The 72,089-nt window shown below is 39.0% G+C and overlaps 2 protein-coding genes and 1 long non-coding RNA gene across 4 annotated transcripts; 1 reads left to right on the top strand and 2 right to left on the bottom strand.

Annotated features, from left to right (window-relative positions):
• The first annotated feature begins 220 nt into the window (after positions 1 to 220).
• Positions 221 to 37,235, top strand: LOC120536663. Its single transcript, XR_005635162.1, has 3 exons — positions 221 to 260; positions 6,252 to 6,377; positions 37,142 to 37,235. It is a non-coding gene; the product is annotated as an uncharacterized LOC120536663 (long non-coding RNA).
• Positions 2,454 to 44,839, bottom strand: LOC120536662. 2 transcript variants are annotated; one of them, XM_039765096.1, is made up of 10 exons: positions 44,708 to 44,838; positions 34,913 to 35,245; positions 33,577 to 33,879; positions 31,978 to 32,247; positions 29,648 to 29,737; positions 24,825 to 25,244; positions 21,770 to 22,066; positions 16,755 to 17,114; positions 9,038 to 9,358; positions 2,454 to 3,248 (listed from the first exon to the last, which is right to left on the bottom strand). In XM_039765096.1, the coding sequence occupies exons 1-10, from the start codon at positions 44,808 to 44,810 to the stop codon at positions 3,241 to 3,243; spliced, it is 2,505 nt and encodes an 834-aa protein (XP_039621030.1). In that variant the 5' UTR covers positions 44,811 to 44,838; the 3' UTR covers positions 2,454 to 3,240. The 2 variants fall into 2 exon arrangements, with proteins under 2 accessions (XP_039621030.1, XP_039621031.1); XM_039765097.1 differs by lacking the exon at positions 16,755 to 17,114 and having other exon boundaries at positions 44,708 to 44,839.
• An 11,632-nt stretch (positions 44,840 to 56,471) lies between these two features.
• LOC120536363 (C-type lectin domain family 2 member B-like) lies at positions 56,472 to 69,764 on the bottom strand. The gene is made up of 5 exons (XM_039764688.1): positions 69,695 to 69,764; positions 63,722 to 63,817; positions 61,293 to 61,438; positions 58,412 to 58,524; positions 56,472 to 56,698 (listed from the first exon to the last, which is right to left on the bottom strand). The coding sequence occupies exons 1-5, from the start codon at positions 69,762 to 69,764 to the stop codon at positions 56,581 to 56,583; spliced, it is 543 nt and encodes a 180-aa protein (XP_039620622.1). The 3' UTR covers positions 56,472 to 56,580.
• Between the last annotated feature and the right edge of the window lie 2,325 nt (positions 69,765 to 72,089).

The following is a 72,089-nucleotide window of genomic DNA, read 5'->3' on the forward strand; positions in this document are numbered from 1 at the left end:
TCCGTGTCTACAATAGAGCCTGCCTTCCTCACCAGTTTGTCCAGGCGTGAGGCGTCCCTCTTCTTTATGCTGCCTCCCCAGCACACCACCACGTAGAAGATGGCGCTCGTCACAACCGTCTGATAGAACATCTGCAGCATCTTATTGCAGATGTTGAAGGACGCCAGCCTTCTAAGGAAGTATAGTCGGCTCTGTCCTCTCTTGCACAGAGCATCAGTATTGGCATTCCAGTCCAGTTTATCATCCTGCTGCACTCCCAGGTATTTATAGGTCTGCACTCTCTGCACAGTCACCTCTGATGATCACGGGGTCCATGAGAGGCCTGGTCCTCCTAAAATCCACCACCAGCTCCTTGGTTTTGCTGGTGTTCAGTTGGAGGTGGTTTGAGTGGCACCATTTAACAAAGGAGATACTTACTGCACATAGACATTGTGTACGCAATACAAATACTTTATTAAAACTTTAATAAACACATTATTACCAAGGGGGTGGTATGGTGGCGCACTGGTAGTGCTGCTGCCTGGCAGTTAGGAGACCCAGGTTTGCTTCCCGGGTCCTCACTGTATGGAGTTTGCATGTTCTCTCCCCGTGTCTGCGTGGGTTTCCTCCCACAGTCCAAAGACATGCAGGTTAGGTGCATTGGTGATCCTAAAATGTCCCCTAGTGTGTGCTTGGTGTGTGTGTGTGGATTTGTTCCTGCCTTGCGTCCTGTGCTGGCTGGGATTGGCTCCAACAGAACCCCATGACCCTGTGTTAGGATACAGCAGGTTGGGTAATAAATAACTGACTAATTACCAAGGAGTTTTAGCAAAGTTATTGTTCAAAAAAAAGTTTTATTGAAAACATACAAAACAACATTAACATACAGATAATGTGAAATGTTTTTCATTATAAAAATACTAAAATAAATGTAAAAAGAATCTTTATTAGTGCTATATATACATTTCATTTTAAAGTGTTTTTTATTTGTATTTATGGTCCAGTATCCACTCACTCCATCTTTCCTGTCCCACCATTAGGAAGGCTCTTACAAGGACCCATAGGTTCATGCTAGTGTTCCGAGTCCAATGAGAGCTGCCATTAGAGCCTTCCATCCCATAGCAGTGCAAAACATGTGAGACTTTTTTCCAAAGAACACTCTTAAAAATGAAGATGCCAGAGTGGTTCTTCTTAGCAATGCCATGGGGGAGTCGTTTTTGGTTCCCTTATAACCCATCCACACAAAGATTTCAGAAAGAACTGTTTATTTATTTTCCATATACGAGGTGTGGCAGAAAAGTAATGAGACTGGCAACACTGCGAGCGATCTGGCAACGCTGCGCTGTTGTCCTTGATAGAGCACGTGTATCAGTATCCTCCCATAGCTCAGTGCGAGTTTCAACTCCTTCCGTTAACTACGTGATTTTTGTGACTGCTATTAGCGAAGTTGTGTTTTTGGTTGTGTGTCACGCAAAATGGAACAGCGGAATTTGGAGAAACGTTGCGCCATTAAATTTTGTGTTAAGCTTGGAGAATCGGCAAGTGTGACGTTTGAAAAGTTAAAACAGGCCCATGGGGAACATTCTTTATCCCGAGCTCAAGTTTTTCAGGGAGGCCTTCAACTTCGAATACCAATGAAAACATCGAAAGTGTGAACACTCTTGTGAGATCAGACCGTCGTTTAACATTAAGAATGTTGAGTGAACAATTAAATTTGAACAGATTTACCGTTCATCAAATTTTGACTGAACATTTGCACATGCGATAGGTCTGTGCCAAAATGGTGCCGAAAAACCTGACAATTGAGCAGAAGGACAATCAAAAAAACGCATTCCTGTGGTTCCCCAGCCCCTTATTCACATGACCTCAGTCCGTGTGACTTTTTCCTTTTCCTAAACTGAAAAATGTCCTCATCATTCAGGACTTTAGAAAACATCCAAAAGAGTGTAACGGACATGCTGAAGACCATACCGGTTGAAGACTTCCAGCGCTGCTACCAACAGTGGGAACAACGTCTCCATCGGTGTGTAGCTGCCCAATGGAACTACTTTGAAGGGGATAACATTGATGTTTGAAAAAAATAAAAACTTTGGTAAATAAAAAATCAGTCTCATTACTTTTCTGCCACACCTCGTATACTCGTGTATAAGTTAGGGTCTTGAAACCTGAAAAATCGATCATAAAATCAGACCCCGACTTACAGGCCCGCTCAAAAATATGACACTTAATTATTAGTTTTTTTTTTTTACATCTTCTTGTCTCCTCCAATCTCACATCAGTTTCTCAGACCCATCGAATTTTGTTGCAGCAGCACCGTTACCAATTTCTTTCGCCACTTCAACGACCTTTAATTTAAAACCAGCTTCATATTTTCTTCTGTTTGAATGCTCCATCATAGATAAGGGATGCTCTTACGATAAAGGTGTATGAGGGTGTGAGATACAAAAAACACAAAACAGTGCAAACGTCACTTCAGAATAATTTGGGTATTACCGTGTGGTCACGTAGACACAATAGAGAGAAACAAAAGGCTGTGTGCTCCGTGGTTACCCTCTCAGTCGGTGTTAGAAGATCATAATCTCTTGGACCAACAGTGTTAGTTTTCCGTGTTCGACTTATATGACTAGCATTATAAAATATCCGAAATTATACGGTTAACTCAATCCCCAATTTATCTGGAGGGAGAACTTAAACGCGAGTATATACGGTAGATCTGTAACAGGCTCCATACAGTGAACAACTATGAATTGATGGTAACAGATTTGTGAAATAACAACGGCTCAGAATTTAAAACGGACTCAGTGCGTACAAGAACACAGGCTAAGTCGAGGTTTCCTTAATCTGTTGGTGGCTTGCAGCCCACCATACATTAAAGATTTCATTTTTTTTTCCTACATATTGAGAATTATTTCAAAGTACGAAGAAGAAACTTCATATGCAAAGAATCCTTCCCAGAGTTAAATGCTTCTTTGTCAAGCAATGGCTCTAAGAGGAACCACACTGTCTAGTAAAGAACCATGAAGTCCCATTAAAGAACCAGCATTTTGAAGAGTGTAGGAAAGATGGAATTACTCTTTGGTCCCTCCAGAATTAGTGTATGTGAAGAATAACTCTGGTGGTCATTCAATGATGACAGTCATGAGCTTGGCTGGTTCTGCTCCTTCAGTCCTGCATGCTGCTGAACAAATCCATTAAAAAGAAGAGAGACTGAGGGGTCTTTTTAGGTGACACCAAAGACCTCGCTGATTTCTCTCTCGTTGTCTAGGAATCTGGAAGAGAAGTTAAGATGCAAGCATTAACGACTGTTACACCTTAAATGTTCAAGGCAGCTGCCATATGCATACGTTTCCCAAAATAAGTCAATCCTCACAAATTTGGAAGATGTAGTCTGATTTAGTTATGAAGTTTTGACTAACCCACAGACCCTGGCTAGGCATGAGTTGATACACTTGAACCTCTTCACTACATATTACGGAACAAGCTTCATATTACAGTAGTCCGGTGACACAGAACATCCAACATCCCCCAACACTAAAATATAAAATACATTTATAAAAGTGTAATTCAAAAAAGGTGAAAAACAAACTGAAAAGGATGAGTTTAAAAATCAATACAACACACAAATAGGTATTAAAAGCACTAAAATATTTATATTCTTCACTATTTCTGTTTGACCAAAATGTATACTTTTATTAAGTTTTGTGATTGCGAAATTAAATGGGTAACGAAACTCGGCTGTTTCCCTTTTTTCAAATTTCCCTGCAAGCTTAAAAACGCCTGCCATTTTTAACTAAACACACACAGAACCGACCATAGAAACATTTAACAGACATTAATATGATGGAAATTAACAAAATATAATGAGATGAACATCACTATATACAACATACGATATGAAGAAATCTGGAAAATGAGTGGCAATATAGTTACTTACAGGTAAACACACGTGCACCATTTTTGATGCTTGGACCCTCACAGTACTGCAAGGCAGAGTGAATTGCATTTCTGAGATATTTGAAACTTTTAAAATAAAAATACTTCTAACAGTTTTGAAAGGAAGCATATAAATGAGTCATTTGATATGCATGTAACTTTTAATGGTTCATACTTAATTCTCTTTTTTGCATTATTTTGTATAAAAATGCAGTCCTGACCAAAATGTCACATCTTCGCCTTCACCTACGTCCTGCCCTGGCATGTAAACCAATGGACCAATCACAGAAGTAGGCTGAAATCAAAACAAAAGGAAATGGGCACAAAAGTCCAATAATTCTGGATTATGGCATTGGGTCTTTATTTGCATTGCAGTAAGCAGAATCTTAACTAGAAAAAGAAAATCAGAGCACAGCACACCAGTCTTAGCGTCGTTACGTTGGTTACCCGTGTTATTTAGAGGAAGAGGAGGATGAGAATGTTGGGAGTATGAGCTGATTGCTGCACCCACGACCTGACAAACCACCCAGATTGGGGTCCAAGTGCTATTTAGAATTATCTTTAAAATACTACTAATGGTTTACAAAGCCTTAAATAATGTCGCCCCGTCCTATATTTTCGAATTTTTGTCCGCTATACTGAAAGTCGTAACCTCCGATCTTCAAATGAATATCTGCTTATAATTCCAAGAGACAACCTGAAAAGAAGTGGTGAGTTGCCCTTTTGATGTTATGCACCTAAAATATGGAATATTTTACCAATAGAAATTTGCCAGGCTAATATTATGGAACATTTTAAAAGACTGCTAAAAACTCATCATTGTAATTTGGCTTTTTCGTAGCTACATTTTAGTTGTATTCATGTTAGTCTATATGGGCTGAATGATCATTTTCCTCTGGGTTCTGAAATTCTCTATTAATCCCCACTTTTTCTATGCTGTCTTTTCTGGTTCTTCTGTTGTCCTGATCAAGGTACCGTGCTGCCCCCTGTGTTTATGGATTGAATGGTGGGTGTCCCAGATGTCCACATGAACATAATCGTCTTCAGTTTCTTTCATGTGAAGCCTGAAGACCATAAGGACTGATTTAGAACATCTCTGTTAGGTAGAATGTCCAGTGAGGTCTGGGTGGCCTTTTGCCCATGGAACCCCTGCAGATTTTGCTTGTTACTTTTTTTTTCTCCAGCCTAACTGGAGCTGGCCTTCCTGGCCTTTCGACCTTTCCTTTTTTTTTTGTCACATACCGTATAACATTATTGCCTAATCTTGTTTTTCATGTTTTATATTCATTTCCTATTATTTAATTTTATAAAGAACTTTGAGCTACATTTTTGTATGAAAAAGTGTATGAATGTTGTTGATGTTGTTGGATTGTTTCAGCGTTATTGGGTAATTCCTTTGCTTCCTCTTATTGAAGGGCATTTTATGAGAATAAACTTTTTATTAAGATTCGGCACTTGCTATTATTGCTAGTCGGGGTTTAATGGTGATATCCACCTCTAGTGAGTATATTTTGGAAGGGCTTATTGGAACTCTTTAGTGCTTGGAACTCCATACACGACAATTATTTTTCATGTTTTGTTTTTTTTTTTAATCTTTTTTGCTAATATTTTATAATTTACTTAAATATTATCCAGCAGACCCCCGTGATCCTGTGTTAGGATATAGCGGGTTGGGTAATGACTGACTGACTTAAATACCGTATTTACGCATGTACCACGCACAGATTTTTTCCCGATGAAAATTAGCATTAGAAAATCAGGTGCACATCATACACGAGGATGTGTGAAAAGCTAAGATTCGGGTAGTGAATCAGTTTGGCATCGTCATTCAGCATGGATAGTAGCAAGTGTTTGCGCTCCTTCACGGCGGGAGAGAAACTAAAAGTGATTTTGGAAGCAGAGAAGATAGGAAATCGGGCAGCAGGTCGCAAGTACGGTGTTCCAGAGTCAGCGAAGACGACGCCTTATGGGAAAGGGACAACGCCGACGTCAGTAGCGGTGGCGAATCCAAATCCAGCAGCGAATCAGAAGATGATGATTAAACTGGAATAGTCTGGTGAGCACAATAATTTTCCACCTGCCGTGGAAAGAATTAAACGAGACATAATTATTCTCCATTACAGTTATTCATGTCAGTGTCTTACTCCAACCTCACCCGCTTCTTATACAATCACAACGTGCGTCGTACACGGGGCAAAACAGGTTTTTGCGATTTTCTATATAAAAATTAGGGTGTGCGTCTTACACGAGGGTGTGTGGTACACGAGTATAAATGGTATTATTTAGTAATTATGTCTTGTATATATTGGTTTCCTGGCTGTGTTCCTTGCATTCTGTAGGTGGAACCCCTAGGGGCGTGGCCACCCTGACATCTCTTCTGAGGGCCCACCCTCTGCCAGTTTTGTTCAAGTGGAGAATACGGATCCCTCAGAGCATCACTGGAGTTTGTGGAGTAAAGGTGTGTTGTGAGTATTATTGGATTTTCTGTGTTTTTTCTTTGATGAACTTTTGCTTCTAATTATATTTTCTACCAATCTGGTCTTAATTATCTTGTGGTCCTTTATTGGGGATTCACTTTTTAAGATTATTTTACACTTTTTCCTGTTTTTGTCATTTTTGGGGACAGTTTGTTTATAAAAAAAATATCATTTATAAAGATTCTTTGCTGGCCTTGTTATTAAAGCCAGAGGTTTCAGCTTATTCTCTTCTACGAAGGACATTTCTGAGTATTTTAAACTTTTTGAAGCCAATGTCTTATATTAGGCTTGTGCAGGCCTGAAAGAGTCGGGCTGCCTGTGGTCCTGCTCTGGCCTGTGTGTTTTTGTAGCCTTAACACCCCTTTCACTATTTTGTGTCACCCATCTTTTAACTGGGCCAGAAACAGTAAAGAAAAATTGTACTTAAATTTTCAAAGTGCTAAAGTTTTTATGATGTTACACATGTTTTATGTATTTTATTGTAGTTTTTGAATAATCATTTTTTTTACATACTTTCTGTTATGTTTATAGTCATGTTCTGACTCTCTAAATGTTCTGCCGTTCCATCTTCTTTATGGGTGGAGCCTTAAGAGGCGGGGCCACCCTGATGTCACCATTCCTGGGCCCTCCTTCAGATTATTTAAACTGATTAGAAAGATCAGGAGTGGGAATCATTTGTGTTTGGTGGCATTATTGTAAGTGTTGCTTTTGCTGTCTGGATTTACAGGTTTTTAAAATTCTTTTTCTGCTCTATTATATGATTTTTTTTTTCACTTTCATATTGGGACTTGTCTGCTTATGGTTGCAGTTTGCATTTGCTCTTTCATTTTTTTTTTTTTTTTTTTGTATTTTAAATCTTTTTGTAATAAATTTTTGATTTATAAAGTTTCTTTCCAGCTCTTTCTGTGGTCACAAGCTTGAGACAAATGGTGACCCTCCTCCTTGTGGAGGCTTTCAGTTTATTTTTGAGATATTTTTAGCTATTTTGCCAGCTTCCTTTTTTTGGACTTGCTTTGGCTGAAGTCAGCAGGTAGTATTTGGGGTCTTAAATAGTTTAAGATGAAGCTCTTCTAGGCAGAGTTGTGAGGATGCTGGCCTTCTTGAGTGGTGGTTAAGGCTTTGGACTTTAAACCCTGAGATTGTGTGTTCAAATCCCACTGTGTGACTGTCACCAATTCTCTTCACCTGCCAGTGCACCAATTAGTTGGTGAACAAAACATCGGAAATGTAACTGATTGTATCTCAGATATTGTAAGTCAACCTGGATAAAGGCGTCAGCCAAATAAGTAAAAGGAACTTTTGGAGGTCACAAATCATTTTGCCTTTGTGGAAGACTATGGATTGTAAACAAAAAAAAATCAAGAAATTGTAATTGTAGCCACAGGAGTGTTAAGGCGAGATCAAGCACGGGAAATATACGCGCCGAAAGAAATCTCTCTGTCCAGAAGTTTATTTTAAAATATTTAGTGAAAATTCAAAGGAAGCAATTCACACAAGAATAAAGAAAAAAAGTTGTTACACACATAGAATAAAATGCAAAAAAAAAGAAAAAATTTATCTTCTCTAAACTTAGCTTTTCTTGTAAAACTTTAGTTGTTTCTATACTTGAAGGTTCTTAACCTCTTCTTCTGTACAGTTTTCACATACGGCATGGCACTTTCAATTAAGTGCTTTGTCTTACATGTTACTTGACACACAAAACACGCTGGCTCGAAAGGCACGGTTTAAAACCAAGTGCCCTCTACACCTTACACATGGCAAGGCTGGTCACTAACTGAGAATAAGGTTTAGTCAGAGAAGCTAAAAATAGTTAGAATATACCAATTCAATTCAACTGATGGGGGTTATAGGAACCTCCCATAGATTATGCACTATCATTTAGTGAAACCTTCATGTAACTAGGAAATAGATTTTACAATAATAAAGAAAAAACACACCCCAAAGTTTGTAGTTTCTGTCTGCAATCTTGGACAACCAGAAAATGCTGACCTTTATACAGTCATATCAATAATATCTCTCACTGCACACTCCTGGTCATCCCTGGAAAACAACTCTATAGCATCCTTACACAAAGTCCTCTTAATGGCAGCACCCATAAGAAACAATAATGGTGTAGCAGTAAGACATGAAATATGTTTAACCTTAAGAAAAGCAGTGTGCAGTGAGATTAAACTTTAGATGTGGGTTCTTCAATTTGAAAAAAAAAACCAAGTAGAATCCACGTTCAACACAAAGGATGTGGACGAATGTCAGGAAATACATTTAAAACAAACCCAGATTGTAACACAGGAGGGACATATCACAGTATAGAGAAAATGGTGACACACGTCCAATACTGATTTTGATTTGGCTGATGCATGAGAAGCAGTGCTGAGGTTTGTTTACTATCCATTACAGCCATGTTGGGTTGTGTGGCCTACTCCTCCTCCCCAGAAGGCAAAGCACACAGCATATTTCATCGACTCGCAGAGATCCTAGGCTGTGACTCCTTAGACACCAGCACAGGTGTTTCACTACAAATACACACATTGCTGCCCTAAGCAAACCCCAACTCTTTACATAATGAATCCCATATCAGTGCTAATAGTCACCCTTCAACACCTTGCCTAGTTTAAAGAAAGAAAAAAAAAGATACATTCTTAACTTACCACTCAGACCCTTGAAGTGCCTCTCAATATCGTTCTTTAAAGTAGTGTGTCCCACTCTGAGGATGATCTTTGTATTCGTGAGATTTTCTTTCATTGTATTTAGTTCTGCCACCAGAGTGTACAACTGATTCTCACACAGGTAGGGGGTCATAGTGTCCTGATGCATGACGGTGGGCTCTTCGTCCTGCTTCTGACTCAGCCAGGTTACTGTAATATCCCTTGGACAAAAGTCAGAAATGGTGCAGGTCAGGGTGCAGGGATGGCCATTCGTTATCGATGGAATGCAAGTCAGCTGGGACACTTTTGGACGGTTGTGGATGCCTGTGTACATAAAATAAACGAGAGAGTGTTTTTGTAAGATAATGCAAGACGGCGAGCAGAGTGCAGTTTGTTCTGCAAGGTGAGCCAGACTCAGTCTTTGTGCATTCCCTGTGCAGAGAGAGAGAGACAGAGAGAGAGAGACACACACACACACACACACACGAGACACACACAGACAGACACACACACACACACAGGCGCGCGAGAGAGAGACACACACAAACACAGGCGCCCGCGTGCATTGTTGCAATGTTACTTTTCTTGGTGGTTTATTAAATTGCAGATTTTTCAAATGTTAATTTTTTTCCCTGTGCTTAAAACTCAATAAAAAAAAGTGTTTTTTTAGCGAGCGGTTTGTAGCGTTGTAGCATGAACTCTTGCAGTGTTAGTTTTCTCTGTTGTTTAGGTTTTCTCAGTGTCATTCAATGTTTTAACATTTAGTTTACTATTACGCTGTGCATTCTATGGTGTGATTAACTATATTTGTGCTTAAAAACTTAAAAAAATATATATTTACATACAGTTCATGAGGTCTGGAATGGATTAATTGTATTTACATACAATCCTATGGGGGAAATTCACGACCAACTCGGTTTATGACCAGAGTTTTGGAATGACTTATGGTTGTGAACCAAGGTTCCACTGTATTACTGTCAGAGAAAATTACAGGCATTTTACGGAAATACAAACCAGTATTACTGTGAGATAAAATTAAAGGCACACAATACAGTGACGCATATTACAGCCACATACAAGGTCCCTTGCCATTTAATATAGACTGGTCATACAAATGTTTATGTACTACTGTTCTACCGCCCATTATTGTAACGGGCTTAATGTCTAGTATATATATATATATATATATATATATATATATATATATATATATATATCCATCCATCCATTATCCAACCCGCTATATCCTAACTACAGGGTCATGGGGGTCTGCTGGAGCCAGTCCCAGCCAACAGGGCGCAAGGCAGGAAACAAACCCCAGGCAGGGTGCCAGCCCACCGCAGGGCACGCACACACACACCAAGCACACACTAGGGACAATTTAGGATCGCCAATGCACCTAACTTGCACGTCTTTGGACTGTGGGAGGAAACCCACGCAGACACGGTGAGAACATGCAAACTCCACGCAGGGAGGACCCAGGAAGCGAACCCGGGTCTCCTAACTGCAAGGCAGCAGCACTACCCACCGTGCCATCGTGCTGCCCTATATATATATATATATATATATATATATATATATATACACTAGCAAAATACCTGCGCTTCGCAGCGGCGAAGTACTGCCTTAAAATTTTTATCAAGAGAAAAAGTAAGCATTTTTAAACTGAGGGAAAATATGCAAATAAATATTTGTTAAGGATCTCTTTGTATAAAGTTCAGAAGAAAAGGATAGTATTATCATGATGTTTTCTGATCATAAATCGGTATGAATAGAAGTTTGCTGCAGAGACGGTTTTCTTCATAGGTAACTTACTGGCAGCATGAAGTTGAGGTATAGACACAGAATAGCCGTCTTCACCATAGCAGAACATGAGAGAATATTGAAGTGCATCATAGGATCTGTGGGTTTCCTTAATGCGTTGCAGTTTATTGTCTCTGCTTTTCAAAACAATATCCCTATTCTTGAATGTTTGCCCAACGATGACACCACCAACTTGACGTACTGTAGGTTTATTAAACCAGCCTTTGTGTGCATGTAATGGTTTTTTGTCGGCGTAAATGACAACTTTGAAGTCTTTGTCTTCATCTGAAATACTGTCGATTGCGGAGTGAAAGTCCTTGATGTTAGTGTTACAATCATGCAGCATTTTTTGTAATTGCTGCACCAGGGGTGTGTTAACTCCAGAAACATTAGCGCATTGCATTTGTGCTTCCTTTTCATCGTCCCCGACTAAATAAATTTGCAAAAATTTGTGTTCCTCAGTCAACATAGGTAAAACACTGCCAATCAAGTGATAGACTTGTCCCTGAACTTTAAATGAAGGCATAAAATTTCCCTCAACGATTTGGTTAGCACCAAATGACGTAATTTGAAAGGTGCTGTTGTACTTTTGAATGTTGTTCAAGAAATGCTCACTTTGAGGATGTTCGCCATTTAACAGGCCCTCAAGAAGGTCAGGAAGCTTACGTAAAGGAGTGAGAGAGACTTTACCACCGTTACAGCACAAACCAGGAGACTCGCATTTCCACCTATGAGATTGTCAATAGTCACAGTGAACATCCATGGATCTAATGTGTACTGTTTTGCCAGATTCATAATGTATGTTTGGGTCATACGCAAATCCACAATCGGCTTTTTTCAGCCAAACCTGTTGTTTTTGTATGAGCCGCTTTTCATTATTGGGATCGTATCTAGAAACAGAAGCTCTATTAACTTGTGGATTTCTCTGCGAGTATTTAGCAGCAGCGTCTCTATGAACTTGTAGATTTGCCTGCGAGTATTTAGCGACAGCGTCTCTATGAAGTTTTGGATTTTTCTGCGAGTATTTGGCGGCAGGGTCACAAAGTTTTTTCCGTCTAGCTGCATCAGAAAATGTACCACGACGTCTGACACGCCTCCTTTTTACTGTTTTCTCACAGCTTGGATTGCTGCTGTCATAATCGGTTTGAGTTTCATGGTTTGTTTCAATTACGTCAGTATTTGCAGGACTTGTGTTGAAGTGACATTCGGCATCTGTCAAGTGTTGTAAGTATACAACCGGTTTCATCAATAACTTCGCATCCTGCTTTTGAGAGTTTAAACATTCATAAACATCAAAGTGTCCACTACTGAAATTGTCACCTGTGAATCTAAGATGTTTAAGAGGCATTGGTGGTTGTCAAAAGGTGTAAAATATTTGGCCATTTCGGTACACTTGAAAGCGGCAACCGAACAATTCAGCGGCAGCCATCAACTCACATGCAGATCCATAGGTGAAGGGCTTAAGCATTTCACTCTTCTAGTGCTCCTGTGTAGTCTAATTATCTCCTGTACTGTCATCAGTCCACACCTTCCAGTCATTCAATATATAAGACACAATGTTCCTCCGGATATCAAGAGTGAGCCTGATATGGCCGTGCAATATGTAACAAAGAGAATGGAAAAGGTAGGTGCCATCTCCAGGCATGGAAACCACTCGGTAAGTGACAGTTGTTTGATCGATGGTGATCACCTCGATAGACATGTTAATGGGGGTACGATTGGAACGATAAAGGAAATGGGTACCTGAATAGTAAACTAAGTCTAAAATACCTACACAATAACTATAATCATAATAAATGAACAATAAAACAGAGGAGAAGCCATGGATTAAATAAAAAGGCTGCAGTTATCAGCAGGGAGACGTGAATACCATGGCGAATCAAGGAAGAGAATGAAGAGACCGAAGCGACGGATGGCCTTATATGGGCAGGCAGCCAACTACATGGGAGGCGTGGTGATGGGGGACGTAACGCCGCCTCACACGGCGACTGAGCTGCAGGCTATGGACGTATATACAGTATGTACGTAAGTAGGATTCAGTTATGACCGTTACACGTAGAATTTTGAAATGAAACCTGCTTAACTTTTGTAAGTAAGCTGTTAGGAATGAGCCTGCCAAATTTCAGCCTTCTACCTACACGGGAAGTTGGAGAATTAGTGATGAGTGAGTCAGTCAGTCAGTGAGGACTTTATATATATATATATATATATATATATATATATATATATGTTGTCACACACATTCGTTCAGGAGGAAGTCAATAAGCTCAAAGGTGAGTGGAATATCGCAAGACGAAGGGTTGATATACAGTAACGGTGCCTCTCTCTCTCTCTGTCAGACAAAAGGAAGAAAAATAAATATGCACTGACGGAATCCAAAGATGGCCGTCGAAAACATCACGTCTGTCAAACCCAGACAACGTTTCTTTTCCGGCCTCTTCACATGACATCTTTACCAGTTCCACATCACTTCTGGTGCACCTTTGATGACATTGCATCCGTCCCACAGCTTCAACGTCATCTCCTGCCAACTCACTTCCCGTCTCCATTTTTGTTTTTTCCATATATAAACACCACGTTTGCATGTAACGTTCGTCAAAAACACGATTTATGTTTTTGATCACCAACAAAGTGTACGTCTGTTTCTTTGTCCTACGGACATTATACAGGAACGGGCCCCAAACCTTTGTATTTATGGAAGCCTGTTATTTGGAAAGAAGACTTATCACAATATATATATATATATATATATATATATATATATATATATATATATATATATATATATATATATATATAAATGTAAAAATTAAACCCATCCATCCGTCTATCTGAAAGCGCAGGAATGTTAAATGTCACTGGTGTCCAACCAAAACAAAAAAAAGATAACTACACCAAGTCAGATTAGCTGACATAAGACCTGCCATTGACTCAGCTGTTACAGAAATATCATAGGAATGTGACTATGGAGCCATCATAAACAGGAAAAGGTAGAAAATGAAATGAAGCAGAAAGTGTATCTCCCATAATACTCCTTCCATGCATATAAATTACAGCAGGTAGGCAGGTATAAACATAATGTGTTGATGTGTAGGTAACCACCTAATAATCAGATTGCGATTCAGAACTGAGAATCTATACTAATAAAAGGCAAAGCCCTCACTGACACACTCACTCACTGACTCACTCATCACTAATTCTCCAACTTCCCGTGCAGGTACAAAGCTGAAATTTGGCAGGCTCATTCCTTACAGTTTACTTACAAAAGTTAGGCAGGTTTCATTTCGAAATTCTATGTGTAACAGTCATAACTGGAACCTTCTTTTGTACATATATACGGCCATAGCCTACAGCTCGGTCGCCGTGTGAGGCGGAGTTACGTCCTGCATCATCACGCCTCCCACGTAATTGAGTGCCTGCCCATATAAGACCGTCCGTCGGCAGCAATCCAATAGACACACTGCCACTAAATATTCACGGGTGAAGGACTGTGCTTATGCAAATGAAGATGAGATAGTCATGGATGGACTAGTGTTTGGCACAAACTCAGCGAGAGTGTGAGAGAAACTTTTCAGTGCCGGGTCTTAGCTAACATTAAATAAAGCCGTGGTCATCGCAAGATTGCATGAGATACCACAAGCACAGCTGAGAACCTTCGATGCATGTACTCCGAGCGGCTCACGTGAACTGACTGTGAACGCAGTACACAGAGAACAAGGAAGAGCTCCAAAGAGCACTGAACAAAAAACGCATTACACAATTGAGTAGACAGCATAAGAATATGAAGCAAGTGACGCATACAAGCATATTCATAAGTGCAGCTACTGCGGAAACAAAGCACGATGTAAATCATAAGTTTAAATTAAGTTTATAGACACGCTGCCGCTGGCGTTTGTCATGCCTACGACTAATACGATATTTGCGAGATACAAGTTTAATGAGAAGACGCGGGGTATAAACGAGACTTTGGATCACTTTGTAACAGAGTTAAAATTGCTGTAACGGAGTTAAACTTGCTGGTTAAGGACTGTGCTTATGCAAACAAACTCAGCAAAAGTGCGAGACAAACTTTTAAGTGCCGGGTCTTAGTTAACATTAAATAAAGCCATGGACATCGTAAGATCACACAAGAGAGCGGCTCACGTGAACTGACTGTGAACACAGTACGTAGAGAACAAGGAAGAGCTCCAAAGAGCGCTGAACAAAAAACGCATTACACAATTGAGAAGGCAGCAAAAGAATATGAAGCGAGTGACGCATACAAACATATTCATAAGTGCAGCTACTGCGGAAACAAAGCACAATGTAAACCTTAAGTTTAAATTAAGTTTATAAACACGGTGCCGCTGGCGTTTGTCATGCCTACGATGAATATGATATTCGTGAGATACAAGTTTAATGAGAAGACACGAGGTATAAACGAGACTTTTGATCACTTTGTAACAGAGTTAAAATTGCTGTAACGGAGTTAAACTTGCGGGTGAGGGACTGTGCTTATGCAAACGAATAGGAAAGCAAGGTGTAAAGCTTAACTTTAAATTAAGTTCATAGACACGCTACCACTTGCGTTTGTCATGCCTAAGATGAATACAATATTTGCGAGATACAAGTTTACTGAGAGGACCCAGGGTATAAACGAGACTTTTGATCACTTTGTAACTAAGATAAAATTGCTGGTGAAGGACTGTGCTTATGCAAATGAAGATTAGATGGTCAGGGATAGAATAGTGTTTAGCACAAACTCAGCAAAAGTGTGAGAGAAACCTTTAACTGCCGGGTCTGAGCTAACATTAAATAATTGCTGGTGAAGGACTGTGCTTATGCAAACGAATAGAAAGCAAATGTTACGTTATTTTTAAAATGTTTCCTTTTCTTTTTCATAACTTCTTTAACATACTTCTTCTCTGATGCGAAGCGCGGGTATTTTGCTAGTGTAATATATAATATGTAATTTACAATGATATAAATTAATAATAATTTTTTTTCATTATTATTCCTAATTTTCATTTGGCTTGCATTTTTATACTTTTTGAGTGGCACTATCATATTATTTCATTCAAATATTTAGTTGTTGCATTTTATTGAAGTGAATTACATAACGATATTCGGTAAAAAAAAATTTTAAAACATGTTATTTAATCGAAATACTTACATTTTTTCATCCTCAGCACTAACTAATGATAATAGATTATTATTATTAACACATTTAATTGCAGTTGTGATCATTGAATTTTTGAGCAGTAGCATTATTTTTCTTCTTCTTTAATAACTATTAACACATTTTACTTTATGATGAGATGCTCAACTATAGTATATTAAAATTAATTTTAAAGTAGATTTGAGAATGTGACGTTAATTAAAAACTATTTAATTGTGAATACAATACCAATGTGTAAGTCTTCTCTTTGCACTGTCCAGCACTGTGTGATGGCCACTTACGTTAGGACACCAGAACTGTGACTGCGTCTCTTATAAACAAACCATTTATGTCTTTCTGCTTTTATTTAGGAATACGCAGCTTGTAAGAAAGTAGTCAGGGCTGGGAATTGGTGGCTGATGGATGATTTTTTTTTGGATTTGATATATTTTATTAATTGTCTTTAGTTTCCCTGCTTACCCGGATTCTTCTTACAAAGTCTATTTTTGGAAGCTCTAAAATGTAGGACGAGTGGCTCCTCCGGTATTTTAGACATGTTCACTCGTAGCTTTTTACGTTAAAAAAAGACAGAAAAGAACAGATTACTCAAAGCAGCTGATTGCTTAAAGGATAAGACAGAGCAGGACAGGAAAGGACTTCTCTGCACACCTGAGCTTCCTGAGCTGCAGAAATTGTGCAGGTGAAAAGCGCAGAACACATAAAATGAAGTGAGAGGGTAAAGAGAAGAATTAAAGACTTTGAGGCTGCTGCTCTCCTTACCAGCGACGTTCAGCTGGCCTGTGTGCCGTTCCACTGCCTCATCCAGTAACTTGTGCTCCACTCTGCAAATGAAGTCCACGTCCTTGATGTTATTGCAACTGGCAGTGAATTCAGCCTGAGCCACCAAGTAGGAGCGACTTTCATTTTTTTTAAAAGGTCCACAGAGTGTAAATGTTGGTTCCCATTGCTCCTCCACACTTGTCACTTTCTCTCCACATGTCTTCCTTCTTTGAATCCATGTTACAGTGGGGATATCATTCAGATAGAAGTCCGAAATAAGACAATGCAACGTACAGGGTCTACCGATCTCAACATGAGATAAGACTTGGATGTCAGAAACCACAGGGATTCCTCCTATCCCTAAGGAAAAGAGCAGAGAAAAAGCCGTCAAGTTACCAAAAGGTCTACTGCCACTTTGTTTCAGCACTCGGCTTGGTCTGATTTGGATTCTTCTGCTAAGTTTTGTAGCACCGACAGTGTGTTTGCCTAAAATCACTTTCTGCACTCTAAGACAGGGAGGTTCTTAAAGTGTTTTCATCTGAGGGTCTTTTGTCAAAGTCATAGATATGGCAAACCACCTTACAGCCAAGGGTCACTTATTAGTGTAGCATATTTTATTACTTGTGGTGAAGCAAAAATGACTAATTTTCAAACCCAACAGTTGTTACTCTGCATTTCAAAGTTCCAAATGGTGGCCACTGATCCATAAACACCCCTTTACCATAAATGTGGTGTAACAGTAGTCAGCCTGGCTTGATTTTTGGCTCATATTTTGAATTTCTTTTGATTGGTTTTCCCAAGCCATTTTATGTATTTCATCCCACATGTCCACTGACTACTCTTTAGCCTTGTCCGTAATGAACACCCCTATTCTCCTGGGGCCTCATGTATAAACGGTGCGTACGCACAGAAATGTTGCATAAGAACTTTTCCACGTTCAAATCGCGATGTATAAAACCTACACTTGGCGTAAAGCCACGCACTTTTCCACGGTACCTCATGCCTTGTCGTGCAAGTTCTCCGCCGGTTTTGCAAACTGGGCACCCAGCGCCAAAGCAATGGTACTGTTCTTGTGTGATTACTCATTATTTTCATGACGCGGCTTTATAAATGCACAGAAACTAACCGCATATTGTTTATTAGTGTAATGCATCTGATTGTAATTAACTCATAACAATATAATGGTCCAGGGAACAGCCATAGTATTCCAAATACCATAACTGCTTTAGCGTTGTTACTCTCACTTCTCCTTCTTCTTCTTCTTCTTTCAGCTCCTCCCGTTAGGAGTTGCCACAGCAGATCATCTTTTTCCATATTACTCTCACTGCACGACTCGGAGTATTTATATCACTGTATCTGAGTGTGAATCACAGCAGCAGCTGATCGGAAAGAGAATTATCGGTATACAGCTTTAAGGACACGCTGTCTCAGCCACTGCAAAACGTTTTAAAGCCTTTCCTGTATGGACCTCGCGGTTCAGAAACAGTTTAATCCCAAGAACTTTAAATGCACTCAATCAATTGCTCCTTGTAGAACGGTTTGTACTTATAAGTACAATCACCCCACTGTAAACTTGCACTACAGTTATAATATCTCACAACCTGGGCCACTTTATAAAGCGCGTATTTACATATGATGACGATATCATTTTTAAGGTGAAATGCAGCAAAATATGTTTGTTAAATTATACACATAAAACTTTAACTTCATTTAAATAATCTATATTCTTCACTGGGAGTGTCGTGAAGGATAGAATAATTAAACATGTACTACGAAGATATTTCAATGTTCTTTAAACGTTTTGAAGAATCGGCGCTAAGCTTACAGATGGCTTAACGTCTATTACAGAGCTGATTGTATGGCGATCGGTTACTTGGGGAAAGAAAAGCAAGGACTCTTGGGCGCTACCAATATATATTGAATATAAAACAGAAAGAGAAAATAACAACACAGCTAAAAACGCAGCGACAAATTTCGACAAAAGATAATGCTTGTCATGAGCACGAGGCTCATGAAACACATGTTTAATAATGTGCTTTAGCTCCTATCATCATGAAAATGACATCACGTATACATCTCAGTATTTTAGTTATTCAGAGAGCTGTAATATCACAAATGTAATGGACTCTGTGTCCAGTTGGAGGAAGAGAGCCAGTTTAAGAAGCAAGTAGTGATTCACACACATAGATCACATACGAGTAGAAGATCAAATACAAAACAAAGCATTTAACGTGCTACTTTAATTACGATGTAATTTTGAGAAACTGGTTAATTAAACGATTTTAAGATGAAGTTTATAATGTTCTACTAAATGACAAAATAAACTACATGATTAAAGTGGAAAATTCGAGATTAAAGTTGACATTTCGTGCTTTTTCCCCACCGTGTGCCTTTTTTCTCTGTACCCTAATAAGCTTTCATATGACACTCAGACAGTGGGCTTACAACTCTTCTTTTCACGGCAACTTTGATATGTGACTTCTTTTTATTTCCGCACTGTGCGATTTTGTGAATGTGAGCTTTCAAGTTTCTCCAACACGCTATGTCACTCGATCAACTTCATTTTGTTGATTATACCACGGCTTATTTGAACAAATAGTATGTTTTTCCTTTGCCTCCACTTGGTATTCGCTGAAATTCTTATATTTTCCCGTGCTTTTCCCATTGTCTTTTCACAGAAGGCTGCGCTTAAGGGCGATTTATATTGATTTGCATATTCAAATAGGCGTAATTCTGGGAGGATTTGGGGCATTACATAATGCGCGTGCACGAGCGTTAGTTTTCACGCTGATCGGGATTTATGTAACGGAAGAACGTGGAAGTTGGAGTACGCACAGATTCCTGCATCTGGATTTTTCTGTGCGTAAGCACATTTCGGCTTTTGTGCTTACGCTATGTTATAGTGCGAGTTCTACGCACGCCGTTATACATGAGGCCCCTGGTGTTTCCATAAAGAAGTACTTGTGGCTGTTAGGAACAATGATAAACTCAAGTACTAATATATTAAATATATTAAATACTAGCCATGTGCGCCCAACTACGTTGCGCATGTTAAAGTTGTCTGTGAAGGGCTCCCTGTTTAAACGCGGCTGCCAGTCATGAACTGGGCCCTTCATTGCACAGCATTATGATTTTTTATAAGGTAAACAAAATTACAAAAGAAAACCCTTGGACATTGATTCGATAGGAACGGCCTACTCAGAATCACTGTCCGAATTGTAATTATGTGGTGGTGTAGGAGCATTTCTGCTTCTGTCTGTTCACAGTCCGTCTTGTTTTCACAACGCTGTCGTTTCCTCTCACGATGTTTTCTTAACCCTTCTCCAATCTCGCAGGTTGTTTTGTGGCAATCCAAAGAGTAAGGCAATATACACGGAGCAATGGTTATAAAAGGGGGACACATAGGTATCCAGGCTCTTTAAAGCATAAATAGGGATCACTTCACTGACATGTGAGCAAGCCACGGTACAACTGTGAGACGTGCAGCACTCGCCGGCTACAACGTAATAATAATAATTTCCGGAACGTGCTGTTACGTTGTCATTCATTTTACCCACTGTCTTTCTTTCATTCATATGTTACGTAGGCATGTATCTTTTATCTTCGGCAATCTCATTCTCTAACCAGGCCTCAGGTGCTAACCAGCGTAACACTGTCCACCACCCCTTTCATTATTCCGGCACATTGTTGACATCCGTGAGTAACAACAACATACTAAACTGGAAGGTGGTCTACGCATGGGTGGAATTCGCGGACAAACAAAGATCAAGATCTAAATGAAGATCTCTTTAGATAATTTAAAGCACAACAATTTGTTTAGTTTGAATGTCTGTGTTTTGAGGTGTGACTGGCGTACTACAGTCTTCAGTAGTATAAGCCTGGAGGAGATTCTTAATGCAATGCCTATGTTTTAGCTGTCTCTCTACTGCCATCTTGTGCTTCTTCTTCTAATTCATTCGCGGATAAACAAAGATCAAGATCCAAATAAAGATTATATATAGAGATTCACAAAGAAACTAGCCAATGTTTTAGCAATAACGCATGTTGCTAACTGCTAAACTGAGGGTCTGCATTGCCTCACCACTTTAAGAGAGAGTGGCACACATACCTGAGCTTCTGAGTTTTAATTTGTGAAGAGAAAGAACTACAATGAACACTGTTTTCTTCATCTTTCTAGTTTTTACTTTGTCTTTGGTATATAAAAGATTGTAATTCTTTGTACTGACTATTGGTTCATTGGCACTTAATTCTTTAACTAGTTTGCATTTCTGACAGTGTCATTGGTGTCAGCACTGGAGCTCAAGCACCCCAAATGATTCTGCCATAAATATATAAAAATACCAAATAGCCCACAGTTTGTCCAGCCTATATATATATATAACCTAACTTTTAGAAATGTTTCGTGGTTTTCCAGTTTATCTCATGGGGAAGAACATCTGTCACGTGCTGTTAAGCTGTCTCTTTTGGTCTTCTGTACTACTTGTAATGGTGGCTGGGAAGACAGACAACTTAAATGCCAAGGAAAGCCTTGGGTGCCACCCTGGTAAAAGGAGCCATAACAACTCACTTATAGATCTGGTGCTTCTTTGTACTTATTATTTACAAATCTAAACGACTGAGAAAGAATTAACAAGACTGGAGAAGAACTGGACAGGAATGAAATGTGCTGTTAATGGTAAGTGGGAGGTTAACACTAAACAGGAACAGGAGGGGATCCACACCAGCTTGTGTTTATCTCATTAAACTCTTTATAAACCTGGAGGGAGTGAGTGTGGGTCTGTCTAGGAGTGTCCCCCATGACTGAATGGAGTTCCATCCAGGACTTTCTAATCCATTAAATCAAATGCTATCAGAGTCAGCCATGAAAGGTAATATGCAGGTTCAGAAACTTGTTGTTGATAGATGTAAGACTTCCTTTTTTAAAGAGTTTTCAGTATAAAACCATAAATGTGCACACCAACACACCCACTGAGCAGCACTTCAACACCTACAATCCACATACTCAACCATCTTACCTGGTTTGCCCCCCTCAAACTTCTTTTTAGTTGGGTTCTCCAGAGATGGGTGAAAAATTACTACTTCCTTGATGAACTGTGGGTCTCTTAAATCCTCCCAGGATACACTGCATGTGTCACTGCGGCTGTAAAGGCCTTGCTCATTCGGAGTTGTTGTGCCCTTATTTGTGTCACTGTCTGAGGTCTTCAGCCAGTAAAATTCAATAGGGCGTGGGTAGAAGTTCATTGCTTCAATGGATAACTTGCCTTTAGACTCATTCATCACTGAAACATCTCTAAACACCAATACAGGATATGCTGTGCCAAAAAAAGACATAAGGAATAATAACAAAGGTAAGGACCAACAGGAAGGTGCAACATGAGACCACATCAATGGTACAGAAGTATCTGATTGGTTAATGTGTTCATTGGGGAGGAGTCATGCAGTATAGAGTCCATAATATGAATCCTAATTCTCCTTTAAGGCTCAGATTGCTAAAGAAAGGCTTAGACCAAAAACCCCTTAGGCCAGTGTTTTTCAACCTTTTCACTGGAGTGGAACCCTGCGCGAATAGTTACCTTGCTCACGGAACCCTGTGCAATTATCCACCAGTATGTCCTATATCATGGGACTTTTTCGACGGAACACTTGGCTAGCACTCGTGGAACCCCGGTTGAAAAACACTGCCTTAGGCCATCAAAAACTTTGACCCAGAAGCAGCACAAAAGAGGACTTTAGATAAAGCAGCCAGAAAAGCTACACTCCCAAAATGAACCCATACTTAAAAATGAGTTTATCCAAGAAAGAAATCTGTCTTAAAAATAAAGACGCAATAACATAATGATAAAGCAGCTGGGAAGCACAGCGGTTAGCATTGTTCCTTCATGAATATGACATCCTCCTGAAAAACAGCAATGGTGTTTAGAGGCTGAACATTCACGCAGCTCATGCAATGAATGGAATGTTTTTAATTTTGAGGTTATTTTCTTTTTAGAAGTCTCTTAAACAGTCATTGAGGTGGCGGATTAAAGTGGGCAGACATGATTGTAAATGTTAACCATTTCAGTGTGCGGGACAACCGGTGACAAAGATGACTGACGTCACTTCCAGGTTAGCGTCCCCTGAGCCCGCTTCTTAACTGGCTCCACCGACATCTTGCATCAGTCTAATATTGTAGACTCACATCTAGAAAGACTATATACAAATATGACTTCTCACTGTCAATGACACTTGAAATCCATGTTTATTATTGTGTTTTCAAAACGTATGTTAAAATAAGTTCCATTGGGGGTACTTTGTGAGAAGTGCTGGTACTCTTAACAGCCAAAACGGGTAAAATGTCAGTACTATGTTGGGTTTTCTCACTGTAAATACACTGAGACAGAAGAGAAGACACACCATTCTCAAATGTAGACACCTAAGGGAAGAACTTTGTTATGAAGGATTGAGGTTCAAAACAGGTGTGAATACTGTACTGAAGAGAACAAATGAAAAGAAATATTGTACATGATACAGTGTGTATACATGTCCATCCCATCTCTCATACGGTCATGTCAGACATATTACCTGAGCTGTGGGAGCATTTCAATTGACACTGGCGCTCCTAGCTTGTCAAAGACATGAAGAAACTACTTTCTCCTGTACAGTATTTCTCTTTCTCCCTCCCTTGCCATCCAACTTGAGTCATAAAGCACCCTTGCTAACCACATTTTATTTTAGTTTAGCCAATTCTTCCTTTGGCCTTTTCTTAGCCACATATCAGCCTGTCTCTTTTTTCTGTCCAGGTCATCTCCCCTTCTTCACTCATCCACCCACCCCACTGGTCTTCATTGTTATTTTGCTGGCAGTGTTGATTTGCATAAAACTGGCAAAACTCATCTATCTGCAGGATCCCTTTTCTGTACTGAGCTGAAAACGGACAGCAGTTACTCTAGGAGAGCTGGATAGGGCCCCTCGTAGAAGGTCCTTAACCCATCAGCAGGACTGACTGGTATCTGCTTCTGTGGGCAAGGAGAAATAGGATGAGCACTGCCAGAGCCTTGAAAATGACCTCCAGCAGGCAGGCCACTGGTCTGAATGTCTCTGACCAAACAATCAGAAACAGACTTCATGAGGGTGGCCTGTGGGCCCAACGTCCTCTAGTGGGTACTGTGGAGCCCAATTGGCAGTTGCCATAGAATACCAGAATTGGCAGGTCTACCACTGGCAGCCTGTGCTTTTCATAGATGAGAGCAGGTTCATCCTGAACACATGTGACAGACGTGAAAGGGTCTGGTAACATCGTTCAGCATGACAGGTTTAGTGGTGGGTCAGTAATGGTCTGGGGAGGCATATCCATGGAGGGACGCACAGCCCTCTACAGGCTAGACAATGGTACCTTGACTGCCATTAGGTATCGGGATGAAATCCTTGGACCCACTGTCAGACCCTATGCTGGTGCAGTGGGACCTGGGTTCATGCCCAGCCTCATGTGGCGAGAGGATGAAGGAATGTATACCATTGACTGGCTCCCACGTTCATTCGCCTGACCTCAATCCAATAGAACATCTCTGGCTGGGACATTATGTTTCGGTCCATCCGATGCCGCCAGTTTGCACCTCAGACTGTCCAGGATCTGGGTGATGCCCTGGTCCAGATCTGGGAGGAGATCCCCCAGGGCACTTTCCATTGTGTCATTAGGAGCATGCACCCCCCCCACCTCCCAACGTTGTTAGGCATGCATGCAAGCACATGGCGGCCATGCAAACTACTCAGTACGACTTGGAGTTGCTGCAATGAAATTTCGGCAAAATGGACTCGCCTGCCTGCCGCTGTATCATTTTATTACTTCAATTTTTGGGGTGTCTTTGAATTCAGCCCTCTGTAGGTTGATCGTTTTCATTTCTATCAAATGATGTGGCATCCTTTCGTTCCTAACACATCACCATATCAGTTCATATCAGTAGAGATAGCCAGAAGGATTTTTTTCCCATTGAGATCTATTGTGTTTTCAAGTGTTCCTTTAAGAGGTAAGCTCTTACTGCTAACATTTATACATAGACCATTTATGGAACAATTGGAAGTTCTATTACCTACCAAACAAGTGGATCGTGGTAACCTTTTCCATAGAAGAGGGCTTCTGAAATTGGCGTCCATTACAAGTAACCTTGCATTTTATTTTTACACTTGCATGATCCTCCACATTTGTCACAAATTTCAAAGTAGTGATTCCTTGTTTTGGATTCTCTCTTCTACATTCTTGTACAATGTCACCGGATATGAGGGAAGTGTGCTCATTGATGACTTGTACATTTACTTCTCCTGGCCAAAAGGTCTTCACCAAATAGGAATCATTGTTATCAATTTTCTCCCAAGAATCATCTGGCTTCATTAGAGACCACACTACCTCAGTAAAACCATAACCATCTTCAAAGCTGCATTCCAGGACCGCTTCTTCACCCACATATACTTTTGAGGGGACAGTAATCTCTGACATGGAGAAGCTTGCCTTCCAAACTGGACAAATAAAAAAAAAAGAAAAAGTAAAGAAAAATTAATAGAATATCAACTCTGCTAAATCAAACCAAATGTCTTCATTATTGTGTGACCATCTAACCCCTCATCTGCCACCACACCTCTTTCCTTCCATCCACTTCAGTTTTAAAATCTGATGTAAATACTTCTGCTCACTTACGTACTACGCTTTAAATTCACTAAATTCACTGCATCGACAATTAAAATGCACAAGTACCTCCAATTACTGTGACCTCAGTCTTATCATAACGTAAGAAATCTTATACAACTGAGACAATTTAGTCCATTGGCTCTGTTTGGTTTGCTAAATACTCAACTGGCTTGCAGCACCTTTTTAAAAGCCAGGAGTCTCCACTTTATGTAGATGACTCAATGGATTATCCTCACATCCCAAAGAAACACATGTTTGCACCAAGTGGAGGGCCCCAGCTCACAGAAAAAAGAGGGATGAAGAGAGGTGATTACACTAAAATACAGTATATGGCTCAAAAAAAAAACCAAAGGGAACACTTAATCGTTACCGCATAACACCAAGTCAGTGAAGCTTCAGGGATATCAGTGTGAATTAACTTCACCTGCTTTGCTACAAATGAAAGTGACAACAGGTGACCTGGAGAGGCAACAGGAAGACACCTCCCATAAATGGAATGGTGGCCACAGACAATTGCTCTCTCCTGATTCTTCTCTAGTTTGCATTTTGCTAGTCTACTTGACACTACTGTGTAGCACGAGGCAGTTCCTGCAGCTGATTCAGGTTGCATAGGTGGTCCAGCTCCTCCAGGATGGCACATCCATACGTGCCATCACAAGAAGGTCTCAAGAGCATGGAGTAGATACAAGGAAACTGGCCATTACATGAGGAGAGCTGGACAGAGCCATAAAAGGGCTTTAACCCAGCAGCATGGGCTGCTATCTGCTCCTTTGTGCGAGGAGGAACAGAAGAGCACTGACAGACCCTACAAGATGACCTGTAGCTGGCTACTGGTGTGCATGTTTATCACCAAACTGTCAGAACCAGACTCCATGAGGGTGGCTTGAGGGCCAAATATCCCCTAGTCAGACCTGTGTGAGTCACAGCCCATTACCATGCAACTCAACTGACATTCAACAGGATATACCACGACTGGCAGCTCCCCCATTGGCTCCACGTTCTCGTCACAGATGAGACCAGGTTCACACTGAGATGTGAGTCTGGAGACACCGTGGTGAATGTTATACAGCCTGCAACATCATTCAGCATGACCGGTTCGTCAGTTTGTCAGTGATGGTCTAGGAGGGCATATCCTTGGAGGGATGCACAGACCTCTCTGCGTGCTAGGCAACAATTTATCTTGTGGACGCTTCCTCCATTTTCTACATGTGGCTGCTGAGAACATCTGCGAAGCTAACACATGCACAGGCTAACGGACTGTAACAGACACGTGCAGACCATGAAATCCTTAAGTGTAAACTCTCCAAGAGTTTACAAGGCCACATAGCCGGATTACTTGTTGAGAACCTGGTTTCTTAGAGAACAATACCCTGGTTTCTCCAGCCAGTAATAAAGATATTTTTTGAATTTCTGTGAATAACTGGATTATTAAAGCACATGTAAAGACAATTTTTATGTAAAGGGAGTGTTGTGATGTGAGATTTTGCAGTTAAGTTGATAAATATTTTGTATGTGTTTACTTCTAACTTAGGCAAAGCAATGTAATATTAGTGAGAAACATTCATATTTACAACGCCCCCACCAGGACTGAGTCTCTTTGAATTTTACGAAAGGATTTGGGGGAAGTGCCTGAAACCAGTCTGGCAAGTGTTTCTCTGAAGTCTCTCAACTACCATTGGAAAGCCAGGCTGCCTAACTGCCAGGCTTTACCTTAACATATGGTTTTGGGGGATGGCAGGTGTTAAGATTTTCTTTGCCCCATTGGTCAGAAGCATGGTTGTTTGGAATTGGCTTGTGTCAAAAGCCTTTAAGTAGCACAACATCCTATTGGCTCTAGGGGTTGGACAGAACATCTATAAATGTGCTTGTTTTACTCACTCTCTCTCCCTCTCTTACTAACATCTGATGAAGGAGCATCACACAACATGAACTGACAAGGACAACACAATGAAGAGCACAGCTCGGAAGCCATATTGAGACAGGTATGCAGCCTGTTCTGAAGAAAGCTGAGCACCAGTGATGCCTTAAATAGAGACATTAAGTAACTAACAAGTCTGTGTGCCGCCTGAAACTACACATCAACATTTATCATGTTGTATCGTTGTTCATATTCAAATGTACTTTGCATATTGTTATTATTTATGAATATTATTTTATGTGTAACTTAACTCCTGCTTGTCTTTTACTAAACCTAATTGCCTAAGGTTATAGATGTAGAAGGGAAGGTGGGGAGAAGTTACATACTATAATACCTTATAAACAGTGGTAAGTCTGTGAGATTAGAGGCATTCTGAGAAAGGCTACATATTAATAATACAAAAGGGGAAAGTAGAGCAATATATTAGTCTACCAAGACAAAACAGGGAGCCATCTTTATTATGAGCCCATTTGGGGCTAAGCTAGTGGAGGAGGCCACAGAAATCATCTGTTTAATTCCTTTGCAGCCCTGAACTTGCCAATATGGAAGAAGATAATTCCCCAAACTGCAGCTAGCACTGCATATGTCTCCCCCCACTGCAACTTCCAATTCCTCAAGAGGACACTTTAAATAAGTCCTTGCACAGTGTCGCAATGTAATCACAGATGATCAGAGGTGTTTGCGGAACTTGTTATGAAGTCTGTGAATTTGCAGTGCTACTTTCCTCTGCTGTATTCAACTGGGTTTCTTCTGGCAAGTACACCTACTATGATTTTAGGTCACATGGTGCCAGGGCTGGATAAGAGTGAAAGAGTAACAAAATAGAAAAATGAATATAGTAAATAATAACTGAAAAGAGTGGGTAAGTTTAAATATCTAGGATTAGTGGTAGCCCAAAATGCTTAACATATATCTTGCAGTAATCTTTGCACACTGGAAAAAATGAGTAGAAAGTAAAAAATATCATCTTGTTGCAGAAAGAAAAAAAGAAAAAACAAAAACAGTGATTGGGAAGATCACAGTAACTATAGGTCAGACCAGTAAGCTTAATGTTGTGTGACAGGTAAATTAATGAAAACAATTATTAAAGAAAAGATGAAGCTTCACGTGACATGAACAGGAGTCAGTATGGGATCAGACTGGGTAAGTCGTGTTTCATGAATAAGCCAGAATTCTATGAGGAAGCAACAAAAGCATATAGATAGAACTTTACACAAAGGACTTTATTTGTTGGGTAAAATCTGTTTTTTTACAAAAGCTCTTTAAATAAATTAAATAAACACACACACAGCAGAATGACTAGAAAGGAAAAAAATTAAAAAGAAAGAAAAATCTCTGACTTGCCTGTCACATTCACAGTGAAGCACTACACAGGCGTATTGTTAAAACGAATGGAGATGAAGATGTTACAAGATCAAACAGTTGTGAAGGGCATTAGTACAGTGGATTCCTGTCGTTTTAAAATAAATTCTTCAACAGGAATCTGGGGACATGGTTGAAAATGTGTTAAGGATAAATCTTGCACAAATACTTTGTACTAGAATGTTTTATCTTCCCACAAAGAACCATAGAAATGTGAAATAAATGACCAAGTAGTGTGGTGAAGAGTAGTCATCTGCAGATCTCACCCTTATATTATTTTGGAAAATTTAGGAAAATAAGATTGGTGAACTTGTTTGATTCAATGGCCTGTCCTTGTCAAAACTGTTGGCTAAACTAATGAACTGTAATGCACCAAGTTTACAGATCATTCTCAACGCTGCCTAATCCATTTGAATTTTGTGGGGAAACTGGAGACTATCCTGGAAAAATCAGGTACAAAGTAGGAACAATTCCATTAAAGACCATAATCACTTAGCTTTCAGGCTACCAGATCTTCATCTGTCCAAAGCATGTTAACAATTAAACTATATCGATAAATTATCTTTAATTTATGCTCACTATAAAGGAGCATGATATAAAGTAGAATTTTGAGAAAGATGTTTGATCATCAGAAGTCTTGATTTAAAAGTAATTAAGCCAGAATGGTTTAAATAAAATTAATGATTAATGTTCAATACAAATGACACAAGTTCTTTATGCTGGCTGTCACAGTACATTTTCATAAATTTGCATACATAGCAATTCATACCGTTCTCAATGCCACTTAATTCAATTCAGGGTCGCAGGAAAGCTGAGTCTGTCCTGACATCATGGAGTGGAAGGCACGAGCCGACCCAAGGGAAGGTGCCAGCCCATCACACAAACCTGCCAATTCACTTAACCCTGCATAATTATCAATGTAAAAACAGCTTTTATATTTTAAAAGCAGCTCACTTTTTGTCCAGTAGAAAACTCCAAGACCGATCAGCACAACTGCAGCCGCTAAAGTTCCAAAAATCACAGCAGCAATGTTGACATCACCACCTGGTTTTAGGACATAAAGAAAATAGAAAATTAAGAAGGAATCAAAAGATTTAAGGAAGAAATAAACCATAAAGAAAAGCACAATGTTTATTTATTTATTTTTATTTATGTGAGTATTTTTAGTCCATTTATGTAGCATTTAATAATTTTATCATTTCCACAGAGACATCACTACAGTTGTTGAGTGAATTTCCTCCCCGAATGTCACCCTCTTATGAGGTTTCAGGGAATCACAAAGGTTATTTTTAAGCAATTATTTATTTATAAATTATTAATTTATTTAGTAATTTATTTTAAGCAACATCCGTTCTTATTCTTGTGTTCACGTTATCCATACCTAAGAGGGTAGCACAGTAATAAGCATGTCCACTTTATAAATCGTCAATACAAACCTTTCTTTTTTTTCTGCTGGTTCATATTGTCACATACAACATGTATGTGTAATCAACATGCAATATCTCATTACTCTGTGGTGCTATGATCAATAAGCATTACTACTCTCTTTAAAGTTAGACTTTTTAAATAATGTTATGCTAGCTAATGGATATACGGAAATATCTCATATGGTAAGGAGTCATCAGGAGTTACGGTAAAGATATTGAACTAAAGACTGAATGTTTTTAGCCTAGTATTTTTGTATAATGTTTCATGATTTTGGCAAAGTTTTATTAAGTCTTTTATTGTTTGCAACTCTAGCCATTCCAAAAGTCATTCTTTATCTCATCCCTTTAAGAAATTTCCAGTTGCTATACTTGTTGCACTGCTGCAACAACCAAAGCAATGAGCTTATGACGCACATTAGAGAGGAAATGGTTCAGGGACTACAGAAGCTCAAATCTGTTGCAAATCTAGAAGGATCTACAAAGTAACATTCATCTGATGAACCTAAGAGACGCTTTATGGAATTTGGGACGACCTAAACAAGATGAAGCCACCTTCATCTTACCCTTTGTTCTGTCACTATGAATGTTTTACAAGGATTTCAGAAGCAAATTTCATTGAATATGAATGGGCATAGTGGGGAAGAAAATTCTACAAAAAAGTCTAAAAACTGACATTCTGTTTATTCTGGAACATGCCGAATGTATGGATTGTCCAAAGAAGTGGGGACTCCATGTCTCTAAAGCAAAATGTCACTCAGCAGGTAATCAGTTGCCCTATCAATTATGACTTCCCCACAACACAGAATGGGACCATGTAAAGTTAGAAATGGACGCAGGGGTAAATAACTCATATTTTGTAACTCTTCTTCTTAGAATGGACAGAAGACTTCTTAAATGTAAACACTGGACCCGGGAATGTTTGCTTTGTCTAAAAAAAAGACTGAAGCTTTTGGTTTATCGACTCATTTCTGGAGGCTGTAGGTCTTTTATTCCAGATGTTTGCTCAGATAAATACTTTTGCTAATGGAACTTACTGTGTTGCCTTGATTTTTAATTTACTTGCATTTGAATTGCTTCATTTTGTTTCTTAACCAGCAACAGATGACCACATTAACTTTGATACCATCTAAATGTGCGTCTTCCATACAATATCTGTCTCAATACAGGTATTTGAAAAGAAAACCATAAAGATCCGAGAACAATTGATCTGCCCTTGTAAATGCTTGGCGTGGCAGAATGAGAACACTAACAAGCCGTAGAATTAAATAAGAGGCTTCATTAACTGTTAAATGGGCAGGAGTGAAAATGGTGTCTCTACAGGACTATTTCATGCCCATCATCTGTAGGCTCGCTTTGGTTTGGCTGCTAGTTATGGGGAACAAAAAAACAAATGAACAAGTCAAATGAAATAAAGGCAAAAGAAGTCTGTTTAAATAGTGTCAGTAACAAGTTACTAATTAAGAAAATGGCTAAAGTGAAAACCTGCAGCCACTGCAGCCCTCCAGGATCTGAATTTGAGAACCCTGGTGAACAGCAATGAGTATTTACTGGCAGTGTGGCCCCCTAGTGGCTAAGTCAGTGCCTGAAGGTTAGGCGTTCACTAATGACTACGTTCCCATTTCTGGTTAAATTAAATATCAAATTAAATAAAGAGGGCACTGACTTTTATTTCTTCACTGTGTATTTTATAACTGTAAATATCGACAGTTCTTTAGGACTCCTTAATTAAAAGGACACTGTATATGAATAATTATACATATTAAACTCCATTTATCCATTAATTGTACTACTACTGTCCATTGCACAATTGTGGTTATAAATAAAACCCGAATACTGTGTGTGTGTTTTTTTCTTTACCTGTAACTTGATACTTTAGGTTCTTGATTTGCCTCTCAAAACCCTCTTGCTCCACTTGACACTCGAACACGCTCTTGCTGTTGGTGACAGTCACGGAATAATGCTCCTCAGTTGTCAGGTTCTCTGTAGACACGGGTTTCTTTAAAGGCTGCCCATTCTTTAGCCAGGTCACCTTCACACCATCTGGGTAGTATCCATGAACTTTGCAGGCCAGTGTCTGCTCAGCGTTTTTCACTAAAGTCTCAGGGGAGACGGTCACAATGGCGCGTCCTGTGGGAAAGAAAGATTCAGAGTAAGGAAGGGTGAGGAATTTAGGAAAAGGGCATCTGAAAATAGGATGGGGCAGGGTGTTGGAGGGAGGAGGCAGAAGGCCAACAACAAAACCAGATGTTACTGTAACTGCAGGTATCGGTGACGGAGTAAAACCCATTACAAATCACAGAAGCCTATAGGAGTAAGAGGAGCATGTAGCACATCTACTGAAGAAAAAAAACAACACAATACTTTCAGCTTCAATACATTCTGATGTGCTTGGCATCAGATGGAGTAACTTGTCTCTCTAATCCAAAGTGGCAACCATTTGTTCCTCTTTGGGCATTTAATGCATTTAAGCAAGATGTCGTTAGAAAGAATTGAGAGTGCAGCAAGACATGAATTAATGTGGACCTCACATGAGTTTCTCACCACGGTAATTGTGTTTCACTCAACAACATCAAACCTACGGCCAAACCTGCGAACACAAAATGCACCTTGCACTGCACCCTTCCAGAAAAGTAGCTGCACTACTTAAGATGAACTACAGTTCCCAGCAGCCCTGGGAGTACTTCACCATTGGGCAGGTTCATATTTACTATTGCTGTCATTTGCGTAAGTGATATTTGTTTAACTGTGTTTGTTTCATTATATATTCAATACATTGTTTTTAATTTTGATTGAACTGTAGTCTATGTGTCTCTCTGTTTGGAAGCTTAGTCAAGGCTGTGTGCATTCTGAGAATTTGCGAAATAAAATAAACAAATCACCATTTTTATACGGTGAGAATCCAAGGACTTCATGCCCACTACAGATGTGTGGCTATGGCCCTGCTCCGGCATATCGGCAGTAAATCAAAAATAATGTGGGCTCTATTTTTATAGTAATCACACATTGGCACCACAGTGAAAATCCTGTGCCCCCTCTCCAAAATTTGTTCTGATGCTGCTATCCTTGATTTATGTATTTATGGTTATGCATGTTGTCATTTTCACAGTCACCAGTAAGTGGCATACAAATGTACAAAAGTATATTTTTATTTTGTTCATTAACTTAATAATGTTAATACAATTCAAATTCTGATACTTTTCTTCATGATTTTCAGTAGTAAGGTTTGCAAATAAAATAGTATTGTGAACTCTGAGTTTAAGTAGGCAGACTCAGTGCCAACACCATTTAATGTTTCAAAATGTAAATTCATTGACAAAACCTACATCTTTAAAATAACAATAGAGAACAGAATGAGACTCCAGTATTTAATGCAAAGCGTTACAAATTGCATTAGATAAAATTCCATCCCATTTTCCAATATCTCATATCATTTAATGAACTGTTGAAGTTTCTTACTTCTGAATTTAATGTCGACTGCTGTCCTCAGCGGCCTGTCCAATGCCTCATGCTGCACCTCACAGTAGACATTTTCAGGGGCATCACCACTGTTGGGAATATAGTGGTAATAGCTGGAGGCATCAAAACTTCCATTGAGCCTGGCCTTGCTTACAAAGTCCGGATTTTGGAGACCTGTTTTCTTCACCCCTACCTGCCAGGCGAATTTGATGTCTGCAGGGTAGAAGTCTTTGGCCTGGCACTCCAGTCGGGTCTCCTCACCTGATTTGACGAAAGCAGGAATGCAGTGGAGAAGTGGAGGAGCTGAAAGACAGTGAGAGAGAAAAAATCTGCCAAACCAGATGGAAATGAAAGGTACTATATAACAGACAGATAATTAAGGATATCAGTGTACTTCAAAACAACGTCAGGATTAGAAAAGTGCCTTTGAATCTCTGGAGCGCTCTCCATTTCAGTTAAGACAAACATCAGATTAGCATGTAGCACCGCCAAACCATTTACATTAATTTTACTATGCCCTGCATTAGAAGCCCTTTATTGGAGTCTTTGCCCATTATGGTTAATTAATGTGTTCAAAAGGACAAGATCGAGATCAGAGGGGTAAGAAACAGAAAATGTCTAAGAATTCCCATACTTGGGAAGTGTAATGATCCCTGCTGGAGGCATTAATGAAGACATTAAGGCCGGGAAGGGAAAGGTACAGCAGGTCTATGCAAGGTTAAGACCAATTTTGAGACAAATGACACTGAGGACATGCACTGAAGTCAATCTTCAACTCAAATGTGAAACTGGTACATGGACTGGGGAGAAACATGGGATAAAGTGTATTAAACTAAACTAAAAAACGGAAAATGTAGTCTTTTGAGACTTTCTCAATACGTTTGTGGAGCTCCTATTCACATAGCTTTCCAGCTTTGCAAAATCTACACACTCCAAACATCTACAACTCAAAGATTTATTTTGCATTTAGAAATTCAAATTTCAGGGCCTTGTGCTCTCGGGGTTCTAAACATGGGGTATGATGGGCTAACAGAGTAGATAGCATAAAGCTCTTTGGCATCTTTCAATATCAACAAAGACTTTGTGATAACATCAACTTCAAGTCAAACAAAGGCACAATTAATATAGGATATATGCACAGTTATTGAATTTGTTTGGCTCACTTGGGTCAAATGGGTTACATCTTCTTTGCACCTATCTGTCCACACCTCATATCATTTGATCAGGGAATTCAGTGCAGTATTCAGATTTCATTACGACTCTGCTGCCTCCCAGCATGATGACTCTGACCCTGACATCTTTACAATGTGTTACCAAGACTTAAAGTTTTCAGTACCTAGAACTCTGAGCCTGACGACGCCTTTTCCAGAGTATGGGGAATCGACGACTTCACAAGTGTGTGCTCCTTCATCCTTTATGGTAAGGTTTCTAAGCAGTAGAGATGCATTTCCACGCCGTAGTTCATTTTCAAACAGCTCCACCCTAGGGTCTGTCGTGTTGCTCTGGCCCCGATATTTCACCATGTCTTTGTCGCCATGTTTCCATACAACATACAGGTAGCTCAGGTCAACTGGCTCATCAGTAAAGGTGCAGGGCAGTAAGACATCTTTGTGGACGAGTCCATTGACTGGAGATGAAGGTGTGGACACGTGGAAGGCAACCTCTGTGGCTGGAAGAAGAAGTTATATGGTATAAGTGTATTTATTACTGGAAACTGAACATTTTTCACAATAACTTATTGAAAATGTAAGTAACAAACAATCACAACATTTAGTTTCACCCTCTTTTGACAAAACAAAGGTAACACTTTAGAAGCCTGTTTTATTCTGTTGGAATCCTTTTTCACATATCATGCGCTGATTACACTAATAAATGGACATTCATATTTATTATTGTATGAATAGGCAGTACGACGGCACTGTCCCAGCAGCAGGGGTCGCTAACCTTTTATCCCCTAAGAGCTACTTTTACAAAATGACAGCTCCTCATGTTTTCTAACGTTTATTCTCATGGCTTATTTCAACCCAAACAAACTGAGTAAGCTAGTTTTGCCTGAACATTTACAAAATATTGGTGTCCACAACTCACATTTGGCATTAAAACATTACAAAAAAAATTGAGTTCACCTGCAAGTGCATTTTGTATGTCTGAAACAATGAAAACATGAGTGCTGTCAAAACAAAACAATGCAATTCCAAATCCACAGATATGACTTCTTCATTTGTCATTATGTCATATGTCACTGTGTCACTGTATTCACAGGTCCGGTTGCATGTGTGATGTGTTTTTTAGTTAGTCAGATGCCTGGCTGAGGTGTATGGTGGAGTGGAGCCACTCAGGTTCACTCTTATGGAGTCATTTAAATGTTCATCTGTCAGTCTTGTTCTGAACTTTGATTTCATGACATTCATGTCAGAATCTTAGAGGTATGGAGACCGAAACAAAGTACACATTTTCAGAGCTGCTTGGTGAAGAGTCTTCTAGTTCTATGGCTCTACTAAGCTTCAGAAATGCTGAGAATGCTGCTGAGACTTTAACTGCACATTATTTTGAAGGTTTACTAATATATAATATTAAAATTAAATGTCTGTGTGTATGTCTGTCCGCTTTTCACAAGAGATCTACTTAACGGATTTAGATCTTTTTTTTTTTATATAATTTGCTTGAACATTCCGGTTGATTTTGCGACTCCTCTTATTTCGCTGTGTATCATAGTTCGCTTGCCATACCGTTTTATTAGCGTGAATCCGAGAAACACATAGCGGGCCGAGTCGGGGGCCTTCCTCACTCACTCATCAGCTTCAGGGCATGTTCCTTAACTCCGCTTAGCTAGCGAATGAGAGAACAGTTGAATCCAACTTTGTTTGATATTTAAAATAAAGTGTTACTTAGGTCTTGATGAGTTTGAGTCCAGATATTCTCTTAAGTGTTTGCCACATTGAAAAGATAGATTGCAATTCAGATTGTGGTTCATGATTTTGTGTTAAAAGGATTGTGATATGATTTCCCACCCCTAATTTGACTAATCAAGTTTTCAAATTTATGTAGGATTCTTTAATCCTTTGGCGAGCTACGTGGAAAGGGGTGGCGAGCCCCTAGGTTAGAGCATTGAGTGAACCGAACTGTTACATTCTCACAGGCCAATGGCTTGCCTTGCATTGCAGGTTACTGACCTGCCTTCACACACCATGGGACACTGAGCTAAGGTGCATTATGGGCCTCCTATTGGCACAGAATATTTGTTACAATAGCCATGGGCCATTAATATGCTCAGAGCTGCCCCTTACTATAGTCTATGCACGTCAAGCACTGTTCATGGGGTCCGCAATCAGAAGACTGGGGGCATTGGCAGGGTCTCAGACCACTGTGATTCAGAAGCTCAACTGGACATACAAATTGGATTTAATGATTTTGTCACTCGGTTTACTTGACTTGAGTCATATAATTCCTAGTTTAATCCTGATGCTCTGTATATTAAATTAATTATCATGATTATTCATGGTGGCTCCAAAATCCGTACTAACCCCTACTTTCTCTTCTGTTTTTTTTTTTCTGGTTTTCTGAGGTGCCAGTCTGCACCACCCCCACCTGATCAAAGCACCGTGATGTCCCTACATTGATGGATTAAAGGCCAGAAGTCCACATGACCGTCATCATCAAGTTCTTCCATGTGAAGCCTGAATACCACGAGGACTGATTGAGGTCATTGATGTTGGGTAGAATGCCTAGAGGGGGCTGGCTGGGTGGTCTTATGGCCTCAGAACCCCTGGAGATTTTGTTTTTTTGCTCCAGCCATCTGGAGTTTTTTTTTGTTCTTTTGTTGTTTCTGTCCTCCCTGGCCGTCGGACCTTACTTTTATTCTGTGTTAATTAGTATTGCCTAATTTTATTTTTTAATATATATTTTTTCTTTTTTCTCTTTCTTCATCCTGTAAAGCATTTTGATCTACACCATTTGTATGAAAATGTGCTCTAGAAATAAATATTGTTGTTGTTACCCATAGAGTACCCTGGCATATCATGTAACATCGCTGAAGTATAACGTACAGTGACAGCCGCCACAATGGAATGGAGCTCAGGAGGTCCACTGTTTGACTCTATTGGGGTTATTGCTGTTTCGCTAGATTCATGTCATTGAATGAATCATCAGATTAATGTTGCTGATAGTCACAGTAATTTTCTAACAAACAGAAAGTTGGCTTCAAATCAACACCAATCTGGAGTGCAGAAAAGAAAAAAATAATAAATGAATGAAAACATGAAGAAGAGGCTCTTGCTGCACTTGCAGGTGTGTCCAACTACCAGCTAACGTTACATTAGTTGCCACTACAATAAAGCGAGAGTTTTACCGGGATAACAGCAGTGTGTAATAGTTTTGAAACTGAGTGTTTAACAGATATGATCTGATGTTACAGTACCCAGCTGGCACAAAGCTGAGGATTATTTATTACCGCCACATAGAGCTCATGTCCTCTACACGTTGTTGAAGGCTGCTGACGTTATTATGAAGGGCTCTGAGTGTTGTTGCACTGAGGACATGTTTGTAAATTTTACTGACTTACTGGCGGCGCTCAGACTTACTAATGATTGGCTGAATTGTGGGAAAGCACCAGGCAAGCAACTTTGACACACAAAAAGAGCAATCAGCTCAGATTAACATCAATTGTTCATTCATTTTATTGGTATCATACATTACTGATTCAATAAATGCCTTATTGATACCTAATATCATTGGAAGTGTAGGTGATTAATTCACATTTTTTTTAATATACTCAGCTTCATCTTACCCCTGCATTTACTGCATTAAGTAAGTTTATTAAGCACCTTCAGTAGTAGTAACTTCTATTTTATTTTTATTAGTAGTAGTCAAGTCAAGTTGGGGAGCCTGCACTGGTAAAATGCGTTGCCGGACTGTCTATATGACGAAACAACTCAGGATCTCGGTTGGCAGCCCCCCAGGCAGACACACTCCGGAAATGACCCTCTATCTGCTGTTGCCAGGTGTTACATGGGCGACCCCTTAGCCTGGTCCAGCCACTCAAGTCCACAACAATGAGGGTCCTACGAGCTGGATCACCCTCAGGGAAACACGCCACATGGCCGTAGTGCCGTAACTGACGCTCCCTCACAATACAGGTCATGTGCCTCATTCGGGACTCCATGAGCAACACAAAGTCAAACCAGCAGGACCCAAGGATTTTCCGGAGAGACACACATGAAGGAATCCCATCTTTGTTTCAGGTCACTGGATAGCATCCGTTTCTCGCAACCATATAGCAAGACAGGAAGCACCAGGACTCTAAAGACTTGGACCTTCATCCTTTTGCAGATATCAGGAGCTCCGCACACCCCTTTTTAGCGACCTCATGACCTCCTATGCTCTCCCAATCCATCTACTGCCTTCATAGGAAGAGTCACCAGAGACATGAATGTCAAGGCCAAGGTAAGCAAACCTCTCAATGAGGTCGACACTCTCTCTGCAGACAGACACTCTGCTGATGGCCGTGTCCAAGAGGTCATTAAAGGCCTGGATCTTGGATTTCATCCTGGACACTTGCAAGCCCAGACACTCAGACTCCTCGCTCCATCTCTCAAGTGCCCCAATCAGAGCCTCCATTGACTCCACGAAGATCACAGCATCGTCAGCAAAGTCAAGATCGGTGAATCTTTCTTCACCAACAGATGCCCCAGAGTACCCAAGAAAGTTCCAGATGTTCCTGCAACGCAGAGCCCAGCACACCTGTGAATACCCTGCCGTCAATCACTTGTCCAGCCCCCGCTCATCTCTAGGGTGACAATGCTGGCTAATACAGGGTGGCCCACGAAAAAGTAGCCCGCCTCCCTGGCGAAAAAAGGTGCCCTTCCATAAAGAAAGAACTTGAAATGCAAAAATCTTACTCACTCTTTACAGAAAGTGCTGAAAATGATTCTTTGTGGAATGGAATACGTCGCTCAGCTCGTACTCACACGTTTGCACTACGTCTACACAGCTTTCGTGATGAGGGTAGTCAATCGGCACGCCACTCTGGCAGGAAGGCGGGCTACTTTTTCATAGGCCAACCTGTACAATATGTTCAGTTTGTTCTGGATTTATGTGGACATGTGTCTCTTTTCAGGATTGGTATGCTGCTCTGTTAACTTTGAATCCTATCACTAGCAAAATATATTTTGTTGTTTAACAATAAGTAATGTACAGTGATGCCCCCACTATATCGCGTTTAGTTATCGCACCCCTGGCATATCTCGGAGTTTTCTGTGGAACATATCTAACATTTAAGACATACAGTAAATCATTAAATATACGTACATTGTACACTACGGTAGACAAAACGTTTCGCGTTACAGTACCCAGATGATTTCTTACAAGGCCCGTTATTGGCTGAAAGAGGAGACTCAACCAAATCAAAGCGGGATTTTCATTCTCTTGGGCTCTGATTGGTTGCTGCTAACGTGGTGTAATCTTGCAGGAACAGCGAGCGTGTGTCCCCGATGCATCTCTGTTCTCGGTGTATCACGTACCTTGCTTGTTGTCTGATTGTTGTAAGCAAACTTTTTGTGAATGTTTAATTTTGTTTTAAGCCCCACAATGGCTCCCAAGCATCCTGCATATGCTAAGCCTTCTGGCAGTGGTGAGCCTAAGCGCCAGATGAAGACCTTGACTATTCAGGAGAAGGTAAAACTCCTGGATATGCTTCGGGAAGGAAAGTGTTACATGGACGTCGCTCACCATTATGGCTTGAATAAATTGACGGTATGCTACATTATTATTATTATATTACTAGCCAATGCCTGCCGTAGCATACGGCGGTGTAAGAATAGGAATGGAAAACGGTTAGAAAGGAATTCAGAAATCAAGAAGAAAGAAATACTTCTTGCAAGACGCAGTTGTGAATAGGTGTTTTGGTGGAGACGACAGATAATAAACAGATAGTGATAAATAAATCAGGCTTTCTGAATTTATGTACTATGGCCATGGCATCCTGCTAGTTTTGTTGCATGTATCTTGGACTTTCTGGAAATGTGGACGGTAATATGATCATTTTGCCTACACGTACGTTGTTATTTTCAGCCTTTGCTTGCAGTGCGTCTGACAGTCCTTTGTATTGTTCTACACGTAGATCTTATTAATGTAATCTGAGATAGTTGAGACGCTCACCCTCTGTTTTAATATACGCATCTACAACGTACTGTTGTAATAGTTTGCCGCAGGAGTGCAAAATACTATGTGTATTCCTCATTGGTAATTTGTACGCGTAAAATTCGCATTGAGTAAGCTTGATTCGGTTGGCGGTTCTTTTATCGGGAACATGTTGTAAATCTTTGTGCCAGCCAATGTCTCAGTAAGGGAATAAAAGTGGGTAAACCATAGGATCGCAATTCATATTGAGCGTGGAAATCTGTTTACAGGAGTTGCTTCTGAGATAGATGCAAATGTCCCTTTTGGCAGGGGGTTCGCCATCTTGTATGATGAAAATTGCTGCAACATCGGTGTCACATGTCGAGGCATTGTATCGTTGTAAATCCTGCCCAGGGTTTTCCTTGAAAACCATTCGTACAGATGCTGTTGGATTGGGCTGAGCGATTTCATGCATGTGTTTGTATGATTTAGCGAAGGGGTTGATGGTTCTGAGCATGGAATCTAGCTGGAGAAGTACATTTTCTCTGCATGCAGAGTTTGCTTTATTTTGTAAGTGTACTGCAGTAGCTTGCACTGTGTCAAAAACATACAACTGTCCATATCCTGGAGAGGTAGAAGTGTTAGCGTATAGTGGAGAGATTTGGTGATAAATTTGTCCGTGTATTTTAAAACAGTACGGTCCATGCCTTGTCAGCTGCATGTGAGCGGGACCGGTTTTGAAGAGGAGCCGCACGCAGCGTGTGGAAGGGTTTGGAAGAGGATGAATAGGAATCGAGAAATGCCGTGTCGGGTGTGTGTGGGCGGGACTGGTTTTGAAGTGGAAGCAGGATGAACCAGAACAGAAATATATATTAGAGAAGAGATTATTATTATTAAGTTACTCATATCCTTAGTCCAACATCCACGTATCATATGTGTTTACAAAGTGTGTTTTAATAAGTTTACATGTGTTTAAAGCGTGTAGGAGGGGTATTTTAAGGCTTAAACTATAAAAAAAGTTTATTTATATGGTCTTTCCATATTGCGGATTTTCACTTATTGCTGATGAGTCTGGAACGTAACTTCCTAGATAGGTGGGGGATCACTGTACTGGGTTTCATGTATGTTAAATAGATTCATATACTAGTTTATTTTCAAGTTCAATATTTGTATAGGTACTAAGTATATCATATGCTATAAACAAAATGTTCAATTTATGGTAAAAAACTGACAGCTGTGGTTGCCAGAATTTTACCATAAAAAAGAGGGTGACAATATTTCTAGGTCTACGGTACACTGCAAAAAAATTTTAAATTTATGGTAAAAAAACTTGCAGGTGTGGATTCCAGAGTTTTACTGCAAAAAAATAAGGTGACAATATTTTTAGGTGTACAGTATAACTTTTTAGTAAACCACCGTTTTATTCTTTACGACTCATTACAACAGAAGTGAATGTTTAACCATAACATGAAATCCATGCACTGTAATAAACCTGCTAATCACATAAACATTAGGAAAAGTTGTTAAAAGCAAATACCAGTGCCCAAACAGCATCAATAAAATAAGATCAACTAGCGGCAAACATGTTGCATCATTTTAATTTTACACATTTAAAAGAATTCAGTGTTTAAGGAAGTTACGGCACATTGTTTGGAGGAGAAGTAAAGTTGGCTTTTTTGGTGTACGGTCCTACCAGTGAGCCAAAATATCGAATACAACTCAGGATATGTCAGCTTCCATAACCTCAAAAAACCTTCAGCACGGAGGGAAAAAGTAAGTCTGCTGGCTCCGTTGAAGTTTATTTTCCCTATTGTGTAAAGGTATGCGCTTCACCAGGAACAATATGGTAAAAGAGGGCGTGTCCTTATGCAAATATCGTAACTTTGGTGTTGCTGACAATGCGCTTTACTGTTTTACATTTTACAGTTGTTTTCCTTCGCTATTTAACAGTTTTACACTGTAACATTAATAGCCATTCTATCAGTGAAACTATATATCAAAAAACTGTATGTAACATGTTTTAAAAGTAGAAAAATATTGATTTTGCAGAACTTGGCTGTTAAAAATAATGAAATGTATTGTGTAAGATATACAGGTAATTTTCAGTAGAACATAAAGTAATTTTTTTTCTTTCAGAAAAGGTATTTTACTTTCACCGTTACATTTGTGGACATTTTTAACAGTGTATAATATTTCCACGGCCGGTCATTAGTATCATGTGAAGATTATGGGACTTTGGTTCTGTTTTAATATAGGAGTATCTTATTTAGAAGTTTAAGGACAGGCTGTAAGACTATTAATGATCATTGTAAGCATTAAATCTGAGAATATGTCTGTCAATTATAGGGTCACCAAAAAGTCACCAGACATGACCTAACTCTTGCTTGATATGAACTAAGCAGTTTGGGATTGACTTATGAAATGGCTGAGAGAAGGAGCACGGCGATTTTTGGATCAGTATTAATGCTAATAAACACTTCCTTTTGTTAAATGAAATACTGTGGTTTATTTTTCTTCCAAAATACCCTGGATCTATTATTATTATTATTATTATTATTATTATTATTATTATTATTATTATTATTATTATTAACAGCAACAACAACAATACCAAATGAGACCTTCACTTTTTTGCACAATGATAACAAATCAAAACCTTACAGTTTATATATATACACACACGAGGGATGTTCAAAAAGTTTCGCACTTTTAAAAGGTGAAGGCGAGAAGAGTAATAATTGGGCATTAAAAAGTTGGTAAGACGCTGGGAAAAATGCATCACAAGGAAGGGTGACTATTATAATAAATAGAGTTAAAGTAAGTGCAGAAACCTTTTCAACATCCCTCGAACATATCCATCCATCCATTATCCAACCCGCTATATTCTAACTACAGAGTCACGGGGGTCTGCTGGAGCCAATCCCAGCCAACACAGGGTGCAAGGCAGGAATCAACCACCACAGGGCACACACACACACCCTAGGGCCAATTTAGAATCGCCAATGCACCTAACCTGCATGTCTTTGTACTGTGGAAGGAAACCCGCGTAGACACGGGGAGAACATGCAAACTCCACGCAGCTAGGATCCGGGAAGCGAACCCAGGTCTCCAAGGCAGCAGCGCTACCGACCCGTGCCACCCCCCTCGAATATATATATATATATATATATATATATATATATATATATATATATATATATATATATATATATATATATATATATATATATATATTCATTCAAATAAGTTCGAATTAAAACGATTATTAAGAAATACTCAAGCAGTGGATTTGGGGTCCAAGGAAATTTCCGCTTCGGGCCCCAGTTCAATTGGGCGCAGCACTGAATACACTAATGCAAATACCGTTATAATACTTTTTTTCTCATAAATTCAAAGAGCATCAAACCACAATCCGTAATGTTTGCAATTAAACCAGAATCAAAGAAAATTAGAGAGGGGTTACAGATCCAATCTCGTGTGTGAATGAGCGTTCAAAAAAAGGGAAATCGAAGCGCAAACATTTAACATAAAGCTAAACGTGAAGCCGTTTAAGTCCTGTGTAACTAACTTTCTTGACGGCGCTCGGCTCTTGCAGTCTATACTATGAAAGGTGTGACCGTATTATCGATTATATATCTGTGTGGATCATCATCGTACTACAGTAAGAGCTGATTTTCGCTAAATTTTGAAATTTTCCAGTATGAGACATGAAAAGAAACAACGATGGTAAAAGTGAAAGTAAAACCAATACCGTGCAAAAGCACTGACATACAGCACAGAATATTTGACATATTGGCTCTCACAGCAACATCCATCGCTGCATTATATAACACTTTTGAGTGTACAATTTAAGAAAGACAATCCATTTTTTTTTAAGTTAACTAACAATATTATAGTGAACTCAACGTTGGCGTGGGCTCTTACGAATGACGCCGCGACTAGTGTTCTCGTTCATAAAGAGCAGTTAGATAAATATATGGATGTGAAAGGCACTATAATAACATTTAGAACCTACCTCGGTATAAATGCATGCTATAGAAATAGAAATTTGCTAAAAATATCCACCGCAGATGAAATGGCTTATGCATCCCGCTGCCTGAACCTCTCCCGGCGACCATCTGCAGCGTAAAACGAAACTTAGCGCTTCCTCCCTCTAAAGACCGCCTTCATCCCACAGTTTTTTCTTTCTTTCTTTTTTCCTGGAAAATAATTGAGGCAAATGTATTTGAAGTTCAGACACATCCACATGCAAGGCAGACCAATGCGGTGTGAAGCCCTGTTCTTGTCATCTCCCGTTTCACTCTTTAAACCTACCTGAACTTAAATCGGTGGTTCTCAGTGTGTTTTAGGCCGAGCACCACTTTGCTTTTGACAAAGACACGGATGACTACTTATGGTCCACAGCCACTCATTAACAAATTATTTGCGCTATAATGAACAAATTCTTTTTTTTTTTTTTCTGTATGTAATCATGTATAAAAATATACTACACCAATCCGAGGTGCAAAGACTAAAAGCTGGCACACAAACTCAAATACAGTACAGTACTGAGTTAGTAAGCCTGAACAGGACTCGTAATCGGAAAACATCTTAATTTAAGTACTCAGGTTAGTTTTGCTGTTATACAATTAGCCCTTTAAAGATAATAAAGAAAGCCAGCACATCCAGAACTCGGTCAGATTTGCACTGCTCCTCAGTCTCTTTATATATTACAGAATAATTCTTTACTGCTACTCAATGAGTTACCATTCTAGCTCAAAATACAAGATCAGAGTGGGTGCTACAAATCAGTGGTGGTTGAAGTGGCGCCGCACTCACGGAAGCCCTTTGAGTAGCTTGAAAAGCGATATATAAATCCAAAGAATTATTATTATTATTATTATTATTATGAGATATAGGAGTGTGCCAACTTTGCCTGTCAATTTGACCCATGCACCTGAATTGGGGTGGGAAAACTCAACTGCAATTTAACAAAGGCATCTATCTGATGAGCAGGTATCCTGCTAGTAACTCGGGATCGACCAGGAGGTCAAAAAGTTGAATAGTTCTATGTACAATCATAACACGTGAAAAAGGCATAAATTCCAAAAATATAGCTTTACCCAGAAGGAAATATTCTCCATCCAGGGCGAAAAAGCTGTCTTAATACTATTAATAAAAGTTTCTGATGCAGTCCTGAACAAATCCACCTTCTCTGCTTCCAGAATAATCAGGAGCCTGCACTGACTAAGAGGAGTCAATTGAATTCCACTTAAGCAGCCCGCCACTGAGGTCTTCTCACTAGATAACACTATGCCTTTAAATCTTTCTTCTCGATCGCCGAGCGGTGGTTTGTCGTGTGATGGGCGCGGCAATCCGCTGTAATCTGCGCATGCTCCATACCTCTCCTCAGCGTGTGAATGCTACTCGTGCGGAGAGGGTTGGTTACGTGTGTGCGCGCGCGCGCCAAGGTTATTATAGTTAACTGAAACTATTGATTAATAAACTTTTTCGTAAACTGGAATAAAATAATTAACAAAAACCGAAATGAAAAGCTAAACGAAATTATTAAAGTAGCCGAAAAGACTAACTGAATTAAAATAATAATTTACTAAAAATAATTTTAGTTTTCGTAACAACCGGTAATACGAAAGTGTATAACCAGAGCTGCGGGGCCCCCGAAATTAATTAAAATATATTAATAAGATTTTCATATTTGGATTTTGAATAAATACTCCTGCTGCTAATGTTTAACCCTTGTTATGGAAAAACATGATCCGCTGTGACAACCCCTAACGGGAGCACCCAGAAGAAGAAGAAGACCAAGAAGAAGTGTTTAACCCGTGTAACATTTAACTCTAAAACAGAAAGTCGTCCACCACGAGCCCCCCGCACGTATTCATTCTGCGGCTGCTAACGGAGGGTCGAGTGTTGACACCGCATTTGCGATGACAGAGCGAGCTGAATGGGCGCATAAAGCGTGTGGAATAGAAAGCGATTTACTCTGTGATAATAGAAGCGGATAGGGACAGCATGACAGATTCTGGTTCAAGGTGGTACAGTCAAAATCCCCCCATTTTAAATCTCCCCTTTTCCAATAACTAATTTATATGCTTAATAAATACGGTTTCTAAAAACTGAGCACTGTTCTGAAGTAAAGAAATGATTTGTCATTTGTACAAGTACACTTAAACTAATGAAGAATCCTTTCAGACTTTCAGTATCCATGCCTGTTTTCACTCTGGAGGTCATTCACTAATGATTGGCACCTTTTTGTTATTCAAATCAGGTTAAAGTATTTTACAATCATGCTAATGACAAAAAAAAATTAAAAATGTACAGTCGATATTCTGTTTTATGACCTAAGACGTTGACAATAAGAGCAGTGCACTTGGTGTGATGAGGTGATATGTTATTGAACACTCTGGACTGGGCATCTAATGATGGCAGCGGCTCCGCTATGGAGTAAAGTTCAGCAGTAAAACAGGCAAGCTTTAGTTCTGCCTTTTTTTTTGTTCATTTGAAATATTTGGAAAAAAATGCTGAATTGGTTTGCAATCAGTTGCAGATTTTTTTCTTTTTTAATATTAGAAATATGTTTCTGTGTTTTTTACATGCCCTAGACCAGGAGTGGACAATGTCGGTCCTGGAAGGCCATAGTGGGTGCAGGTTTTTGTTCCAGCCCAGTTTCTTAATGAGAAGTCAATTATTGCTGATGAAACACTTACTGCTCAAGTGACAGTTTGATGCTTCATTTTAGTGGTCTTGCTTGTTAAGTTTTTCCACCCTTAATTGCTAATTTCAATCTTTAAACAGCTGCATTCATTGTTTTAATGGCTCCTTATTAACAATAGCATGTAAATGACAAAGCAGCCAGCAGTTCTCCATCTCACTTGTTTTCATTTACATCTGTGGGTGTTCATCATGCACTGTTTGATTCAATAAAACATAATACAAAATGTGACAGACTGAAAATGATCCGTTTTAGGCTTCAAATCATTTGGGTGATATCCTGGGGGAGTAAAAAATTGACAATATACAGTAAGAGCCTTACATTGCAGACTAACAAGCCATAAAATAAGAACGTTAGAACACTTTAGACGAGAACAGGCCATTCAGCCCAGCAAAGGTCGCCAGTCCTATCCACTTATTTCTTCCAAAATTAAATAAGGTCTGAGACTGGCATGGATTTGTTTCTAATTAAGCAGCTGGGTTGGAATGAAAACCAGTAGCCACTGCGGCCCTCCAGGACTGACATTGCCCACCCCTGCGCTAGAAAATCTCTTTTGTGAGCATGAAGTGGGCACTTGCAGTGTCATCTCCCTGTAATGACTTTAACCATCCTAAAAAAGAAAAGAAATACTTGTAATGTTGTGAATAAAAAAATATTTAAAATGTAGTACATGCAGTTAAACTTATTACCACTTTGTAATGTTGGCTAAATCAGAACAAAAATGGAGATCAAGGTGACTTTATATAGATTTTAAAACTGAGTTGTTGGCAGTTTTATACCACATATTAACAAAACACAGTCGTTTAAATAATAAAGATGCCACCTATCAACTCTGGTTCAGTGCTCCATTTATTGCAGAATCTCTGCCTGTAGTTTGATGCTTTGGGAGTTGTCATTACGATTGGTAATCTACTGAAAAGAGTCCATTTTTATCTTGAAAAGTCAAACCGACAACTTCACACAACATCACAAACTAACACCTGCTCACAATTAGCTTAGCGGGAGTCCTGAATGGTGTTAATAATGTTTGGAGAATTAACAGGAACAGATCAGAGTGGGGAGGGACAAGCCTGGCGCTATCAGTTGAATTGTCAGTCTCAAACTACCGCTACCCTTAACCAATTATACATGAGCCTAGAGAGAGGCGTGGGACAACGACAGGTGGCAATATGCAGTATGTGTTGTACTGCTGGATGGTACGTTCATCAAGAATTTGGGCTGGTGAACTTGTGGAAAATATGGAATCATGTTTCCATAAGAAGGTAGTTCACATGAAAAAATCCCCCTATGTAATACTTTTGTCCCCTTCCCTTTTTCCCCTATGGCTCTAATTTTCCCCCCAAAAATGGGTGAATTCCCCTTGACCTGGCAGCCCTGTTCACCAGATCTCTGGAGCTCAATACAGAAGTATTATATCCAGCTAATCCCTAACAGAATTTCAGTCTGTTCATAAATGACGGCACGTTAGCTGTAATTCTGACTGAGCCCACCATACAGTATGTACACAGAAACGATCAAACAGCAGCACACACTAAGCCAAATTCCAGGCTGCATACAAGTCTGATGTCCATTATGATGATCTGACGCATTTCTTTGCACTTCTCGTGTATCAAGATGTAATCCAAACGCCTGAAGCCAGAAAATGCTGGAAACATTTCGGCTTATTTCTCAGGTGTCTGCATTTTGTTGACAATAATTCACCTGCAACTTCGCACACTAGAAATCCTTTTTGAAAATAAAACCACACCGATTGAGAGACTGACGGCCAACATACAAGATGAGCATATTGTTGCTGACCAATCACTTTTGCTTTATAAAGGCCGTCTAACAACGGAGTGATACAAACGTAAAATTCCTGAGTTGGCAATGTCTCTCTACTGAACTACAGGTGGGTAGGTAAGTGAAGAGAGTCTGCCAACTGGTGAAAAACTAAACCTACAAATGTGTTTTTGTATTTATTCTGCATTTATTATTTCTTTTGGTTTACATTCACAGCTCAAAATACCTGATATTGTGACAATAATCAGGTGGCAGAATTATGTTTTAAAATATTTGTCTCCCTCTTTTCAGTCATTTTCTATCTCTCAAAACAGATATCATACACTTTTTGTTCTTAACATCAGCCATGTCATACATATTGCATATATAAAGTATACAGTGCTGCTTGAAAGTTTGTGAACCCTTTAGAACTTTCTATATTTCTCCATAAATATGACCTAAAACATCATCAGATTTTCACTCAAGTCCTAAAAGTAGATAAAGGGAAACCAGTTAAACAAATGAGGCACAAATATTATACTTGGTCATTTATATATTGAGGAAAATGATCGAATATTACATATCTGTGAGTGGCTAAAGTATGTGAACCTCTAGGATGATCAGTTAGTTTGAAGGTGAAATTCGAGTCGGGTGTTTTCAATCAATGAGATGCCAATCAGGTGTGAGTGGGCACCCTGTGTCATTTAAAGAACAGGATCTATCAAAGTCTGCTCTTGTGGAAGTGTATCATGGCACGAACAAAGGAGATTTCTGAGGACCTCACAAAAAGAGATGTTGATGCTCATCAGGGTGGAAAAGGTGACAAAACCATCTCTATAGCGTTTGGACTCCACCAATCCACAGTCAGACAGATTGTGTACAAATGGAGGAAATTCAAGACCATTGTTACCCTCCCCAGGAGTGGTCGACCAACAAAGATCACTCTAAGAGCAAGGCGTGTAATAATTGACGAGGTCACAAAGGACCCCAGGGTAACTTCTAAGCAACTGAAGGCCTCTCTCACATTGACTAATGTTCATATTCATGAGTCCACCATCAGGAGAACACTGAACAACAATGGTGTGCATGGCAGGGTTGCAAGGAGAAAGCCACTGCTCTCCAAAAAAAACATTGCTGCTCGTCTGCAGTTTGCTAAAGATCACGTGGACAAACCAGAAGGCTATTAGAAGAATGTTTTGTGGACGGATGAGACCAAAGTAGAACTTTTTGGTTTAAATGAAAAGCGTTATGTTTGGAGAAAGGAAAACACTGCATCCCAGCATAAGAACCTCATCCCATCTGTGAAACATGGTGGTGGTAGTATCATGGTTTGGGCCTGTTTTGCTGCATCTGGGCCAGGACGGCTTGCCTTCATTGATGGAACAATGAATTCTGAATTATATCAGAGAATTCTAAAGGAAAATGTCAGGACATCTGGCCATGAACTGAATCTCAAGAGAAGGTGGGTCATGCAGCAGGACAACGACCCTAAGAACACAAGTCATTCTACCAAAGAATGGTTAAAGAAGAATAAAGTGAATGTTTTGGAACCGCCAAGTCAAAGTCCTGACCTTAATCCAATCGAAATGTTGTGGAAGGACCTGAAGAGAGCAGTTCATGTGAGGAAACCCACCAACATCCCAGAGTCGAAGCTGTTCTGTATGGAGGAATGGGCGAAAATTCCTCCAAGCTGGTGTGTAGGAATGAGCAGAAGTTACCGGAAACGTTTAGTTGCAGTTATTGGGGGGTCACACCAGATACTGAAAGTAAAGGTTCACATACTTTTGCCACTCACAAATATGTAATATTCGATCATTTTCCTCAATAAATAAATGACCAAGTATAATATTTGTGTCTAATTTGTTTAACTGGTTTCTTTTTATCTACTTTTAGGACTTGAGTGAAAATCTGATGATGTTTTAGGTCAAATTTTTGCAGAAATAGAGAAAATTCTGAAGGGTTCACAAACTTTCAAGCACAACTGTAATTGTAATAGGCTGCAGGGATGGGCTCCAAGTTTCCTGCAATCCTGCTCCGTATTAAGTGAATTTAGAAAATACAATGTGATTTTATACACATAGATAACCTGGTGATGGATGGCTCTGCCCAAAAGCTTTGGTTCTCGTATTTTTCTGTGCAACCTCTTGTTACCTGTGTTTTCTTTTATAATTAAGTGCTAAATTATCTGACCATTTTAAACTAAAAGCACTTTAAATTACTTAAATAACGAAATGTGTGTTAGAGTTATAAGTTACTGGTACAAAACAAAAAATGTATAAATGTATTTGGATCATACATTTTTAGTCCAACAAAAATGAAGAATTTAGATGAAGCTAGATAAAATGCTTTCAATGTAAATTCCTTTGTAAATTAGTTAAGCGAGTTTCTTTTTTTTGTGTGTGTTCTTTATTTTGTCTTATACAATTTCTTATATTAGGAATTTGTTAGTTTTCGCATACCTCTTGGGGTCAGAGTGCAGCACCCCTGGAGCAATTGAAGGTTAAGGGCCTTGCTCAAGGGCCCAGTAGAGTAGGATCTCTTTTGGCAGTGACGGGGATTCGAAAAGTCAACCTTCAGGATACCAGCACAGATCCTAAGCCTCAGAGCCACCACTTCTTTGAAGGGTCCTATAAATTATTTTGTAAATTATTTAGTTCCTTTATAGTTCATCATAACTACTGTTTCATTTGAACTATGGTATGCTTAACATAGGCAGTTTACAGTTATTTAAAAATGTTACAATTTTTTTTCCTCTAGGACTTGGTGGCAGATCAGAGTGTATTTGCAAACTGAATTACAAATAAAAAAGTAGAACTACAAATTTTAACATAGACAAGTTCTGCAAGGTTGCTCTATTATACCTGATCAATTTCTGATAGCAAATATTTCCTTTTACATATAAAAAAATAATGATATTACAGGTCTACAGATGCGGTGGAAAGTATTGGTACCCTTACGCAAATTAAAAATAAACCACAATTTTCAGTGAAATAAGCTGAAACAGACAAAAGTAAGTTGTGCACATCTTTTTTTATTCCATAAAGAGGGCAGTTTGCTTTTTGATTTAAGATGTTGAATAATATTTTAAAAGATTAAGCAAGTGAAAATGGCATGGACAAAATTATTGGGACCCCAACCTAATATTTTTAAGTACAATAACTGCAATCAAACACTTTCTGTAGCTCTAAATATGAATTTTACACCAGTCAACTGGCAACAAGACCCACTATTGTTGAGTAAACTGCTTCTGTTCTTCTAAGTTTAATGGGTTCTTCCTCCTCACCGCAACTTTCAGCTCTTTCCATAGACGTTCAAATGGATTCGGGTCAGAACTCGTATAGTGGGCCGCTTCAGTACAGTCTTTCTGAGTGTATCTATTGCAGGTTGAAGCTGTTGTTTGAATTTCTTCTTTACTGGAGAAGACGGGCGCTTCCACTGCTTGCTTTGTCTCTTGTTTTCCACCTCATAGCGATGGACCTACGTCTCCTCCTCTGTGACAATCCACTCCATAACATTCAGATCTTCTTCAGAAGACGCTTTTGTATTTGATCAGCTTCTATCCATTGCTGTTACTGTGTGATTTTCAAACTGCCTTTATTTTTGGGTTTACCTTCACATTAATACTAGCAAATGTACTGATCAGAAACTGGATTTCCTTGTCAATGGAGCCTGTTTAACTCCATATATTAAAATACTGAATTTAAATAAAACATGTTGTGTATAGTCAATGCACAAGCAACAAAAATTCATGGTGTCACTTGCCAGAATGGGAATGAATACATTAATACATTCCTGTTTTTTTATTTTTTGCTAATTATTTTGTTGTTAAAAATGTTCTATAAGGGTTTTAGTAAATGTGTGTGTTTCAGAAGACACAATTTTATCGTTTACTGTCTCCAGATGTTGTACCCTTATGTAGTTTAGTAATGGAGCAGTGTGTTCATCACTTTACCCGTTCATCTGAACTACCTTTAAATTAATCTTAAGAAATGAATGAAAAAAGTCATTGAGTGAGGGAGCCTTGAATTGAATACCAAAGCAAAGCAGGCTAGCCTAGGACTTGTGAGAAGGATCCATGAGCACATTCGAAGGGAAACTGCAACATTTCTACCATCGTCAAACAGAAAAGAAAAAGAAAGACCCCGAATACACACCACGCTATTGTTTTCACATCTGCTTTTAGACAGAAAACACAAACTGGCAGCAAATATGCCTTATAGACTCTGTGATTGGTGATCAATGAATCAGAAGGAGAGGTGGATTTTAAATTCAAAAACTCCGCATTATGGGAATGTGTTACCAGTTTAGTATGTAGGCTGATTTTCCACAAGTATATTTTTAACAAAATTTTAGCAGACAATGCTTTCGTTTTGCACGTTGTGAACGTACCACTAGATAACTGAAATCTGGATTACGTGACATGACTTTTTATTTTTCCAATTGATGTTTTTCACATCATTTGTGGATCATTGGACACCACTGGCTTGTATTTTACCCTGAACTTTTTTTGTCTTTATTTTCCATGAAAATATGAGATTATATTATTTTCTTGGACTTCACTACAATACACATGGGGTAAGTTACATATAAAAAATATCATTTTTGGGTGGAGTATTCCTTTAAAGAAGATACTCACTGGCTTTCCTGAATTAAGCGCTATGGAGGTACAGCCCCTACACATATTGTGATAAAATAAAGTAATATGCCTCCTACAGTTCTCTCACTGACGACTTGAATAATATTGTTGAACTAAGTTTGCATATAAAACAAAAACATGAAGCACTTTTAAATTATTGTGTGTAATATATTTACAAAAATGTCAGAGTCTGGCACAATCACAAAAGTTCTTCAGCTACCCCAGAGGGTCAATGATAGACATTGTCATCAATAAATTGAATTCTGTCACAAATATTTCTCATTAATTTGTTTGCCCTGTTGTGTGACATAGAAAGCCTAAGAAACTTTCCCTTGAGATATGTCTTAAGTGCTTACAATATTTAATGGTAAATTAGTTTCTACATAGGTCATGATTACTATGAGATTTCAATGATTTGGCTTCAAACTAGTGGCATTGAAATAACAAGAGTATCGTAACTGCAAGGTTTGAATGAGGGAAGGAAGTTGTTAGTGGTTTAAAACATAGTCAGTAACACGCTGACAAGAAAAAAGAATATTGTCTTGAATACGGGTTGAAAGGTCTTACATTGTGTGGCAATTTTTGATCCTTAATGAAGTATAAAATTGCTGAAGATGTTTAGTTCTTTTGGTTGTGGTTGAGACAGGTTGAAGTAAGGCAGACGTTAACACAGTGAAAGGCAACCTTTTTGAGTTGCGGCGCACTAAGTCCAAAAATTTTCTTTTGCAGCGCACCTGAGGGACTGCCCATAAATAAAGTCGTGACGACACAATCTATGGACAATCGCCAATAAAAACAGTTAATTTTACAAGTTTGAAAGACATTTTATTAATAAAGGAATCAAAGGATAAATCTTAAATGTAATTAATGTGAACGTTGAGATTGTTTTTCAGCACATATGAGATTGATGCGAGGATCAATTTTCGAAAGACAGACGCGCATTTCCTTGTCGATCATTTGAAGTCTCTCGCGTTTCTTAGACTTCATTTCTGTATCCGTACAGTGAGCGAGATCTTCTCACAACGAGACTTTTTAAGTCTCACGAGATGTGTTTTTGACACCGCTGGGGTTGATATTATGAAGAGTGGTGAACAGCGAAAATTTTAACTTGCATTCAAAATAAATACATTCGTTTATTCAACAATCTGATTAACCGTTATCTGTTTTTCCAACATAAAATATATTTTTTTAAACATTATCTTTTTAATCAACCAAAAGTTCAAAAACACTAGCAATTCTAAATATTTTACAAAAGTTTTCGCGGCGCCCCAAGAAAATTCCACGGCGCACCAGTGCGCTGCAGTACACCAGTCGCCAGTCAATGGGTTAACACATTATTTAATTTAAAACCATTAGTTTATTAAAAGCACTGGTATTAAAACTCATTCAACACTGAGTGCTATTTAAATATGATAGCAACCAAGATGGCTAAAACAGCAGATATCCAGCTGCCTTCCAATTCACCTCTTGGTGGCCTAGGTTTAACATATTTATAATGTAAATTATAATTTACTTATTTTATGACCATTATAAGCGGCACAATGGCGCAGTGGTAGCGCTGCTGCCTCGCAGTTAGGAGACCCAGGGTCACTTCCCAGGTCCTCCCAGGTGGAGTTTGCATGTTCTCCCCGTGTCTGCGTGGGTTTCCTCCGACAGTCCAAAGACGAGCTGGTTAGGTGCATTGGCGATTCTAAATTGTGCTTGGTGTGTGTGTGTGTGTGTGTGCGCACCCTGCACGGGGTTTGATTCCTGCCTTGCGCCCTGTGTTGGCTGGGATTGGCTCCAGCAGAACCCTGTAACCCTGTAGTTAGGATATAGCGGGTCGGGTAATAGATGGATGACCATTATATGCGGACAATAGTTTTGGATGATCCACTGTGGCAACCCCTAACGTGACCAGCCGAAAGAAGAAGAAGAAGGAGGAGGAGGCTTATTGACCTAATGACAAATAACTTCCATATATACTGCAAAGTATATATGCTTGATATTTATGTAAATGTGCTGCATGTTTTGTTTTACTGTTCAATCGAATATGTTTTTGTTAAATATTTTTGTGTGTTTCATTCAAACTATTTTATGCTTGTAAATATTCCAAAGCGATGCCCAGTTGACTAGAGGTTGCTGGGACAACAGCGCTACCAGCCCGAAAACAGTCTGAATCAACGTAAGTTGCCCTAATTCGGGGTGTCCATAAGAAATGTAACAATTTACTTAATGAGTAAGAAGTTCATGAAGTATATAATAAACTAGAATAGTTGTGTCAATAATGTGAAATATTAACATTGCTGCTCCAATTTAAATGTTTAAACTTTAAATATTCTCCGTGTGTCATATAATTTTGAAACAAGATTACTGCATTGCCATGAGTGCTGAAGAGTTAAATATTTTAATGGTATGCAATCAGAATAATCGAAGTTGTAGTTTGTGTTTGTGTGTGGACTCCTACACCTTTCATGATCTCTCAAGTATCTCCATGCAGACAGACACATGTTAAAGTGAAGATGATCCACGCCGGTGCAGTTTGCTTGACTTTGTGTGTCTTCTTTAGGCAGTAGGTCATACTTATTCTATGTTAATTAATGTTGACTTATGTTTATTTTTTATTGTGTCTTCTATTTTTCTATTCATTTTGTAAAGCACTTTGAGCTACATTTTTTTTGTATGAAAATGTGCTATATAAATAAATGTTGATTGATTGATTGATTGATTGATTGGAGATCTATTCTAAAAAGTAAGAAATGACAGAACTATCAGGAAAGCTCATTTGTACAGCATGTGCTCTCTAGTATCCCGCTCTCATCTTACAGATCCAATATTGTTCAGTTGTGCAGGTCTGCGTTTTTAGCGACTCCTGAGCAATGCAGGCACAGTCACCCTCTGTGCTGCTGCCCAAAGCCAACCTGTAAAATTACAAAAAAGAAACCATTAGAGAGATCTTTAAAGCCAAACTTAAAACACTGTCAAGTTTAGGTTTGTATTCATGCTTAAAATTCACAGAGCTGAAATAAACAAGGATACAACTTCATTTAATCCCTTTGTGCTCATGAATAGAGTAGGCACTGGTAATTATCATTAAGAAAATGGAATATCAGGCACATTTGAAACGTGCAAACAGAATAGAAAAACTTCTGTCTGGTGTCTTTGTCATATCATGCCTGAAATAAACAGGAAAATTAAAAGGGTTGAGACTCCATATCTGGAAAGTCTGCACATAGGCACAGTCAAGCTGCCCGTTATTGCCGTTCTGCAGACAGCAAGCTTGTGATACGAAGTAAGCGTGACAAATTGTCAGAGTCGTACAATTCATCCTCCCATGCCTTGTCCTTGTCATGTAATCAGAAACCATCAGGGTGATGAAATCCAGTAGTTGCCATCATTAAATTTTACCTTCCCTCCAACCATATGCTGTGTGAAGAGCAGTCGGCTTAACTTTCATTGCAATTGAGTTTTTTTTTTTTTCTTTTTGCTTGAAGAGCTTTATTCACTGACATAGGATCATAGCACTTACACAGATTTTCACGGATGAAATAAAAACAAAAAGCTGTGGACGCGATGCCCCATGAGAGGCCAATTGTCAAACAGATATGGGTTCAGACATTAAATGTGTTGCAGAGCTGACCTAAGTACTTTAGATGTAGGGAGCTAATTACTAAGTAGTGTAGTTGAATGTAGCATCACGGAAGTCTTCTGTTCTTGATAGAACAAAATTTGGAAACATTCTAGAAATTGGAGATGATGGCATTGCGTGATGAGAGATGTATTTGGGATGAATTACAGTACCTGTTCTCATGTAAATAGTTCATATGCTATTAGAACCTTGTATGAGTAAACATCTAACCATATTCTTAGAGAAAATAAACCTCATTGGGGTCAGAATAAACTTTGTTATTTTGCCATACACTAAATTTCAGCCTTCTCCTGTACTACCTGTAGCATTAAACGGGCAACTTCAGAATGCAGTTAAAATGAATGGCTGTCTTCATTTTTATGTCTGTTGGTGTTGGCACACACTATTGCCTTTGATAGACAGAAATACTATTGGTAATACATAAATATGTATTCTTAGTTGATACAACTGTAGAAAATAGTTCATAATATATCAATAGATAGCAAATATATTAACACAATTATTATTTATTTAGGGAAGCACGGTAACATAATGGTAGCACTGCTGCCTCACAGTAAGGAGACCCGGGTTCGCTTCCCAGGTCCTCCCTGTGTGGAGTTTGCATGTTCTCCCCGTGTCTACGTGGGTTTCCTCCCACAGTCCAAAGACATGCAGGTTAGGTACATTGGCGATCCTAAATTGTCCTGGGTGGGTGGGTGTGTGTGCCTTGCGGTGGGCTGGCACCCTGCCCGGGATCTGTTCCTGCCTTGCTGGCTGGGACTGGCTCTAGTAGACCCCCGTGACCCTGTATCAGGATAGAGCAGGTTAGAGAATGAATGACTGACTGACTGATTATTTATTTATTTTTGCTTCTTGACAGATGTTCCATAAAATGGAGTGTAAGCATCAAAGAGCCATAAATGTGAATTTTTGAAAATGTTTCCCAAGAGAAAATGTGAATGGAGAAATTATGGAATGACAAGCCCTGCATGGCAAAGTTGCTTACCAGGTTTTATTAAAGGGCTCTTCATTCACCCATCTCCACTCATCCTTACGTGTTCTCCTCATCAGTCCAATCCAGAAACTTAGAAAGCGTCTACTCTGAAGAATCAGAAATTCCTGAAAAATCACATATAAGATGACAGAAACAGAGGTCAGACACGGGTCATAATGTATTAATTATGTATTTGAATTATTCATTTATTTCATTTACTCTGAAATTTCTTTTGAAACTGCTAATCGCAGTAATGTTTTTTGAACAGGACTAAAAAACGTAAAGACCAACAGTGATCAGTGTGCTAAATCATTATGTAACACACCAGGCTAATGGAAAGTTTTCAGTCTACCTAAGATGCATCTCTGTTTGGTTGTGGGAGGAAACCACAGACCCCAGTATAGTGGAAGAAATTCTGAGGGACCGTATTACGATGGGTCAGCAAAGATTGTGTTCAGAGGGGCCACTGTGGCTGCAGGTTTTTGTTCCAATCAGCTTCAATTCTTAATTGGACTTCTGGGCTAATTAAGTGAACTGTTATTTGCCATATTCTGTGTTTTGGGAAAAATGTAGAAATTAGAAAACTAAGTTTGGTAAAATATATATATATATATATATATATATATATATATATATATATATATATATATATATATATATATATATTAGCAGAAGTTGCTTGGGAATCTATAACCGATGAATTTCCCAAATGAAAGAAACAGAACATAGAAACAGAACAAACAGTTTTCTGATTCACCTTTTATTGTAGGTTCCTCCACTCTGGATTGTGTCTGCTGTGGCGTTTCAGACGCTCTTGAAATAGACTTTCTTGTGGCATCTGAAGTGGACCTTCCAATTCTACATCTTTTTTTCGGGGGCATGAGTATATTAGCGAAAAGTAGGACAATTATAATGTGTTACATGGTATTACGTACGAAATAAGCACAACAATGAGATGAATTTACGTTATTTACAATACGTCGGAAAGCGAACAAATAGCACCAGTCAGTCAGAAAGAGCAACACTGACATTATACTGTGAGTCAGAAAGCGAGCAAATAGCACCACAAATACGGAAAGCCAGTGAGAAAGAGTAACACTGAAACTGTACCGGAAAAAATGGCGGGGAGGGGTGCCCTATTTGTAAGGAGCGTCTATGTTGAACCGTGCTGCTATCTAACAGACATTGGCGATGGTAACTACAGAGAGAAGTGACATGCAACCGGTGCTGTGTGTGGGGAAAATGGCGGGTGAAGGATGCTGTCTTTTTAAGGCGAGTCTCTGTTCAAATGTGTTGCCATATAATGGATGTTGGCGAATGAAATACAGCACTATCAGTGCGTGTGGGAGAGTGACCCGCGGAAACGCGAGTGTGTCTGCCGGTCACGCGCATTGTGTCGTTCAAGTTTTACATCCATATGGCAGTTCCCCTTCACCCGATCAAAGCAGTCGGCCTTCTCATACTTGGACACTTCCACGATCTCTTGCCAATTTAAAGAAACATGGGTAAAGAGCGACGCACATGGACCAAACGTGCCACTTGATTGCGCCGCCGTGAACGTCTGTTGCAACGTGTGGCCATCTTGTCAGTGATAAGTACAGGGACCTGTGCCGAACGTTGTGTCAGTGAAAAGGTGCCCTGCACTTCACTACGATCATTTTTCCCAACCAAACATACCCCATGACCTCCTCCTGGTCACAAAGGAGCCCCATCCCCAGTTTGGTGGCGATCGGAACCCCGTGCAGATTTGTATGGCAGACAAACAAACATACATACATTGACTCTGCTTTATATATATACATATATATATATATATATATATATATATATATATATATATATATATATATATATATATTCATAGCCTTCATAGTCTGAGTCCCGATCTGATTGTATGGGTGGTTACCTACCAGGTAACGCATGTGGGTTGGTCTGCCAGTCGGCAAACATCCGCCACGGGCCCTCTCAGTTGCGAGAAGCAGGTCATAGAATGTTACATAGTTTACTGTGAATTAATGTAAAGAGTACGTGACACGTGTTTCACCCTTATTTGGGCTCATCAGGCGTACACACACCACTGCACCCTTCGTGGGGATCGAACCTCAGCGTCAAAGACAAAGTCCCTTTATGCTGTGCCACGGTGTGTGGTTAGTTTATGAAAACTATTGTAATAGACACAACTTTAAAATTAACAATTTATTACCAAACGAGCTGTGCTACCCATCTAAGAAGGGTTGAAATCCAAGTTTGCAGTACCCTGTCTGTTAGAATGTATTTTGTTCTGCGTGCAGTAATAAATTGTATTATGTTTTTCATTCCTACAGATGGCGCTTCAGCAACATTAGCACTGCATTTACAAATCCCATACCAAATGGCATATAGCAGAGACATTGCAACCGGATGGACACACAGATACACGGACAGACACTTGTGCTTTTGTTAAGGTTGATTAAAAATGATGAAGAATTAGAAAATCTATTTTATTTTCCACAACTGAGTCTTACAAGCTCTCGCACCACCTACAGATGCGGCCTAATATATTGGTACACTTCCAATATTTAATAAAGAATCACAATTTTCTGGGAAATAAGCTGAAACTGACCAAAATAATCGGTACCCACATTCTATATTCTGTATTCCGTAGAGCGGGCACTTTGTTTTAAATTTAAAGCTTATAGTTATGGACCAGATTGTGATGCTATTTTAAAAAGCAAAAGGGTACCGATACTTTGGGCTTGCTGTACTCGTTCAATCCGTTAACCAGTCCCTAAGTCAGCTGTGTATGAACTGCTTCCATATTGCTTGCAAAATATGTAAGGATAAATATGTACATTATTACTGAACACAACTGTATCAGAGCCTAGTTACTGTATATGTATTTTTCAATACTCACCAACTCCTCTGACTCCTCCATCACAATGAGTTGGGCCTTCTGAGAAAAACAGTTGACTTTACTCGTAGTCCAGTTTGCTTTACTGGTTGATAAAAAGTAACAATTGTTTTTCAATCTTGTCCATTTTTCGGGACAGTATCCTTTACCTAAAAGTAAGGTATGCATAAAATGTAATAGTTAAAAATGAATTATAGATGTGCAGTCTCCATTCTGTGGTGTTGATGGTTATAAATAATTAACCGCTGTAAGAGACTTGAACTCACTTTTTCAAACGTTTCTCAAAGATATGCATATTTCTGACACTACCGTTGCACTGGTTTCCATGTCAGGAAGTGCTGGAAACAGTAGCATTGTGGTGTTGAATTTAGATTTTCATTTTTACTTGGCCTCTGCGCAGCACAGTAAACCCGTGTCTGTCAGATAATGGAGTTATTTTGGTAGTTTACATCCCATGGCACCCATCACCTGACGCTATTATATGACAAATTTCTCCATATTCCAGCTCACTTAATCCAGACCAGGGTCGCCTGGGGCCATGGTGCCCATCACAGCTAGCATAGGGCTCATGGCAGGAACAAACCCTAAACAGACCGACAAATTACACCAGGAATAGAAATATTTTAATGTCATGCCACATTGCATTACAAGCTTTCTGAAAAGTCAACACAAATAATAATGTGTGCAGACATCTAATTAGATGCCCATTTAAACCTGCCTTAACTGTGTACTATTGCACCAGTACTACATATGACCTTAACTTAGTCTGCTGGAGTCATTATTTTTTTATTAATAGAATAAAAATAGGGAATGTTAATGGCTGTCTTTCATTTCATCCATTGGTTCACTTCAAGGACGCTGTCTGACTCCTCTTCTAAACTGTCTAACTGTTAAAATGAGTAGTAAAATGGTTGGTGTGCAGCAGCCTCTCTACACTCTAAGGGTGCCAAAGGTGTTCTTCAGAGTGATGCCATAGGGCCCGGGGAACAATTTCTGTTATCCAAAAGAACCATCCACATTAAGGTTCCAGAAGAAAAAAAAAAACAGATCTAAGGGTTCTATAAATCATGAATAGATGATAAAAGATTTGTTAGATACCAGCGGGTTCCTGATTTTAACAGGACACTTACCGCATACAATCAAAGGGCTGAGTTTGGTTTTTCTTCATCTGTCATGTCCTGCTTGTAACCCACTCTACATTAAATCTTCTGTTTGGTCCATATATTAGGAACCTTTTCAAAGCTCAAAGAACCAATTTTATATGGAAGAAACCTTCCCAAATGAAATTATTCTAAGACGTACCACCAAAACCAGTAAAGTGCCACTAAGGAGCTATTATTTTAGAGTAAATGTTTGACAAAAAAGAAGGAAAGCTGACTCGATTTTGTAAGAAAGCAGCCATCCCCTGTTTTCTAAAGTTTCATCAGACTGCAGATTTAGGTCCCAAGGGTCAAAAACAATAGATTTAATAACTCTGTTATTTCTCGAGCTATAAACATTTTGAATTCTGGTAGTTGTTAGGATCCTGCTGAATTCTAAATTATTATTCAATTCTTTATTTTTATTTGGTGAACTTATCAATTGTAACAATGGTTGTTGTCACTTAGCTTATATTTATGGTACAACATGCTATGTTTTGTACTTTCTTGCTGCAAGAAAATATCCCTCTGGGATAATAAAGTCTACCTACCTACCTACCTACCTATAGTGATAGGGCCCACCTGAAATGTCCGTTCTACTCCATCTACTCACATCACATCAGTGTGTCTGTGTCCATTGATAGACTTACAAGTAAGATGCTCACTTTTCATATGAAGTTAACAGTGTTCTTACTAATCTGTTGAAAATGTCATTATTTTAGATAATTAAAAAATATAAAACATATCTTGAAAAACCTAGAATTTCTTGTTTTAGTCACTTAAAAACATTTAATTTTTTGAACTAGTCCCAAGTATATTACAAATAAAGACCTGAACTCACTTTTTCAAACTTTTCTCAAAAATATGCATATTTCTGACACTACCGTTGCACTGGTTTCCAGGTCAGGAAGTGCTGGAAACAGCATTGTGGTGTTGAATTTGGATTTTCATTTTTACTTGGCCTCTGTGCAGAACAGTAAACCCGTGTCTGTCAGATAATGGAGTTATTTTGTTAGTTTACACCCCATGGCACCCATCACCTGATGCTATTATATGACAAATTTCTCCATTTTCCAGCTCGTTTAATCCAGACCAGGGTCGTGTGGGGCTAGATGGGGGTAAATACGGATAAATGGGGAGGATTATAGATTAACTCTGAATGTCCATTTAGAATTGTTAACATAATAAAATCTAATCAACATAAACCATAATACAATATAAACAAAATTATATTGACTAGAAAGCAGTATATATGAAATAAAAAAATGACCCCAACAGGGTCATTAAACTTACTCTTTAGTTCGAGAATTGCTACTATTGTTCCCACTGCCACCAAGAAAAACACGACAAGTCCAAGTGTGCCAAAACATATTTTTCGTTTCTTCTTGCCTTCTCAATAAAATGAAACCAGTAATCCGGAATTAAACAAAAAAGTGCAAATTATATAATATAAATATAATTACAGCAATATATTACATTTGTAAAATGGAATATATTTATTAAAAAAATTACTGTAGGAAGGAGTGCATAATCACTTACTCAGGTAGTTATCACCTTTGGCAATGCTGGTAATTAAAACAATAATAATAATTATACATTTTATGTATATAGCGCCTTTCATCATGCTCAAGGCACTTCACAGAGTTTAAGAAACAATGGCAGGGTATACAGTTTATAGCATTGTGCTAAACCAGATAAATAAATAAAGAAGATTAAGACAGTAAATTCAGAGAAAAAGCCTAACAGACAACATAATTGATGGTCCCGCACACACACATACACACACACAGGTTACGTGAGCATCTTGACATGGAGGTCAACTGAGAGAAGGGTAATAAAGTCAAGTTGAGCTGAAAGCCTTCCTGAACAGATGAGTTTTGAGTTGTTTTTTAAAAGAATTCATGGAGTCAGCTGACCTGATTAATGTCGGTAGGTCATTCCAGAGTCTGGGCACTCGCTATACAGCTGAAGGCCCTGCTGTCACCCATGGAGTGTAGATTAGTGTGGGGCACAACAAGAACAAGACACCCCTTCAAAGGATGACAAGTTAAATGTAGGTTGAGAGGGGGATCTCTGTTTCACTTTCCGCCTGGGGCACCAGAAATATAAACAAATTTGTGCAATTTGAGCAAGGTTCATAAATCAGCGAGAGGTTATGTTAGACACGCTCACTCTCCTTGTAGCAGTTTGGACAGAGCCATGGACTTCCCTTGTCAAATAGCCCAGACGTGTTTGTTGCAATAAACAAAATAATACAACTTATTAATAATATAAAGATGTAATTCTTTTGTTTAGGATTTTGTCTCCTTCTTTACCTTGGTTACACCTTCTGGTTGTGGGTGGTAATGCAGTTTCTTTTGAGGTTTAACACACTTTCTCTGACCTCTTGTTGCTAGCAAAATCACATTTTCTGAGGAAATGGTGAGCAGTCTGTTGCCGTTCTTAGCAAGATTCTCTCTTTCAGTCACTATCACACACACACACATACATATATACAGTATGTATCGATGTATGCATGTATAGCATATATGTATGTATGTATATATGTATGTATATGTGCGTGTATGTGTATGTCTATATATGCTGTATAGAAGATAAATACCACTGACTCACTCATCACGAAATCTCCTGAGCCATGAGGACTTGGGACTTGAAATTTGGAATGTAGGTTACTCTTGGCCCATAGGTGCTCGCTAAGAAATGGTTTTAAAAATTTTGTGGTCCAAGCGCGTTCTTTCTGTATGTGTGTCCGTTTTTCACGAGAGAATTACTTAATGGATTTAGATCGGGTTGTTTTCTAGAATTTCACTGAACTTTCCGGTTGATTTTGCGTTAAGTGTCAGAATTCGCTTGCGGTACCGATGTATTTAAGCAAATACAACAGATTGGCTGTGGGCCGAGAGCAGGGGGACGGGGCCTTCCTCATTCACTCGCCAGCCTCTGTTTGAGTTGGTCTACGTCTCGCCAAGTGTTGGAGTGCACCTCGCCTCCGCTTAGCTAGCAATACCCATTTGTTCAGCAGACTTTATCATCTACAGATTGTTAAGGAGTAACGTTTGATGTTTTTGAGAGAGAGAAATCAGAGCTCCATGTGTTTTAGAGGGTAGATGCTGATTGCCAGAGATATCACGGCCTTATGCTTTTCTCCCCACGCGGGGAACGCTTTCCCGTCAGAGCTGAACATGATCGTATACAGTGCCAACGTCTATTGATTTTTAAAGTTTGTCTTATTTCATTACTATGTGGGTACAGCTAGTGTATGTATATATATATATATGTGTGTGTATGTAAGTGTGTATATATGTATATGTGTATGTGTATTGTGGATTGTGCCCGGCAGTTTATCCCGGCCAAGTCCCCCAAGCCGCCAGATGGAGCCCTCCCTGCAGTATGGAGGTGCCCCTAAGACCAGCAGGGAGTCATGGACTATGTAGTTTTTATTCTCAGCCCTGCTGGATACCACAGGGGCCACAAGAGGGAGCTGCAGGGAGGACCAAAGACTTATTTGTACACTATGACCCGGAAGTTCGTCATAGGAAGAGCGATGGACTTCCGGGATGAAGAAAAGTACTTTTTACCTGACCCGGAAGTGATACAAGATCACATGGACTGGGGACACTTCCGGGTCAGGGAATATAAAAGGACTGAGGGAACTCCCAGACGGCAAGCTGAGCTGGGTGGTAGGAGCGCAACGTGTCTGGGAGTGGAGGATTGTTGATTTATTATTGTGGTTTATGAATAGTGTGGAGTGGAGGGTGCTTAGTGCACATTGTTATAATAAAAAGAATAATTGTAGCACTTTTACGAGGTGTTTGGCGTGGTACCTGAGGGTTCAAGGGAGCACTAGTGCCCCCTACTGCGACAGTATATATACTCAGCAAAAAAAGAAACGTCCTCTGACTTTCAACTGTTTTTACTTTCAGTAAACTTAATGTGTAAATATTTGTATGAACACTAAAAGAGTCAACACCATAAGACATAAACTAAAAATGTTTCACAATGTGTCCCTGAATGAAGGGAGGCTCAAAATCAAAAGTACCAGTCAGTGTCTGGTGTGGCCACCAGTGGCTTGAAGTACTGCAGTGCATCTCCTCCTCATGGACTGGACCAGATTTGTCAGTTCTTGCTGTGAGATGTTACCCCACTCTTCCACCAAGGCACCTGCAAGTTCCTGGACATTTCTGGGGGGAATGGCCCTAGCCCTCACCCTGCGATCCAACAGGTCCCAGACGTGCTCAATGGGATTGATATCCGGGCTCTTCCACTGCGAGGATGATCAGCTGTCCTTCCTGTCTCCCTGTAGCGCTGTCTTAGGCGTCTCACAGTGCGGACATGGCAATTTATTGCCCTAGCCACATCAGCAGTCCTCATGCCTCCCTGCAGCAGGCCTAATGCACGTTCACGCAGATGAGCAGGGACCCTGGGCATCTTTCACAGTCGGTAGGCAAGTCTCTTTAGTGTCCTGCGTTTTTAGAACTGTGACCTTAAATGCCTACTTTCTGTAAGCTGTTAAGGTCTTAACGACCATTCCACAGGTGCATGTTAATTAATTGATTATGGTTAATTGAACATGCATGGAAAACATTGTTTAAACCCTTTACAATGAAGATCTGGAAAGTTATTTGGATTTTTAAAACATTATTGTTGAAATACACAGTCCTGAAAAAGGGACGTTTCTTTTTTTTGCTGAGTATATATGACATTAGCCGACTTGCTGACCAACCACAAGCGTTACCTGGTAGGTAGCCACCCAAACAGTCAGATTGTGATTCAGACTACGAATGCCTAGAATGCAATTACCCTGTTCTACATACTGTCAAATAAAGGAACCACACGCCGTGGCGCAACGTGAGAGGCTTCGCCGCTGACGCATATATATATATATATATATATATATATATAGTTCTTTTAAGCATACCATATTGAACTCTGGACTCTTAAGCAAACTCTTGTGTAGAAATATTTGCATCTCATACCCTTATTTTAGAAGCCGAAAAAAGTGCAAGACATATTTTTAGAATTTATTGGCCCAGGGAAATTGGGATTAGAGGGGACATCAACCTGGGAAATGCTGTTGTAATTCAAACATGTCAGTGGTTCTGAGATTATTGATTGTTCATCTTATCATTGTTAAATTTATGTGAGGAAAGGGCTTATTAAATGGGATGCATGCTCAAGGAGAGAGAAGATCTGAATTCTCGAAGAAATTGGTTAGACTTCTGTGGACTGAACAGAAATCTGGTGCAGATGAAACGCTCCCAGGCTTGAAAAGACTCATCTTCCATCAAATGTATCTTTGCTTATGTATGTTTCGATAACAGTCTTTTAAAATACATTATCTGTCCAGGTGCAGTTAACCAGTACACATGGGACACACTACTAAGAAGATCTACCTAACACTCATACAAACCACATTGTTAACATTAACTTTAACATACATAAAAGAAGAAAAAAATAACAAACATAGGATGTTACATGATAATGAACTCGATTTATATTGTTAAGAACAGCTGGTGTGGGTGACTACCATATTCCCACAGGAGTTATTTAAGTTTCCATTTATTCATGATTTATTCAAATTGTTATTAATGGTAAATGAAAATGGATTCTGTATTTCTTTGTCTTTTTCATAGCCATTCAAAATGGATGCACATTATTTCCTGTAATATTTCAGCAGTCACATTTTCTTCTGCTGGTATAAAGGTCATGATACAGAGCCATGCTATTATCTTTTCAATTGTTTGCGTGACTTTATCATTTTTGATTTCATATGCTCGGCTTTACTGCAGAAAACTACCACAGTGTTTTTGAGTCACAATTGTTTCAAAGCTTATTAGAAAAAAAAAATGTAATGTGTCAGGCAAAATGTTAATATTTCTGCTAGAAAAAGACAATCTGATGTTCTTTTTCATTAAAATGAAGTCAGTCCAAGTAGAATGGGATTAAAAAATTCAGAAGGAAAAGAAGCACGCTGTCAAAAGGCAGGGCAGAACATTTGTTGTTGAAATATGTAATATGTCGAATCAATTATTATTACATTAAACAAAATTTAAGTTACAAAACAAATATTTTTCTGAGTTTAACCTGCTATTCTGGGTAACTGTATATAAACCATAAAATTTTTCTCTGCTTATTTTGAAATTTTCAAGTATTGAAAGATGTGATAACATAATAAACACAGCTTTAAAATGTTAAGATTTGCGCACAGACTGGTAGCTTTACACAAAGAAAATGCTATAAAGTTAAGCGATGGCACATTTTAATTATAAAACATGAATGCACATCGGCTGATAGTTTCTTTCTTAACAAGCATTCCCAAATAGAAACATAATGTATTCTCTCTGTGCTGTGAACATATTCAGTTATTTTTCCAAATATATTGACTTACTTATTGGTAATATTTTTTAGTTTTGGGACTGCAGAAACTGTGACAATGGCTTCTTTTGGTGTTAATAACATTTACAAAATGTCAGTGAAGTGGCTACTTGTGCCAGTGGACCATCTTAGGAGCCTTTGACATGTCAGTAAAATGACTTGTGAATATAAAACCTCACAGATTTGATACCAAAGTCCGCAATACAAAAAGAAAAATGTCTCACTGAAGCCACCTCTGGCCCCTCCAAAGTGACATTATTTTAGCAGGTCGCATTGCAGAGACGAATGGCCACCTCACTAAAACCAAAAGAAGCTTTTGATAAGCTCTTGTTGCACAACTGAGTAAAAGATTCATTTTTGCAGTGTGTAAAGTTTTGCCCATTTATTTATTCTGTAAGCAAGTTTAATGAGAAACGCATTCTGTTAGAATCTACAGAAAAAAATGATAGATATTTTTGTTATTCTGCACATTATTAAAAAGAAATAATTAGCATCAGCCAAATATCTCTCTATTAAAGTCTGCCTGTATGTAAACCATTTGAGATTGGTATAACCTTTCTTATTATTCTCTGTTAAATGTTCATCTATATAGCTTATTGCAATTGGTCATTATTTATTATATTAATTTTATAGTATCTCCACCAAACCATTTTTAACAAGGCCACAGTATCTTAATACATTTATTGAACTTGCTAAATGTGCAACATATGGCAAATATTTTAACAGAATTCTTGAACTGTTACATAATACATAAGGCTCAAATACAACATATGCCAATCTGAAATAAAGACAGTTTAAATTCCATTTGTTTTTAACTATTAATATAAAAAGACAGAGAATAAGGGAGAAAGTGGTGAGATTATGGAAAGAAAAAAAAAAAAAAAACCATACCTGAAGTTTTATCAGAAGATCTTTTCCCTCCAGAGAAATTTACTTCTGCGTATGTGATTTCTGTAGCCATGTCTGAAGAGTGAGAAGGGGTGAAATATACAAATCAGGAAATGTGCTCAGAGCTATAGAAGTGTATTTACTTCCATAGCCACAAAATGAGGCACCATTTGCAGAATATATAGCAAGTAACAGAAAAATATTTATGTGAAGTCAATTTATTTTGTTAATCATCAGTGAAAAATTGGCTATTGTTAAAATAAAAATGTCTAACCATATTGCAGTTAGCTAAACAGAGCCTGATGGACTGAATGGTCTTGTCTGCTAGTGAGATTTATGCTCTTAATATATTTTCTTAACACCTCACATGTACACATAACCAGCACTGTAATCATTTTTAAAAGGCTGGTTAAGGGCAGTAGGATGTATTGGAAAAGAATTTAAAAATATGCATTACGTAAGCAGCACCATAGAATTTTGATTTCATTAACAATGTCGTGAGAAGTCAAGTACAATGACGCCTTTTATTGGCTAATTAGAAGATTACAATATGCAGGCTTTGGAGGCAAATCAGGCCCCTTCTTCATGTAAGATGTACAATATATGTGTTATATATGTTACATCTCACCTGAGGAAGGGGCTGGAGTTGCCTCCAAAGCCTGCATATTGTAATTTTTTTAGTTGGGTTGGCACCCTGCCTTGTGCCCTGTGTTGGCTGGGATTGGCTCCCGCAGACCCCCGTGACCCTGTATTCGGATTCAGCGGATTAGATAATGGATGGATGGATGGATAATAAAGGGTGTCATTGTGCTTGACTTCTCACTTCATTCATAATGGCTAACACGGTACAACACCTTCGTACTATTTCATTAACAATAAAGCAAAAAACTTTAATGCAAAACTAAACAGAAAGTGAAGTAAATCCATCTTCCTGTAAAAGTAACCTCATTGCTGTTATTCATTCAAGTCTTTGTCTTTTCAAGAGGGAACATCTTCTGTTTAGCAGGAGTCAGAATCGTATCCTGGGTGCTCCTCCACACTAGAATGTCGACACGTTGGTCACATGATCCGCCTTACTGTTTTATGGAGACTGTATTAGCAAGGTACAATGACTTTAGACAGATACATAGCACTTTAGTTGTCCCCCAGGGGGAAATGTGGCTTTTTACAGAAGCTCTTTAAATACATAAATAGGTAAGTAAATAAATAAATATACACACACACACTTTGATCTGATACTGACACAATACCCTGTATCAGTCCTGAGTCAAATTTTTGAATGCCACCAAGGAATTGTTTTACATCCATAAATTATTTCAAGAACCTGCGCACTAGTCAAGTATGTCGCTGCTTTCATCCTCACTGAACAAGATCTCACCCGGAGTAAACGTGATTTTCGCAGTATTATGGCGGACAGAAACGGTGCTGTTGGAAAAGCAGCATAGAACAAAGTGACACAAGGGCCGTCGAACTTCTGTAAAATGCTTGCAAAATTCACTCCACAATAGACAAATATGAAATTCTGTCAGCTACTCGTCTTTTAATTTGAATGAATGAATAACTTCCCAATGGTAATCATTTTCACACTAAGGTCACATGTTAGTTTTTCACTTTATTATATATACTATAATAATAATAATTATTTATATAATATAAACTTCACTATTGCAGTTTACCTCAAAAAACAAATTATAGAAATTTCTGTACTGTTTCAGCAACAGTAACTGTTAACACTTTACCATCATTCAATACATTTTCACAAATCTGAGAATAAGCATTAATTGTGCATAAAGCTTTTTTTTAATGGTTTTGTCTAACACGTTACATCTCCCAGCTACACAAAAATAAACAGAAAAAAAAAATGGAAGTGATAATGAAATAATGGTGTTGGAATAGCTTTTAAGGACTGTGACTACATTTTTATTGGGCTTAAAGGCATCTTTTTAAAATAAGGTAAGTTTAAGGCTTGTCCTCACGGGTGGCGCAGTGGTAGTGCTGCTGCTTTGCAGTAAGGAGACTGATTGTGGGTTCGCTTCCCGGTGTGGATAGCACTTTGAGTACTGAGAAAAGTGCTATATAAACGTAATGAATTATTATTAATAATAATGGGTGGCATGGTGGCACAGTGGGTATCGCTGCTACCTCGCAGTAAGGAGACCTGTCTGAGTTCACTTCCCAGGTCCTCCCTGCGTGGAGTTTGCATGTTCTCTCCCCGTGTCTGCGTGGGTTTCCTCCCACAGTCCAAAGACATGCAGGTTGGGCGCATTGGCGATCCTAAATTGTGCTTGGTGTGTGTGTGTGATGCCCTGCCTGAGGTTTGTTTCCTTCCTTGCACCCTGGGATTGGCTCCAGCAGACCCCCATGACCCTTTAGTTAGGATATAGCGGGTTGGATAATG

Source organism: Polypterus senegalus, chromosome 10 (assembly GCF_016835505.1).
Source record: "Polypterus senegalus isolate Bchr_013 chromosome 10, ASM1683550v1, whole genome shotgun sequence".
In the NCBI taxonomy this organism is placed as follows: domain Eukaryota; kingdom Metazoa; phylum Chordata; class Cladistia; order Polypteriformes; family Polypteridae; genus Polypterus; species Polypterus senegalus.

What these genes read in the sequence shown, in the direction of transcription:
- LOC120536662 (XM_039765096.1), bottom strand. Translation starts at nt 44,810, where the DNA reads ATGGTCGCCGGGAGAGGTTCAGGCAGCGGGATGCATAAGCCATTTCAT. An exon ending in CGTCAGGCTCAGAGTTCTAG is followed by an intron (nt 33,880 to 34,912) that starts GTACTGAAAACT and finishes ACTGTCTTTCAG; the next exon opens with CTCCTCCACTTCTCCACTGC. An exon ending in CCTAAAGTATCAAGTTACAG is followed by an intron (nt 29,738 to 31,977) that starts GTAAAGAAAAAA and finishes TCCTAAAACCAG; the next exon opens with GTGGTGATGTCAACATTGCT.
- LOC120536363 (XM_039764688.1), bottom strand. Translation starts at nt 69,764, where the DNA reads ATGGCTACAGAAATCACATACGCAGAAGTAAATTTCTCTGGAGGGAAA. An exon ending in ATCTTCTGATAAAACTTCAG is followed by an intron (nt 63,818 to 69,694) that starts GTATGGTTTTTT and finishes TTTATTGAGAAG; the next exon opens with GCAAGAAGAAACGAAAAATA. An exon ending in GAGCCCTTTAATAAAACCTG is followed by an intron (nt 56,699 to 58,411) that starts GTAAGCAACTTT and finishes GTAATTTTACAG; the next exon opens with GTTGGCTTTGGGCAGCAGCA.